The sequence below is a fragment of the Panthera tigris genome, chromosome B2 (assembly GCF_018350195.1).
Source record: "Panthera tigris isolate Pti1 chromosome B2, P.tigris_Pti1_mat1.1, whole genome shotgun sequence".
In the NCBI taxonomy this organism is placed as follows: Eukaryota; Metazoa; Chordata; class Mammalia; order Carnivora; family Felidae; genus Panthera; species Panthera tigris.
This window is the reverse complement of record NC_056664.1, coordinates 38,860,309-38,931,884: the sequence shown is the minus strand read 5'-3', so window position 1 is coordinate 38,931,884 and position 71,576 is coordinate 38,860,309. Positions and strand designations below refer to the sequence as shown.

Below are 71,576 nucleotides of genomic sequence, written 5' to 3'. Positions count from 1 at the left end.
GGCATTGTCCCCAGGTTGGGTCGACATTCCTCTTGTCACTGTTCTGTCTTCCCCTTATCCTATCCAGTCCTTCCCACACTGTGCGCATGAATCACCTGGGGTCTTGTTCAAATGGAGACTCTGGCTCAATTACCATGGGATGGGGTCTGAGACTGCATTTTTCACAAACCCCCAAGGAACGTCCAGGCTTCCATCCTAGGGCAAGATTTTGAGTATAGAGGGTCTGGAACGCCCATCCTAGAAACGCTTTTTGGCTCCAATCTACATGGCTGTCTCAGGGAATTTTGGGTAAGTCATCTCTAGCTAGGGAATCCGGACAGCAAGACTGTTCAGCCCGTGTCAAGGGAGAATCAGAAGCCTGTCTTCTTCAGGGCAGAGGCCGCTGCACACTGCACACCGTACACACATGCACACACATGCTACAACATGCCCCAACATCCCACATACCACACATACACACACACACACACACACACACACACATGAACACTCCTAATATCCCCACATACCGTACACACACATGCATGGGCACACTATAATACTCCCCAATACCTCAATATACTCCACTTGCTCTCTCTCTCAAAATAAAAATAAACATTAAAAATTAAAAAAAAAAAAAAAGAATGATTCCTTCCTGGCATCCCAGGCTGACCACTTGACATGGAGGAGTGTGTAATCCTTGCTCCTCTGTGCCTCTCCTCACTGCAGGCTCCCTCCCTGGAGGCAGGCACTGGGCAGGTGTTGTCGCACTCCTCTCAGGGATTACGCTAATTACACATTTATCTCCTCGGCCAGGATGCGTGGCGTCTTCAGCCGGCGTGGCTCCCACTCTCGGCTTCCCAGACTGGCTGCCCCTGATGGGCCCCAGCCTGTTGGTAAGTTGTTACAAGCCCCAGAGGTGCTGTTCTGAGAACAGGGACAAAGAGAGCTAACATAAATCCCCCTGTAGGACTCACCCGGCAAACGCGCACCAGCATTTTCTTTCTTTCTTTTTTTAATATGAAATTTATTGTCAAACTGGTTTCCATACAACACCCAGTGCTCATCCCAACAGGTACCCTCCTCAATACCCATCACCCACCGTCCCCTACCTCCCACCCCCCATCAACCCTCAGATTGTTCTCAGTTTTTAAGAGTCTTTTATGGTTTGCCTCCCTCCCTCTCTAACTTTTTTTTCCTTCCGCTCCCCCATGGTCTTCTGTTAAGTTTCTCAGGATCCACATAAGAGTGAAAACATATGGTATCTGTCTTTCTCTGTATGACTTACTTCACTTAGCATAACACTCCCAGTTCCATCCACGTTGCTACAAAAGGCCATATTTCATTCTTTCTCATTGCCATGTAGTATTCCATTGTGTATATAAACCACAGTTTCTGCTCGCCAAGCTCTGCACAGGGATCCGGTAGGTGCGGTGGGAAGACACAGTCCCAGAGCTTGAGGAACATGCAGGCTGGGGAGGGAGGGTCGTGTAATGCATGTGCTAAGGGCCATCCTAGCAAAGTGTCAGAGTGGGTGGCAGTGTCACCAGGAGGGACTTGATAGGAGAGGTGATGCTAGAGATTTGAAGGGCGAATAGGGCTTCCTCAGGTGCAAAAGGATTCTAGGGGTGAGGAGAGGACTTCCAGGCAGCAGGAAGAGCATGTGCAAAGGGGAGGGGCATAAGGAACCATTACATGTTGAGGGAATGGCATGAAGCTTGGTGTGGTTGGCACATCAGGTCTGTGAAGCACTGATGTTCCAATGCTTCCATGGTCAGTGTCTTCATTAGTGTCTATCCTGTTCCTCACCTAGACTGGACACTCCTTGAGGGTAGTTCTATTCAGTTCCAGGTGATTCCATAAGCATTTATTGAGAGTATGTTCTACGCAGGGCACTCCGCTTTTTCTTAAGGAGAAGCCAAGACTAGGTCAAGAGTAGGTTCCTGCCGTACAAGGTCTCCCAGTCTAGTGGGGGACACCGGGTCACCTGCTGGGGACCACAGAGCAAGGCGGGATGCAGAGAAGTCTCAGTGGAAACACTGAAGATTTTGGGAGTCTGAGGTTGGGTGGGAAAGAGATTAATGCCAACCAGGAGGGATCAGGGAAAGTTTATAGAGGACGTAGTGTTGAGCTGGCTCTTAAACGTCAACAGGAAAGATGGTGGGGAGTTTATCTTCATAAGTGGAAGGACTGGCATATGTGAAGTCCTAAGGTTTGAAAAATGCAGCTCAGTTCTGGAATGATGATGAGATTCCCACGGCAGTGATGGTAGGGATATAGGTTGTACACGTGTGTGTGTGTGTGTGTGTGTGCGCGCGCGCGCGTGCATGTGTAAGGTGAGGAGAAGGTTGGGAAGAAACTAAAACCTATGCTACATAACATTTGCTGTGGCCAGTCTGATACCTATTATATACATTTGCCAATTTTACAGATAGTAACTTAGTAGTCTTTAGAATGGTAGATTTTATTATATTTCCCCAAGGAATTTGAGGCTCAGAGAGGCCAACTAACTTGCCTGAGGTCACACAGCTAGTAAGCAGCAGAGTGGGGATTTGAACTCAACCATTCCAGTTCCATGCTCTGAACACTACACTCCTCTGATGGTAACGATAAAACATGGCGGATACCGTTTGTTGTCTGCCCACTGCCATTCACTTCCTGTTTGTGCCAAGAACCTTGAGTTTGTTTGACTGTCTCCTCCTCCCCACAAGATTCTAGGGTAAACCTCAATTAGTTTAAAGCAATTATGGTAATCCTATTGCCCTTGCCCATTCAGAAAGGGGCTTATAACCTAATCCTAACCAATGAGAGAAGAGAATCCTGCTGGGGGACTTTGGGAGAAGGTTCTTCACTAAGGAGCAAAGACACCCAACAGGAAATGGCCTATCTTCCATAATGTGTTATCATGTCTTGAGCTGTGGGGGTCATCTTAAACCAGGAAGGAAGCTAAACCCACACTCTGGTGATGGTGAATTGGAAAGACACAGAGAACCTGTATCAAACCAGGAAATCAATCAACCCGGGGAAGACCCTCTGCTCTGGGGCATTCTGTGGCATGAGATCATTAATCTTCCTGGTTAGAGCCAGTTGAGGTGAAGGATTCTGTTACCTGTTGCCCAAAGAAAACATCTTCTGATGCTTACGGAGATGGGCCATCAAAGGGTTTCCTGGCAGAGTCTTGCACCCAGGCAGTGGCAGCTGGGGACACAGGAGCCTCCAGGATCCTTGCAAATCACAAATCACAGCTAGACACTGCAACCCAGCCGTGGACAGTGCTCATACCCTACCATAAGGCCTCAGTGATTGAAGAGGTGGGGGGGAGGTGCATGGAGTCAGCAGTTCTGGGGGCCAGGTGTGGCTCCACACCAAACCCAGTGTGTGGCTGTGGGGAAGCCATCCCCTTGCTCTGAGTCCTAGCTTCATTATCTGTGAAACGAACTGGTTGGATGAGACGTTCTTTTAAGGCTCTTCCAGCTTTCTCATTCACTAATGAGTTGTCATCTGTCCAAACACATTAAGCTGCTTTACTAAAAAAAAAAAAAAAAAAAAAAAAAAAAAAAAAAAAAAAAAATTAAGTGGGGGTTGGGGGTGGCTAAAGTTGGGCGTGGCGGATGGCTAGTTTATTCCAGGGACTGCCTTTGTGTCATGGAGACTGGTGGGGAAAAAATGTTTTCTCCACAGACAAGGTGCAGAAGGATTTGGAATTGTCCATTTTCACGGGGATCAGGGAGAGAGGCAACGGGGAGATAATGGAGTGTGAGGTGATTGCTTACCAGGCTTAGGTGCTAAGTCGGCTCTGAGGACCACAAAGAGAACACTGTTCCCTTCATTACAGGGCAGGAGTAGTGGCGGCGGGTGGGGGTGGCGGACACTCGAGAGCCAGCTGCTGTGGCTCTTTGATCCCTCCAGCTATCGTATCCTGAACAAGGAACAGCATCACCAACCCTATGCAGCTAGAAATACGGGATTGCTTCAGGCTGTAACATCTGCTTTACATTCATAATCCCAGGCAACCACTAGGCTAAATTTTAAGATGTAAAATATTTATGCAGAGTTTCTTCTTCTTTGTCTTTTGTTCCCCTGCCCTTAACTATCTCTTGGACTCAGTTTCTTGATAATTGCTTTGTGGATGTTGGGGCCACCCCTCACCCATTCCCACCCCCCACCACTCAACTCTGGATATTCCCTGCCTCCCTGCCAGTCGTTTCTGAATAGCTCTGATACTGTCTTTTCCTATTTTAAAACCCAGCTCACCCACAGCTCTGTTTTCCCAGTAGACTGGCCTCAGATGCGTGCCATAAAGGCAATCTGGTTTAACAAATTCATACTGAACTGTGAATGACTTCTGGCTTTTTGCTAGAACTCTCTCTCTCTCTCTCTTTTCCTTCCTGCCTCCCTCCCTCTTTCTTTCTCTTTCTCCCTCCCACCCTCCCTCCCTTTGTTCCTTCCTTCCTTCCTTCCTTCCTTCCTTCCTCTTTCTTTCTTTTTCATAAAAAGTTTGCTAAATTGAAGTAATTTCTGATTGTCAAAAATGTTGGATACCATAACAAAAGTGAAGAGACTATTTTCTGGCAGGGAAAAGCAATTTGGGAAGAGGTAGGCGTTGGGTCATAGATTCAACTTTCTCTTTTCTGTGCCTACTTTTTGTTAACCTCAAAAATATCCTACACAGTCAGCAGATACATTTGGCCTCTGGAAGCTATAAGTCCAGCATGCTTAACCTGAGAATGTTAAAAATATCCTACCATTGAAACACACTGCTCTGGAGGTGGAAGGAAATGGGACTGGGTGACTGTGATACATATCATGAAGGGAAAAAGGATGAAACTGTGGGAGACCCAGCTGGTCTATGCTGTGCTAGGATTTGGACAGACCTCAGGGCACATAATAGCTAACATACACTAAGTGACCACGAGCCCCCACTCCGATGCTTTGCATGTCTTACTTCATTAGTCCCCTCAGACAAATCGGTGAGGTAGGCACTACTATTATTCCCATTTTACAGATGAGAAAACTGAACCACAGAGAGTTAAGAACCTTCTCAAGGTCATACTGTAGCAGAGCCAGGTTTTGACACCAGGCATTGTGGCTCTAGAGCCGTGCTTCACGCAGTGCTGTTTCTTCAAACCTATGACATGGGTAAGGTCCCCCTCATGTCCTTAGCCTCATGCTGCCTCATTGTGGTTTAGGGGCCCCCCTTCATCTAAAGCTTTTCCTATCCATTCATCAAAAATGGCCTGTCCCATGCACTATCCATCCTGTCTTATGACATGAAAATGTAATTAACCCATGTCAAAGTGTACCAGGTGAGTGTTGTACTTTAGTTATTAAACAAACATTTTCTGTTTGCTTGTTCCTTGTCTAATAAAGTGCTAAATACTGTGAGGAGTAAAAAGATCAACGCTATAGGGTCCCTCCCTCAAGGAGCTCATAGTCAAGTTCAAAAGAGAAATGTAAATAAGTCTAATGCTGGATGGAAAGGGATGTGAGCCACAGGATAGGTAAAATAATAATAATAATAATAATAATAATAATAATAAAGAGGAAGAGATTACAGCCTGGGGGTTTGCTCTGGAGGTGAATGATGTAGCTGTGAGCTTGACTTTGAAGACTGAGCTGAAGAAAAGAGCAGTCCTACTGACAGAAGCAGCATGAACAAAGGCCTGGAGATAGAGAGGCATGAGCAGATTGGAGGAGCAGAAAATGACCCCGTTAGGTGGAGCAGTGGGAACAGCTGGCAGGGAGTAGGGGCTGAGTTTTGCCAAAAACAGTTTCGGTACAGACTGGAGTCTGAAGGGATGGGTTTTACCTTCTAGGTGCCATATGTGCAACTGGGCAGTGATGTTCTGACAACAGCACTTTAGATCCTTGATTCTCAAGTTGGGTGCCCTGGCTTCCTGGGGCTTAGCCAGCAATGGGCTGGAAGGGCCAAAGCCACAGGTTGATCAAGGTTCATCTTCTTGAAGCAACGTGTTTATTTGACGGATAGTATTTCAAAACTTCACTTTCATAAGGAAACAGATAGGGGTAATAGCACTTGCTATCATTCTTCAGCTAAGACAGGAGACTTCAGATGGGCCATTTTGGGCTACAGTTGGAAGTGACAGCCAAACTTCAACAACCAGTAGGAGCAGAAAGCAATCAAAACTGGAGGGGTTCTTGAAGGACCCCAGCAACATCGGGGTTAACCCTTTAGTTGCTGGACCATGGAGAGGACTGGAGCCCTAAGGGAGGGGCTGGGGTGGGGAGGCACTCAGAGGCTCAGGACAGCACACATTTACCATCTAGTAGGGAACGATGTCAGTTCTTTACCAATCAGCTGGATGTCCATCCTAGCTACCCTCCCAGCAGCCCCAGGGAACCCACAGGATTTCTTCGTCCATTACGTCAATGTTGGGAGAAACTTGGAAGAGCAGGGCTTTGACTTAAGGGGTGCCTCCATGTGGGAGTCTGAGGGATCTGAGGGTAGGGAACAGGTTTTCCAGGGTGCAACGTGGCTCTGGGGTTCCCCAAATCACAACATCCAAGTGACCATATCACTAGGCCTTGCTGTTGGCCTGGCCTGCCTATGTATCCAGTGCGAACACAGCCAAGGGAATCCCCATCTCTGAGCAGTGTCCCCCACAACAAGTCTTCCTGTAAGAGAGCAAAGCCCACTATACCCTAGGCTTGCCCAATTTCACCTATAAGTATTTTTCTCACAAGTGCTTTGGAGGAAAAAAAAAATCATCCAGACTCTTAGCAATACATCAAGGATACTTGAATGCATTTGAAATATAATGAGTATGCAGCCATAAAAGACATGCCTCATAAGAATCTTTTGAAAGAAGAAATAAAACAAATGATCCTGCCTTTGTATCTTGCCTCTCAGAGGCGGCAATGAGTCCCCTGGTGCTCTCCCCAAATCACAAACTCAGGTATAAATTACAATTAGTAATTAGGTTCTCGCGCAGGAAGCGCCATCGTTAATGTTAAGCAGGCAAACCCTTCCACCTTTGGCTTGGCTACTTCGAACAGTTCCTGCCTCCTCAGGCTCAGTGGGGAGGCAGAGACTCCCAGCCCTTCCCAGCTGGCACAGCCCACTCCCCCAAGAGAAAACAGAGAAGTTCTCCATTCTTTCCTGTCAGCCCTTCCTGTGGCCACAGTTGGCCCGGTGACCCAAGTCTGGCCAGTGAAATATAAGGAACAGTCTGCAGGGGCTTTTGGGAAAATCTTTGCTCTCTCCTGAAAAGGGAAAGATGATGAGAGGGCGCTTTTGCCTCCCCACTTTGTTACTGTTTTTGACACTCATGTGACATGAGGATGTGATGCTGATACCTGGAAACCATCTTGCGAGCATGAGTGGAGATGCGGTTGACACACTGAAGATGGCAGAACCGACGGATGGAAGGGCCTGGGTCCTTCTTAACGTGGGTGAGCTCCACCCCAGAAACCATCTACCTCTGCAGGCTTGATTATGAAAGACATAGCTGCTATTCTTACCCTGCTCTTAGTCATGCACTGTAACTTGTGGCCAAAAGTATCCTCCATTAGTCAGGATAAACTAGACTCAGTTGCTGTCACATGTTGATTCACAAATCTCTGTAGTATAAGCACAAAAGGTTTGTTTCTCTTTCCCTTTAAGGCCATAGAGAGTCGGGCGGCCCTCCTCTATGTTGTGGCTGTCAGAGGGGACCCCCAAACATCACTGGGCTGACGGAGAGGGGACTGCAGGATTGTGTGACTCATGTAAAAGGCCAGGCCCAGAAGTGGAAATAGCTGACCTCACTTCTGCCTGAGGTAACTGCACTGGGGGCTGGGACAGAAGTTTCCCGAGGGCACCTGCATCACGGTCTCTGCCACACCCCTAACTGGGAATCTAAAAGGAAGCCTTGGTAGTCTTATTTGCCATCCATCCCCAGTGCTCAGAGCATTCAGCACAAGGGAGATGCTAAATCAAGTAGTAAATAAATATATAGACTACATTAAAGTCTATTATTAAAAAAAATTTTTAATGTTTATTCTTTGAGAGAGACAGAGCGCCAGTGGGGGAGGGGCAGAGAGAGGGAGACACAGAATCCGAAGCAGACTCCAGGCTCTGAGCTGTCAGCACAGAGCCCGACGTGGGACTCGAACTCACAAACCGCTTGATCATGACCTGAGCTGAAGTCAGACACTCAACTGACTGAGCCACTCAGGCAGCTCTTTCATTATTTTTAATGTTTATTTATTTTTGACGGAGAGAAAGAGAGCATGAGTGTGGGAGGGGCAGAGAGAGAGGGAGACAAGAGAATCTAAAGCAGGCTCCAGGCTCTGAGCTGTCAGCACAGAGCCTGACGCGGGGCTCGAACCCACAATCCCAAAGATTGTGACCTGAGCCAAAGTCAGACACGTAATCGACTGTGCCACCCAGGTGCTCCTAGACTATATTAATGTATGCACACACATTAATATGAAGTCACATTAAAATATGTACGTATGTTAGTATATATTAGTATTTTTTAAATTCATGAATCATCCGTGTCCTCAAGAAGCTTGTTGTCTTGCTGGGAGTCAGAGTGGATAAGCAGAAGTACCATGCTGAGGACACCCTCACAGAGGCAGCAGCTCAGTGAGCATCGGGGTGAGGGGGCGAAGGCACACAGGCCAGCTTGGCGGGCAGAAATCAGGGAAGGCTTCAGAGAAGAGATGGCATGTGGCCAGAGTCTGGGAAGCCTGGGACCACCGAAGAAGCAAATCGTGAGAAGGCCTGGTTGGTGGGGGCACAGCCAACCATGTGTCTCGGTGCATCTGCAGGATAGGGAGAGGTTATGGAGGGGTGGGTTTTTGGAGTGGGGGCAGAGGATCTAAGGGTCTAAGACAGAAGAATTTCTCAATCCTGGTTGCATATTAGACTCGCTTGGGTAACTTCATTTTTTTTTAAGTTAAAAAAAATTGTTTAAATGTTTTTATTTATTTCCAAGAAAGAGAGAGAGAGAGAGAGAGAATGAACAGGGGAGGGGCAGAGAGAGGGAAACACAGAATCAGAAGCAGGCTCCAGGCTCTGAGCTGTCAGCACAGAGCTGGATGCAGGGCTCAAACTCATGAATTGTGAGACCATGACCTGAGCTGAAGTCAGACGCTCAACCGACTGAGCCACCCAGGCGCCCCTCTCTTGGGTAACTTTTAAAAAATGCTACTGCTCAGACTCCCCTCACAAACCAATTAAATAAGCTTCTTCCTAGGCTGGATCACAGGCATGAGTATTCTTTAAAGCTCCCGTGTGATTCCAATGGGCAGTCAGGGTTGAGCGCCGATGTTCCAGAGGTAGGTGGGGGGCAGGTTTGTTCTTAGTGCTCAGAAACTGAACCGCAGCCCTGTTGGATGTGCCTTTCTTTCCTCCCTCACTGATCTCAAGTCTCCTAAAAAGGAAGTCTTTTAAGATCAGGCTGGGGGGAGAAGAGAGTTGCCAAAATATTCCTTTGTCATTATTTTTTCCTTCGCTCAATGTTCTTCTCTGCCTGGGTGGTCCCCCTTCTCCCTTTACCTGTGGCACCCTGGGGCCCAGGAACAGCTGTGTTGGCAGCTGGCAGGAAATTTCTCAGCCTCTGGAGGCTCCTGAGACAGAGACAGGGCAGATGCCAACCTCCGATCCTGATTAATCACCAGGTATAAGGGGGCCTGGCCCCACCCGGGGGGGAGGCTCCCGGGCCTCACTCTGTATACAAACAGCCTCCTCTCCCATGTGACACTTCTCACCTGTGTCCCAGGACCCTCAGAGCAGCCCACGGCAGAGGGCATCCCTGGAAGACTGACCAGTTCTGCACAGTCTGAGTTTGGTTATTTACTGAACAGATATTTTATTACTGCTTCTTCCATTTGCTATACGCTGGCATCCTGGGGCAACATCCCTTTTTTCTCCTTCTGCAGCAGCCTCTCTGGGCGATTTGCCTCTTCTCATCCCTCTGAACATGTTCCCAGAATGCAGACTCATTTTACCACCAGCCCACAGCGAGTTTGCTGTGGGAACAGTCGTAGAGCGCCTTCTAAAGCCAAGAAGGGGTGTGGTTGGCATTGGCAGTCAGGTGCGGCAAAAGGCAGCATCTCAGCCCTGCCGTCTCCCCTCGAATGCAGTCGTGGGCCCTGCTTGCTGTGGGGCGGACATGAGGCACTAGTTCTGGTGCTGCTGCAGACTCTGCTCTCTTGGGTTGCAACTTTTTCTCAGTTTGGATTGCCAGGGTTTGAATGGTCGGTGCCCTGGAGTTAATTCATTCATTCATTCATTCACTCACTCATTCATTCAGCATATATACAGAGTGTCTCCCTCCTATGTGTTTTCCCACTGCTGTGGGCTGGGCAAGCAGAGGCAAGTGGGCCCTACATGCGAGTAGTTTGCGGTCCAGCAGGAGCTAGGACGTTGTGAAAGCAGCATCAGCCAGCTGGGTGTCCAGCATATGGTTGCCTTGCCTCTTGGATAAAGGTCACCCTCAATGGAAACTAAACCAGTGGTTTTTCAAACTTGGTTCCTTGGAGCCTCTGTGGAAGATAAGGGGCTTTATGGATATGGTCCCTTCTCTCCCTCTTCCAGTATGGCAGGTGTTCTTGTATCTATTTTAAGTACTAGAGATCTGCATAAGGTCCTGGTTAATTTTATGTGTCAACTTGGCTGGGCCATGGTAGTCAAATGTTATTTTGGATGTTTCTTCAAGGGTATATATATATATATGTGTATATATATATATATATATATAATCATACAAGATATATAAGATTGATAAGATTAAGTTTGAAATTGGTGGACTTTCAATAAAACAGATTGCACTATATAACATGGGTGGGCCACATCCAATCAGTTGAAGGCCTTAATAGAACAAAGACTGACCTCCCCCAGCAAGAAGGAATTCAGCTGCACACAACCCTCAGACTTGAACTTCAGCAGCAGCTTTTCCCTGGGTCTTCAGCCTGACGGCCTACCCTGCAGATTTTGGGCTTGTCAGCCTCCATGACCACATGAGCCAATTTCTTAAATATCCCTCTCTCTGTATTCATTCATTCATTCATTCATCATTCATTCATTCATTCATTGGTTCATCCATTCATTCACCTTACTGGTTCTGTTTTTTGGGAGAACACTGACCAATATATATTTCATCTGGAAAAGGTTCACCTGCTAAATAGAATTTTAAAAACTACAAGGCTAGGGGCACCTGGGTGGCTCAGTCAGTTAAGATTCCAACTCTCGATTTTGGCTCGGTCATGATCTTGCAGTTCATGAGATCAAGCCCTGCATTGGGCTCCGCACTAACAGGACAGTGCCTGCCTGGGATTCTCTCTCCCCCTCTATCTCTGCCTCTCCCCTGCTCACACACACTCTCTCTCTCTCTCAAAATAAATAAATAGACATTAAAAATAAAAAATACTACAAGGCAAGAAGAGCTTAAGTTTCTTTCCATTTCTAGTTGTTTGTGTTGCTACATGTTCTGTCCTGGCTTTACCCCACGGCTTGACCTCAGGTCTGGCTTCATCTCACTGCTCAACCTCAAGTCTGGCTTCTCTGTCCTTCTGCTGATCTTTTGTGACCCTCTGACCCTTGGATGCAGCTTCCTCCCTGGTTCTAGGTGTCTGCCTGACTGGGGCTTAGTTTCTGGGTCCTGATGTAATAGCAATTACAATTTAAATGTGTCTAGTGATTTGCTGTTTTCAAGTATGTTACAACATCTCTCACTGAAGCTCCACAACACCCATTTTACAGATGAGAATTTTGAGGTTAGGATGGCTTAAATGAGTTGCCCAAGGTCACACAATTAGCAAATAGCAAATGCAGAGTTAAATATCCTTGGACTCAAAACCCCAGGTATCTCCCTCTGTACCATGCTGCCAGCCCGTTCAGTATGTTACACAAGAGAGCTCCAGGCATTTATTATTTCTCCAGCAGAGGGGAGCTAGAGGCTCCACCCCCAGCAAGTGACTTGTTCCCTGATTTCCAGAATGAGCAGGTGGGAGACCCTTGCAATAGTGAAAAGTGACCTCAGATGAACCACAGCAGCTGCTTGTCAAGCCAGCATCTTCTGGAGTTGGCCAGGTTTCCCTGCATTCGCTGGCAGAGTGTCCGTGATTCATAGCAGTGTGGGGACTTTACGAGCCTGTGATAAAACAGTAATCATCAGCTGTGAGGTTGACATGAGATTATGGAGCTGCACAGTTGAATTGAGTTACTGTGCTTTCCCGGGGCTGTTCATGCGACGGCAGTGTTGACCTAGTGAGGTATCAGTGGCTCTGGGGCTCTGGGTGGAATCTTGCCAGGATGCCTTCCCTGGGTTGGGGGCCTGGGTGGAGGCAGGCGCAGGGTCAAAATGTCCCTGCCTCCATTGTTGCATGTGTGTGTGTGTGTGTGTGTGTGTGTGTGTGTGCATGGAGGACCTCAGAGGCACAGGGCTGAGTTAGGCATTCACCTAGGTTTGTGCCACCTCCTTCTTAGAGGCCACATCCAATCTGTGGGCAAATCCTTTGAACAACATTCAGTGGGTCCCTTCTCACCAGCCCCCATGCCATCACTGTGCTCAGAGCCACCTTCATCCCTTGTCTGCTTCACTCTAGGAGCCTTCTCTTGGGCTCTCCCCCTCCCTGCTGCACCTACCCCACTGCCCATGTTCCACACAATGGCAAGAATGATCCAAAGTTCAATCTCTTTTCTGCTCAACACCATTCCGTTGCTTCCCATTTCCATCTGTGTGAACGCTGAAGGTCCTCCCAGTGGCCTACAGGGCTCTGTGTGTTTGGATCCCCAGCATGTTCCTGCCCAGCTTCTCCCAGGGCTTGTCCCCTCCCTCCCTGCACCAGCGACGGTGACCTTCGTGCTGTTCGAACACATCAAATCAAGCTCACCTCACCTCTTCCAAGGCTTTACACAGGCCATTCCCCCTGCTGGAAAGCTCTTCACCCAGACTTTCACATGGCTTGTTTCCCCCTGTCCTATACTCAGAGAGGCTGGCCTGCCACCTTATTTAAACTCAACACACCCTCCCCCACTGCCCCCCAACCTCCCTTACGTTGCTCTACTTTTCTCTGGCCCCATAGAACCTTTCAGTTTATTACACACCAGAAACACATTTATATTAATTATTATCTATCTCCCTAATAGAAGGTCATCTAGAAAGCAAGGATTGTGTTTGTTTTGTCATTGGTGTATATCAAGTGTGAAGTAGGTGCTCAATTAATGTTTATGGAATGAATAAACAAAGGGCTGTATTTTTCCAACAGACCAGGGACTCTTTGAGTAAACTATGTTTTCTCTCTAAGATTGGAAGTTCCCCTAAGGCGGAGACAGTGCCTTCCCCACTAAAGATCCCCTTCTTTTATCATACTATGCCCCCTGGCCCTGCCCTCCCCCTAAGGCTTTGCAAACCAAAGAGAGTGGAATAGGGAGACAAGGCTCCCCACAGGCATGGGATGTGTGCAGTGGTGGCTGCTGTGGGCCTCCCCTTGTTGACTTGATGCTTCCCACCAGCCTGTGGACCTAATGCATTACGGGTGTGGCTTGGGGGTCCTCATCCCTATGACCTCTGGGTGGGCCAGTTCGAAAGCCTGGATCTCTGGTGTTAGGTAACCCTGTGGAGCATCCCCGCTGATTTTCAGGAAAGCCTGCCCTCCACACCAGTGACTGGGTATCCCAGCCCCCAACAACCCTGTCCACCATGCCCTGCCTCCTCCCCAGCCTGGCTGGGTCCTACTTCTTTCCACTCCATTCACCCCAAAGGTATTTGCCTCTTGGGGCAAACACTGTCCTAAGTCCCAAACACTGCCTGAAAATCCCTTGATTCTGGAATTGATGTCCCTAATCTGCCCTGTCCTTGCCAGTCCTTGGTATCAAATCCATCTGAACCCACGGAGAAGTGCACAGATGGAGCAGTTGTGACAAGGTACCTTCCAGACCTCTGACTGACGTCATTGTACTCCCAGCCGTGTCCGAGTGTGGCAGAGCTGCTAAGACTGGTCCTCTCTGGACATGTGGAAACCCTGTGATGGGTCACTTTGACTTGAGGACTCCGCTGGCCTGGCTGAGCCTTCTCTGGACAGGACTATAGCCCAAGACGCTCTCACATGACCTTCCTTCCTTGCTTCTGTGCTTCCTGCCAGGGTCAGGCCTGCACCCCCCTGGGCGGGCAGCCCTCCTGGCCTCCCCCAGATTCCCCGTATGCTTTCCCTCAAAGACACTGCCCCTGATCGACCTCTTGCACACCTTGTCCTAAGTCGGAGTCCACTTCTGGGACGACCCAGACTAACACTCCTGTCTTGGAGCCCGGCAGATATGGTTTCACGTGGTGAATTCCCAGGGCTGTGGCTTCTGCATCTGTTAAGTTAAAGCAAGTAATTCCCACTCCATCCCACGAGCTGACTGATGGTAGGATAATTAAATGAGTGGGTGTAAACAGCCCAGTTCATGAGGCTTTTCACCCCTAAGCTTGCCTTGTGCACCTTGCCTTATTCGAGCTGATTCCAGCCCTTTACCTGGGTGGCTTCCCCTTGACTCTAGTGACTTATCTGATCCCAGCTCCTTCCACCTCTCTGGTTCCTGCTTTGAGTCTCAGCAGCCTGGGCCAGAGCCTATGGGATCCCAGCCAAGCAGGTCCTCAGGACTGAGTGTCCTTCAGAGCTGAGCTCTCGGGGTGGGGGGGGGGTGGTGCAGGGTCCTGCTCAGGATGGCAGCTTGTCAGCTCACTGCTGCTGAAGCAGAACCAGCACATTTGCCCACATTGTGGTCCCACCCCATCCCAATAATGGGTGTTTTAGAGGGAGCTTTTCCACTTGAAGACTTTTTTTTTTCCTTAAAAGGGAAATTACTTGCTTAATTTAATTTGTTTAATATTCCTGTTAAAAAATGAGGTTCAATTAAGATACCCAGAAAAACCATAATGTTCATTTAACAGAAGAATGAAATTTGAGTTCCACAAATGCATTTTTTTATCCTTTCTGCTTTTTTTTAAATGCAAATCCAGCTAAGTGAATTACTGATCTTTATTAGATGCTTTAATTACAGGTTGTTAATGGAAATATTACTGAAATTAAACTCAAATGTGTTAACCAAGGAAAAAGCTTTATGTGTCACTAAAATAACCAAATATCAAGACTTTGTCGATATGGCCAATTGAAAAAGCACCTGAGAAATTATCCTCTTAATTGGGATATAGCGACAGACTTTCTTTGTAGGACTGGTCTTTCTGAGGCCGGTGGCAAAAGGACTCCACCCTCATGAGACAAAAACTTAACATGTGGGTCAGCTCTGCACGTACACACAGGCAGGCCCTGTGCAGAGGTCCAAACCTCCGGGGAGAGTCAACACTGCACACGTAGCAACAAGCTCTTTCTGCAGAAGGGGCTCAAATACAACGGGAGTGCATACACTATACAAACTCTGTTGGGTCTGGAGATGCTTTCTGGGAAAATCCAGAATCTTTCCATATATTCGTTTATCAAAACCTTCCTACATTTCCTCCCCTTGAACACGCGGACATGCCGTGTAAATAAGGTCCAGCCACGATGAAGCAGACCAGCCACTCTCAGGAGTTTCCACAGTGTTCTGGAAGCCCACTTCCCAAGGGATTGGTGGACTGTGCTCTGTAGCCCCTTTCCTTTCTCCTTCCCTCTGCTGGATTTCACTTGGGGTGGCACTTCATACAGCCCAGTCAGCTACGTGGGGAACAGCAATTTTCCTCCAGGATTGGGGGGAGAGGCTAAGCACCATAGGCCATTGGGCCTCATATCTTTTTTTAAAAAATACATTTTTTAATGTTTACTTTTGAGAGAGACAGAAAGAGAGTGGGGGAGGGGCAGAGAGAGAGAAAGAGAGAGAGGGAGACAGAGGATCTGAAGCCAACTCTGAGCTGACAGCAGAGAGCCCTACAGAGCTCGAACATGCGAACCCTGAGACCATAACCTAAGCTGAAGTTGATGCTTAACAGGCTGAGCCACCCAGGCGCCCCAGTCCTCATGTCTTAAGGCAGCTTGACTCACTTGACAAGAACTTGGGTCTCTTTTTCACTCTGACTAGTCGGCCAGCTCATTCTTCAACTTCCTTAGGGGCCATTCTGTCCTTTCAAACTGGGCTCCAGGTATGACTTCAAAAATTTCCGATGAAAACTACCCTCGACGGGCCTGCCTGGTGTGGCTGCTGCAGTGATGCTTGTGGCCAGAGGTTTTGAAGCCAGCCGGCCCGGGCTGGAGTTCCTGCACCCCTGCTCACTGTCAGTGGGGCCTTGGGAAGATTTTTTACCTCCCCGAACCCTTTTCCTTAGCTCTGAGATGGGGAAATTACTACTCTCCTTCACCTCTCAATTCTCGGTGCTCTCTCCCTCAGCTCATGAGCCCGCCAGTGTTCTTTTCCTATCAGTACCCTTCGAACCCAACACTCTTTCTTTCCTCTTTCTCCTGAAAGCTTAGTCCGCCTTCCTATGTCTCTGTCTGCACAGCCGATTCACTCCCCCTCAGTCAGTGTCCTGGTGACAAGTAGCAGAACCTACTCTGGCCAGTTTAAACAGAAGAGAAACAGATGAAGGGATCCCAGGGATCTTCCACAGAAACTCCAGGAAGGCCAGAGAAGACACGGAGTGTGAGCATGAGGAGCAGGGCCCACAGCCCAACACTGGTCTACACTGGCAGCTCCATTGACCTTGGCTGCGGGGACCTGAAGTGTGGCTGGCCCCACTGATCATTGGCTCTGGATGCCAAAACAGTCCGGAACGGCTGACCCCAGAGTGCACACCTCCCTACCACTCCAGAAACCAGATTCTACACAGTGGTACCTGTTTCCTCACCTTGTGGTCTTCCGCACCTAGCATCCCATTGGCTTGGCTGATTGGTGGAGCCCAGGTCACGTGGCTGGGCTGCAGCTGCAAGGGCCACTGGGAGAAGGGCATCTTTCTCCAGGAAGAGAGGCTCACAGGGTGGGAAATTTACCATGCATAAGAAGGGTGTTTGGGAGTGCTGGCAGGCATGATAAGCATGTGCTCATGCTTACCCACTGCCCTTGGGTCTCCAGGTCTTCCATTGCTCCACCAGTGCTCTGGGAAGACCACCATTCTGGGCAGCTTTTCTTTGTCCCTCCATGTCTGTCCACCCTCCTCCACCTTTCTGTCTGCCCCCACAGGCTGAGCTGGAGGACCTGCATCTATCTACCTGTTGCTTCACCTGTCTTCTGGCTTCCAGTTGAGTGTGGTCAATACAGAGCCTTGGCTGGAAGCTGGAAGGAGGAGGGGGAGTGAGGTTGGGGAATTTATCTTGCCAACTTCCTACCTTTGGGGTCTCTCTTGGCTGGCTGTGTCCCTTCACCAACTTCATGAGCCTGTCAGACAAAGCTCCCTGCCTCCAGGTTTGTGAACTCCTCCCTCTTCTTGGTCCTTTGGCCCAGGGGGCTGACTGCTCAAACTCTTCCCTGCTATCCTCCCCATCAGCCAATGCACTCTCCTGAGGCTTTCCCTGGACCAGGCCCCACTGTTACCAAGACCCTTTGTTAAAATCTGAAACTTCCCAACCCAAGAGTGTTCTTTCTATTCTGCTAGGACCCTGATAAGACAGCCAGAGTGACCTCCATTTTGCCAAGGATGGTGGATGCTTCTCAGTCACGATCTTCCTCAACCTCTTGGCTGCATTTAACATGGGGGTTCCTTCTTCCTTGATACCCCCTGTTCCTTTGGCTTCCAACTCTGGGTGTGTCTGCTTAGTCTCTTTTGGGGATGTCTCTTCTTCTGTATGCTCCTGAGCATGGCTATTTCCCAGGGTTCTGTTATGGATCCTCTCCTTTCTCTTGACATGATCTCTACATTTGAGCTCATCTACCTTCTTAGTTTTAACCCCAGTTCTTTGCCGATACCTTCCCATTCTATGTCTCCAGCCTATTTCCTGACTTAAGTCCAGGTACCTATTGGGAGCACCTGGATGTCACCTGAGTATCATCAATTCAACAAAACCCAAACTGATTTATCATCCCCTCTCCCCAGTCTGCTTCTCTTGGTGTCCCAAATTTTCATGAGAGATACCTATTCAGTCCCACAAGATGCAGTCTGGAGACCGTCAGGCTCTTCCTTCTTCCTCCCAGGGACTTCCCATCTTGTTCTTTTCTTAAGTGTTCCTTGACCCGGTTGTCCCTTCTCCAGTTCTACTGTTAGCACCTTGATCGGGGACCTCATCATATCTTGGGTGAAATGTAACAGTTCTCCTTCACAGCCTCCTAGGATCCAGTCTATCCTAGGGAAAGCTACTTCCCTCTTCATAGCCAGAGTTAGGATTCTAGAATGTGACGTGACTATATTAGATTCTGCTGAAAGCCCTTCAGGCCTCTGAAGGATTGAGTCCATGTTCCTTAGCCAGACCTGCAAAGCTTTTTGAGCCCTCGCTCTTGCCAACCTCTGAAGCCTTGTCTCATGTCACTACCTGTCTCCAAGCTCATGCTCTCATCAACTGGTCAGCTTACAAGTTCAAACACAAACCATGCTTCCACACCTCCATGACCTTGCTTAGGTGTTTTCCTCTAACCCAGGGTGCATGGGTTAACTCCTTTTCTTCCCCTATCACCTGCTCTGCCTTCAAGGTTCAGCTCCTGTGTCCTTTCCACCTGGGCTGATGTCCCAGGTGAGGGGACCACACATTCAATCTTCACATTTCTCATTTATAGTGAATTTTCTCTTTGTGTCCATCACCCCTGTTAGACTATAATTTTCCTGGTGGCAAGAATTGTCCCTTAATCATTTCCAGCACTTAGTGTCTGGCACATAAATGTTTATTGATCTGGATTGAAGGTATTGGATGAGCTGGGTTGCAGAGTGTCTAAAAGCCCCAATACCCTGAAGTTGTTGGGGACAGGATTGACAAGAAGACCCCTCTGCCCCCTGCTCTCACTCAAAAGCGGTTTGGATTTCTCAGCCAGGAAATTAAATAACCCCAAATCCTCTTTCCTCCAATGAACAGCTCTTAGAGCTGGGGATATTAGCATGTACCTGCTAGTTCTTTCCCCTGGCCTGGGAATTCACTCTGGCCAGAGTTTGACCCCCCTGACACTCTCCCATCTTCTTAGCACTCTGCCTCTGTGGCCATGCTCTTGCCTTGGGTCTCCTCACTGGAAATTTTACATGTTTTCAAGGTTAGAGGAGGCCATAAAGCATTAAGATTCAGAGGAAGGGCTTAAAAGTCATGGAGGCCCAGCTTAAAATCTTCTTACCAGCTTTGTGACCTTGGCAGTTCCCTGAACCCCCACCCCCCAGCTTGTTTCCTCATCTATAAGATGGGAGTGATAATTATAACACCCAGATCATGGAGGTTTTGTAAGGATTAAATGAGATAATGGGCGTCAGGCACTTAGCTCACAGCCTGGCTCGGAGGCTTAATTCAAATCCTACCTCCCCTGAGAAATCTCTGGTGACTCAGAGCCAGCCCACAATAGTTTCCCTCCTCGGAAGGGTGTGACTGGAGGCCCAAACTCTCTTTCCGGCATTGACTCACTCTCCATTTCTGAGCCTCCCTCATCCCCCACGTGCTAGCCACGTCTTTGTTGCCTGTCTTGGCTCTCCCATTAGATTTTAAGCCACTAGAGAACAAAGATCATGAAGCAAATAATTCGAGACATTGCAGGTACCTTGGTGGGCATCCTCCCTTCTCTCTGTCAACCAAACACCTTAAAGTATCCTGCACAAGGCTGGGGGCGTGCACAGCTGCTTCTTGAGCTGACCTGAATGTCTTGAACAAGGTGGAGGAGGCAGGTGAAGAGGAGGAGGAAGGAACACCTTGGAGGTGTTGTGAGGATAAGTGGCCCTCTTCTGTCATAAATGAGGGGCTAAGTAGTTCCCAGAAAACCTTTCACTCAGATGAGGCACAGGAAGGCTTCTCAAGAGATAAGCAGGACACCTGCAAAAAGATGCCCTGACATGGTCCTGTTCCCAGTTCCGGTTCCCGTTCCTGGACGAGCACCGGAAGTCCACTGTTACTCCCAAATGATGCCAAGAAAAAGCTGGCAGTTTAATGAGCTCTGGGTCCACAGAACTAAAGCTAGGTGGGTCCCCTTTAGAGAAAGCCACCACCCAGGGACGCTTGCACCGATATCTGCCTGTGCACAGGCACTCTCCCCTGTGTGTGTTTCCGCTCTTGTGCTGGGTCCTAAAGCAGCTGGAGGAAGACACTTAACACATCGAGCATACATCGCTGCCTGGCCTGAACAGGTGCAGCCCCGCCCCCATCCCTGCCGAACAAACCAGAGGCCTTCTGTTTCAGCAGGAGAAGCCTGCCCTGTGGCCCAGCGATCCCAGGGCTGGGAGGCAGCTCCCCCTTGTCCTTTCTAACGCCCCTCTCTTGCCTGAGTGAAGGAGGGCGGGGCGGGGCTTGGAAACTCTACCCTCCCCCACATCCACCCCAAGCTTAGGGCGCCTCCAGCTTCTGGGCGGCGGGTCCTCTCAGCCCCACTTCCACCAACAGTCACAGCACGCGCCTGTCACGCCTGCGGCGGCCAGAGCCTCCCACGCGCCTTAACTGGATGTGAAAAGTTAATTCAGGTATAGACGTGAAGGCTTAATGAAAGGAGAGCGCGGCGGATTAATTATGCCCCTTTTTGCCAAGGTAACGGCACTCACCCCCGCAGCCCTGCGCGCCAGCGGCTGGTGCCCCCGCCCGCCGCCCCTCGGCCTTGGCCTCTCTCCCGCGGCCTCCTTGGCAAGAGGCCGGGAGGCGCCCTCCCTGCCTAAGCGGGGCCTGGGGACTGGGCGGAAGAGGTAAAGCATTAGTATTAATTAAGGCATTTGGGAGCAGAAATCTGCACGGGCAGTTGTAAATAGATGTGTGGCATGTAAGGGCCTCCTGCCAGCCAGTGAGTCAGGCGCCTCCACCACAGCTCTGAAAACCCTCCAGTCTTCTTTGACCCTCAGCTAGGTGTGGAGGGGATTTACAGAGCCACAAGACATGCCCCTACCCTCAAGGTGCTGGACCATAATTGGAACTTATTATTTATTATTATTATTATTATTATTATTACCACTTGCTGAGTATGTCCTATGGACAAGGCACTGTAGTGGGCACATTATAGTGTCTTCAATTTCATCTTGTGTGGAATCTTATGGGGTTGGGTATTTTTGTCCCCACTTTACAGATGAGGAAATTGAGGCTCAAAAAGGAAAACGTAAATTGTCCAGGGTTGCGCAGCTAGAAATGAGCAAAACTGGGCTTTGGTTCCTGTTCAGATTCTGTGCTTTTGTGCTGCCTGCTGTATTATCTCCTCTTTAAGAAAGACACAACCCCAGGGTTGTAAATAAACAGCCCCAAGTCATATAAAGGAGTGTGTAATTCTGCATAGCAGACAGCGTGTGATGCTTGGGAGTTCTAAGTAGGAAGATGCATAAGGCTTGGGTGGGCAGGACAGCTTCCTGCTTTGAGGTAGGTTATTAAAAAGCCTGAGAGCTTGCTTCCTTGTTTCCCCCACCTCCAGACTCCCCCTCACCCCTCTCCACCATGAGCTCATCCTACGAATTCCCATTTCTTCTGTAAGGACGGAAGACAATCCAGCCGGTTCCTAGGACCTAAGGGAGGAGGCTCCAACTGATACACATTTTCCCATCCAGATGGGGCACCCCTTCAGAGAGGGCTGTTCTATCATGCCTTGATTGAGCATACATGGCCTCCATGCCTTGTTTCTCTGTCTCAGAAGTGATGGAACAGAGAGAGCCGACGAGTCTGCCTGGCGCTGTAGGCTGTCTGGGGGACAGAGCTTCTGTGTCTGTTAGAAAAGGAATTCTCCAGGGGCTGTTGAATCAAGGGACTTTTTTCTCCACAGCTGCGTGTGTGTGCCTCACTTTCATCCAAGGAGCATTCAGGGCTGGCTGCGGCTGCTTAGACACTGCATGGAAGTCTCAAAGGCAGCTGCCACATTCAGCAAAGTGATCTCCTAACCTGAAGAGCCACGGAATGCCTGGGGGAGGGGGGTGGTGGGGTGGTGGAGGGAGGGCAGCTGGTGGAGTTCAGAGGCTTGGAGAGTTCAGGAGACGAGCTCAAGGTCACAGAGTGGGTCAGAGGAAGGAGAAACCCAAATCGCGTTCCTAGGCTCTCAGCGCAGGCCCTTGGTCCTGCTTGAACACCACATGTTTCTTCTTTGGGTGTGACTTCAGTCCAGAGAGCCCGCCAGCAGGACAGAGAAGCCGAGGAACTCACCTGCAACAGGTGAATATGTCACAGTGCTGATCACTGAGGCTTGCTGGCCACTTGGGTGCCAAGCATGGGGAAAAGTGAATTCTCTGTGTGGGTAGATTACTGACATTATCCCCATTTTAAAGATATAGAAATTGAAGTTTAGAAAGATAGCTTGACTTGCTTAAGGCCCCCAACTGCCAAGTGGTAGAACCTACATTGGAAATGTGAAGAGTTCAGGGGGTCTGTGGGAAGGGGTGGCTTAGGTTTCATCCAGTAAATATTTACAGGGCACCTCATGCATGCCACACAGCACACTCCTACTGCAGATACAGCAGTGAACAAGACAGATGGGGTCCCAGTCCTCGCCAAGCCCGCAGTTCATTGGGGTCGGTGAATGTGCCCCCACCCCCACAACATGGGAGGGAAACCGGCATGGGTTTTGCTCAACAATGAGTTCCCTACAGTGCTGATTCTCCACTCTGGCTGCAGGATAGTGTCACCTGCAGTCATGCAAGATCACTAGCAATGCTGTGGTCCCACTGCAGACCGATAGGACCCAAACCTCAGTGTGGAGGAGTCTGGGCATCAGTATGTTTTATAAACAATTCAGGTAATTACAACTGACCACAGGTTGGGGACCAACACTGGACAGCAGCTGCCATAGCACTTGAACGAAGCAAACCTGGGACATGTGTCTTAAACTAAAGTATTTGGGGAGTGTTATGACCATCAAGACTGCACCTTTGGAAATAGTCATGCCTCTCAGGTGGTAGGAATAAGGCAGAAAGTGTTACTGGGGAGACCCCAGACACACGCCCTCAAGGCTGCACCAGATGACAGAATGGTGGTGGCAGAGTGACAGGTTGATATGAATTATCTCAAGGTTCCTGGCTGTCATCTGCCTGGGAAGATTTTATTTATTTATTCCAGTTTCTAAAGAGGGTCCTTTTACTAGAGTGCCTTGAGATTTAGGTGTAAAATTTAAAGCCCTAATTAAAATACATAAAACATGGCATGCAGCAATTAGAGTGGCAGGAAATGGCATTGAAAAACCTCATCAGCCGTGAGTATTTGAAATTGGGAATAGTCCAATTTACTGGACAGTAAATGCCTTGCCCCTGATGTTGAAGGTCAGGAATGAAGGAGTAGTGGGTGTCTAGAGGCCCCCACCTGTCCAAGTTGGATGTGGAGAGATGATCTGTAACCATTGGAAGCCCCAGTCTGAGGGGAGACACAGAGATGCCTTTAGGGAGTTCCTCATCAGATGTCCGTGTGTGCAGTGAGTGTCTTCAAATGCATCCGTGCCAATTCACTTTGTGTCGAGAGAAGCTACCAGTGTGGGTATCTGTGGTTATTTGCACCCAGTTCCACTGGAAACTTTGTGCGTAGAGGTTGGGTCTCAGGGTTTTAATCAGATACGTGTGCTATCCCCTATATATTTGTGATTTATAAACACTTGTCCAAGTGTATCTCTCTTTTTCTTTTTTTTTTCAGTATCTATCCCTACCAGCTAATGGCCAAAAAGAGACCCAGAAGGTCTATGTTTGCCAATAATAAAAGCTGATGGTTATAGCATTGTGTCAAGCACCGTTCTAAAAACTTCACATACCATAAGTCATTTTGTCCTTACAGCAATCCAATGACATGAGTACTAGCAGCTTATTTTTGAATTGAGGAAGCTGAGGTACAAAACCTAACTCCCTGGAAGTTATGAAGCTGGTGAGAGGCTGACCCGGGTGCCGGCCTAGATGTGCTAATCCCAGAGCCCTTGCACTGGAGCGTGGCACTGCCTGAGGGTGGCATGTTGGGCCAAGTCCTTCTGGGCACTCCCCGAGGACCTGGAGATGGGAGTGTGTGCAGACCCCACCCATGGGAACCGTGTCTTCAGTTTGTGCACAAGGACTCGGGTCTCAGGTCCAGACACCAGCTCGTGGTGTGACCTGAGAAAGCCCTTCTGCCTGTCTGAGCCTCAGTTTTCCATCTGTAAGAGAGGGAGCTGGGTTAGACTCACCATTGGTGAACACAGGTTCACTCACCGCAGGTGACTCTTTCAAAACATGGATTCCTGGGGCGCCTGGGTAGCTCAGTCGGTTGAGCTTCTGACTTCAGCTCAGGTCGTAATCTCTCGGTTCAGTTCCTGAGTTCAAGCACCACATCGGGCCTACTGCTGTCAGCGCAGAGCCTGCTTTGGATCCTCTGTCCCCCTCTCTCTGCCTGCCCCCACTTGCACTCTCTCAAAAATAAACACACGTCATAAAAACAACAGCAACAACATGGATTCCTGAGGCCCAGCCCTGCAGGGTTCTGATTCAACTGAGGATCTTAGGGCACTTTCAGCAATACACCAAGAATAATGATGCCTACTGTAGCAGAAGCTAGTTTTTACTGAGCACTTACCATGTGCCAGGCCCTGGGTTATGTGTTACAGTGGCTCTCTCACTGAATCATCACAATGATCCTGTACTGATGATGCTTTTGGAAGATGAGGAATTGGACAGAGATGAAGTGGCTTGGCAAGGTCATGAGCCAGTGATGACCGTAGCTGGGACTTATACACAGCTGGCCTAACTTCCGTGCTCACCTTCATATCCATGATATTACGCTGGTACTTGGCTTATTCAGCCCATGGCCCTGCCCTCCTCCAGGTCTTGCTGAATGGGCAGTGGGCAGTATGACCTGTCCTACAGCTGTTTGCACCAGGGCTGGGCAGGTGACTCAAAACCAGCCACTGAACTAGCTGGCCAACACCCATTCAGAGAATTCATCTTGAGAATTTGAACTGAGATATGGAGGGTGACCAATTGGATGGTGTTGGGACCTGGGGGGGATAAGGTTAGAATTGGGGCTAGAACTGGCACATAGCAACTCCAAGTATGTTGGCATCGAGTTTATGGGGACCTTTTCCAAGGAGGCTGGTTTGTAGAGAGGAGGGGAGAACAGATGGACAGAGAAGAGAGACTAAGACATGAGAAAGAGAAAGAAGGTCTCTGGATGCCTTTCTAGTCCCCTTGAGACCCTCCTGCACTGCCTAAAATGAGGATCCGCTACTCTTTACCAGTGTCTTTGCAATAAATCCCCTCTACTTAAGCTAACTCAGTGGGTTTCTGATGCTTATGGTTGAATTATTCCCTAAAATACTTGCCCCAACTTTCCCACAAAGTTTTTAGGATCAAATCAGATAATGTATGTGAAAGGGCTAGTGACCTGGAAGGAACTACACCAATTATGAAATATCTGGAAAGCAGTTCTTCTTTTTTTTTAACATTTATTTATTTTTGAGACAGAGACAGAGCATGAATGGGGGGAGGGTCAGAGAGAGAGGGAGACACAGAATCAGAAGCAGGCTCCAGGCTCTGAGCTGTCAGCACAGAGCCCGACGCAGGGCTTGAACTCACCGACCGAGAGATCACGACCTGAGCTGAAGTCGGACGCTTAACTGACTGAGCCACCCAGGCACCCCTGGAAAGCAGTTCTAAGCTTAAATATACTCAGTGGATCGCTGCAAGAACTGAGACAGAAGGACTTATTGTGGGGCAGTTTAATTATGGGAGCTCTACAGAGGCAGCGGTTGTGCAGAGATTTGCAGGTGTGGGATATGGACAGCAAGAGAGAGAAGGAAGGCCCTCCAGGCAGAGGACACAGTGAGAACAACCATGTGATAAATGTGGGGAGTGGGAGGTAGGGTGGCAGGGGGTTACCTTGGCTGCTGACTAGCAGGGATCAATTTGGAGAACTCCAGTGAGTGGATTTTTTGGTATGTGCTGGGCACCAGGGAGCCACTGGAGGTGATTGGGCAGGTGGTTTTAGAAAGACAAAAGTGATCTAATAGATTAGTCGAAGGAAGGAAGGGAGAGACTAATTAAGAAGCCAATGTAATTTCAGGGCTCTGGAAAGCATCCAGAAAGAGAGATTTCCCACATGAAGAGTAACCAGGACTAGGTCATAGGTTGGACTCATTGAATGGGTCACTCCACTGATTCATTGATTCATTCATTCATTCAACAAACATTTATGAGCATCTATTATGCAGGGCACTGGTCCAAGCAGGGGTGATGTGGAGTGAATGAAACAGGTGTGGTCTCTGCCCTCTTAAATCTTGCAGTCTGGAAAAGGAGATAGGCATTAATGCAACAACAATAGATCAGCACAAGATTACAAATGGTAAGGAGAATCTGCTCCAGGTGCTTGAGCAAACTGGGAAGAGGACAGAAGTGCATTCCCTAAGGAAGTAAGGCTCTCCCTGTGATGTGAAGCCTGAGTAGTTTTCTCAGTGAAGAGCAAGTGGGAAGATATTCCATCTTGTGAACACAAAGACCTGGAAACAGCTGGAACCCAGAGAGAGCACAGAGTCAGGGGACAACTTGGTGAGGGAGGGCCTGGCAGGCCATGGTAGACATGTTGGTCTTTATCCTGAAAGTGGTAGAAAGCCATGGGAGCGTTTGATTTTTTTTAATGTATTTTGAGAAAGAGGGAGAGAGAAAGAGGCAGAGAAAGAGAACCCTAAGCAGGCTCTGCCCTGTTAGCATAGAGCCCAACGTGGGGCTTGAACTCATGAACTGTGAGATCATGACCTGAGCCAAAGTCGGATGCTTAACCAACTGAGCCACCCAGGTGCTCACCATGGGAGCATTTTAAGAAGGAAAACTCATGATTGGATGTGCTTTTAGAAGTCTACTTTGTACAGAGTATGGAGAACGGGTAGAAGTAGATCAAAAGAGAATTCCAGGAGGCCAGTTAAGTTTCCAATCAAGGAAGCATTGGAAAACAACCTTGATTATCTCAGGCACAAAAGAATTTACTGGAACTCATCAGGAGACTCACAGAAAGAGAAAGGTTTGGTGACCCCAGTGACTGCTTTGGGTTTAAGCCCCTCAAGACTCCCTTTGCCTCTTCTCATCATGTTCTTGAGGTCCTCTCCATGCTAGGGAGATGGCTCACAGCTGCTCTGGGGGAATATCTTCATATTCTACTCAGAGAAAAGGGGAAATTGGGAGGAAATTCTCTGATTGGGTGACATACCTGCACCAGGGTCCAATGGCTGTGACTTAGAGATGTGCTGGGGCAGGAGTCCTGGGGGTAAGGGCCCTGTAAGAAGTGGATGGAATCTGAGAAGAGCCTCTTCCTAAAGGAAGGAGTGAAAGACCAGTGGATCCTGCTGCCAGAAAATGCCAGAACAGATCTGGCACATACCAAAGGGATAATAGGTGTTGAATGTAGAAGCAATCTCAATAATCTAGATGGGGAAAAACCTAGCCCCAAGAATGGCTTTTTATCTTTGAAGGAGGATGGGGAGCAAAAGTCACTAGCATTTAATTAAGTTACTGTGTGCCAGGTAGTTTATTGGGTCACTTTCCTTATCTTCACTATATAGCCCCCATGGTGTAAGACTCCTTTCACAGATGAGAAAACTGAGGTTCCAGAGAGATGGGGCTGCTTGCCTGAGATCACACAGGCATTCAGCAGCAGTGCTGAGAGTCGATCCTAGGAATTTGGGGCTGACCCCAAATCCCATACTTTCTTGTATCCTATGTGTAGTCCTCCTGGGAAGTGAGTTTGGAAGGAGAATATAATACTGAGCTTTGACCCTGACTTTCTAATCATGGGGAAGCCAACCAAAGAGATCAGCTTTGGTGGCAGCTTGAAATCCAGGCTGCGAGAGAGGGTGAGGAATTCAAGACAGATTTAGAGGTTGAGAGGTCATCCTGGGAGACTGACTCCGAGGCATGTGGGTTCCCTATTAACGTGGCTCTCCATGAGCTGTCTATCTCCATTCTCTTCCCCTCCCCGCCTAGATGTGGTTGCCCGACTCTTCACTTTTTACTGATCTTCTAATGAACAAAAGATCCAATTGCATGATTTTTTTTAAACTCATTTTAGGAAAGGAAGCAAGATGATTTTGCACACGTTTGTCTGATTGCTGGATTAGCAGGTGCCTTCCGACTTCTTAATCCTTATTTAATTCTTCGATCAACCTGGTTCCGCTCCACGCAGCCTGCACCTAGGCAATTCAGGAGAAAAGCTGTGTTTTCAGGAGTTAAGCACTGGCATTGTGTTTATTCTTTAATGTGATCAAATTGTGCCAGTGTCTGTGATGAGAGGGACAGGCTCACAAAGAAGTGATCTGCCAGGTACAGAACTCAAAGAGCAGAGTCTGGATCTTGGAAATAATGCCGAGGAGAGGGACAGCAGTGCCTGCTCTTGGAAACGGAGAGGGGAGGGGAAGCAGACTGGTAAATTGTCCTGTGGCCTGGAAGCCCCAGGCTGAAGTGGAGATTGCTCACATCACAACCAGGGCGCCAGCAGGAGAAGGACATCACATTCAGACTGCGTCCATTAAAGGTAAGGACTGAGTGCAGACAAGCCACTGGGGATGATGCAGTGTCCAGGACCAGGACTGGTAACAGGGGTGCCATTCCCACTCATTCATCTGAAGACCCAACAAAAAATCACAGTCACGGGGATCCAGAGGCAGAGCAAGCTGTGTGGAGGGGACCTCGTGCCAGGAGCTGTGACCCTCCCTGTGGGACCTGGGGAACAAGCCCCCCAATCTCATCTTCTCCCTCCCCTTGATCACTTACTGGTGTTCTTCATTGGCCAAACCCAACTGGAAGCCAGGGGGCAGGAAGCCTATTGAGGGGTCCCACATAGAGCAGCCTCCTGCGGTATAGACAGGGGGAGGAAAAAGTGGTGCAGATACAGAGGGACAAGCAGAAGCTGCTCAGCACAGTTCTCTCCAGTCATTCTCTTGACCTCTACATTTGGCTGTGGGTTGTGGAGAAAGAGCAATGGGTGGGTGGGGCGAGGGTCAAGTTCCAGCCTGTGTTTGCTGTTTGAGCCTGGCCTCCCTTTTCCCTGTACACCCAGCCTGGCTAGCCCTGTCTCCGTGTCCTTCCTTTCTCCATACCTTCTTCAAGGCTTATTGGCCTCTCAGGGCTTATTAGGTAAGGGGAACTAGTCTGACAGATTGAACCTGGTTTAAATGTGTGTCTCCTTCATGTTCATACAGACAAGAAGCAGCACTCAGCTTCTTAGAGCTGCTTTGAACCTCAGAGGAGTTTGGACACAGACCCTCCTGAGGAGGAGAGAATCCACCTGTGTCAGGTGTTACAGGCCTGCCTTGTCTCGACTCTCATCATTTCCAGGATCTGAGAATCTGCTGGAGTGGGGCATCCTTGAGACATGTTACCCCCTCACTCGGGACTCTTCTGTCATTTAGTGGATACCTGTCCTTCTCTGCCCCTTCCTCCCAGGAAGCTTTCATGGCTTATCCCTTCCTAGTCATTTGCCTCTACTCCACAGCCCATCATTCACAGGTTCAGATTGTTCTGGATATGGCTCTTGCAGGGTGAGCTCTGGTCCCCTGGACTGTGATCACCCCCAAGGAGAGTCTCTTTGGAATATACCCTAACTCTCCCTCCACCATCTGCACCAACTTGGTCAATGTCTCTGGGAAACGTGTGTGGTTGGGGTAAGGCAGGATGCTCTGTAGAAGCATCTGGCCAGACACCAGAGAAACATTGCTGAGAAGTAAAACATAATATATTCAGGATCCTGTGGCTCTGGGATTGGAGATACCACTGAACCAGGGTCCTGTTGTTAGGATTTTGGAAGCTAAATTTGTTCGATTTGGAAAGAAGCAAAGAAATCACCCAGGGTAATGGTTCGCACCAGGTTTTGGCTACAGATTCTTTCATTTCCCACAAATGTAATCTTTCATGGATTCCCACAGATAACATAAACAGCAGCTGCTTTGATTGAAGCGGTGAGGGATTGGAGTTCCACTAGCTCAGCCTCTGATGGTCCTCAGGCCTTGGAACCAAAGGCTCCGTGTGGCATGAGGCCAAAGCCCTGAGCTCATCCAACCCTAGGGTGAACGCTGAGGCTGCAGAGGGGGCCACCTACCTGAGCCATTTACTGGCCGAGGAGGGACTGGCCCTCCCAAGCTGGTGCCCTTTCCTCTTCCCTGGCCTCCCATGCAAGTCCTCACAAGCCACAAACCCCAGGGGCAGGTTGGTGTCCATTGGTCATTTTTGGCTGGCTCTCTCCATTGCCCACCAGACATACCCCAAGGAGCCAGTCTGTGGGCTGCAGGGCACAGCCCATGAAGCTTGGCCTGGCCTGTGGGCAGTGCGGGATATCTGGGATCCAAAACAAGCCTCAGTCCATCTCCTGACTCACCCCAACTTATTAAACCCCAATTACTGAGCAATGCAGTTGCCAGATGACCTAGGGCTTTGGGTCCCAAAGGACCCAGACCAGCTCCTCTCCTGTCCTTAAGACGGGTGCCTTCCTTTCTGACCTCCCCCACCCAAGAGTTCTGAGGTGACTTGGCCGCTTAGTTCTGTCTGAGCTCCTGTGTGAAGTTCAATTAGCATGCCGGACCAGTGCTGGCTGGCTCCACATATTATTTGCACAGGTTAAGTATTCCTGATAAGGCTTCTCAAATCAGAGGGCTGAAATGAACTTAATTAGAACTCAGAATACTCAAGGTAGAGATAAAAGTCAGCACATCTAGGTCTCTGAAGCAACAAACTGGGGGTGGGGAGAGGAAAAAGGAGAAGGTGAGGGAACCTGGTCCCAGGCCATGATGAAACCCTTTCTTGTCTGGAACAGAAAGGAGACTGGAGCTGATTCTGCACTTCACCCCAGAGCTCTTCTGCTCTCACCAGACTCAAACTTAAACCATCCGCTAGAGAGCAGAATACAGTCCATACTCAGGGCCCCGGCGGCTCTAGGGTGAGCAGAGGGGCTGGACTGGATGTCCAAGGGAGCAAAGGGAATTTGATTTTTATTAAAATTTAGAGTGACCAGGGGCACCTGGGTGGCTCAGTCAGTTGAGCGTTCAACTTTGGCTCAGGTCATGATCTCACTGTTCGTGGGTTTGAGCCCCACATTGGGCTCTGTGCTGACAGCTGACAGCAGGAGCCTGGAGCCTGCTTCAGATTCTCTGTCTCCCTCTCTCTCTGCCCCTCCCCTGCTCACACTCTGTCTCTCTCTGTCTCAAAAATAAATAAACATTAAAAAAAAATTTAGCATGACCAGCAGCAGCCTGCCTCTCCTTCCAGCGCCCCTGACTTCCTCCAGGAAGTGCATCATCACAAAAGACAATCATTCCTCACTTTTGTTCAGGGCTTTACAGTTTACCACACCTACCTAACTTGTGAGGGGGATACTCTTTTACAAATATGAGATCAATGTGCTGTAATTTCCCCCACTAAACTGCATTCCCACGCAGCCTTCCTCCTCCAAGGCTGAGCCATGCATTCGTCATCCCAGAGAAGGAGAGGGCGGGCCTGCTTTGAACGGAGACTCGGTGGTCTAGAGTGTTCCGGCAGACTGAGGGGGGTTTGCACTGTATCTCTGTGACCCTGGGCCCCGAACTTCTCTGTGATGCCTAGCCTTTCACCTGCACCCTGGGCTATACTAGCGGCTTCTTGGTAGAGTAGATGTGAGGTAGACACTGCTACAGAATAAGTGCCTCAGAAACAGTAGCAGACCTGGGGGACTTGCTCATTGGGCTTTACATAACGGATGTCCCTCAGACAGAGTGGGAGCCCATTTGTTCCTGTCCTGATGGCTTAGGGGAAAGAGGGAGCTGGAGATGGGCAGGTAGGCAATAAGACTCACATCTGATCTTTCTCCAGGCTGAACACCCAAGGAGAAGGGCATGATGGATTCATGGAAGAAACACCAAGGGCAGAGGAGATTCTGACTCCCTTCGCATTTAGAACTCAAAAAGGCCGTCACCTCTCAGGCTGCTCCTGTTCCAAAGTAGGGTGGCTGCACTGAGGTCATCCAGGAGCTGTGTGGTATGGATAGAGGAGGGAGGGCATGAGGTTGGGTCTCCAAGCACCTGAAATTATGTGAGTTGGGTCGGGGAGTTTTTCAGAAGGTTCAGAGAAGGCTGCAGGGCAGGAGCTCAGAGGGTTCCCAGCATCATTAAGAGGCAACCTGGGACCACTTCTATATAGAGTGCTAAGACAGCTCAGCCTTGTTGGAGTGGAGGAAGAACATACCAGAAGGTTATCAACCTTTCCCATCAGCACTGGAAGTTCTGCTGAATACTTAGGGTAGACCACACCACCCCATCTTGATGGGCACCAACACACAAACACCCAACAACTGGCTCGAGGCCAAAGGTACCCTTCCCTCCCAGTGCCATACAAGCCACCGCCCATCCATGTAGATGCCTTCCTGGAGTGCAGGAGGGGAAGAGAGGCAGAAAACTGAGAGATCAACACTCTGTCCACAAGAAATTGAATCGTTCCTTTAAAGACTGTTTAAATCATTTAGTCAGATCTAGATCACTGCATTGGGCTAACACTTAGCTGCCCCTTTCCCCCATTACCCACAAAATAGGAGAGCAGAAGACAGCTCCAATCAGCTAATGGAAAATCAAGAAAAGTGGTTTTCTTGCACATCGGAGCACACTGTATGTCCATGACCTTGCCACACATATATTATCTTGTCTGATTCCCACATGTGCTGGAAAATGGCCATCACTGGGGGTCAGCTTAGAATGGCCATGTAGTCTGGAGTGATGGAGGCTGTGGTGGTGTGCCCAAAGTCATCTTTATTGTCACCAGAGGCCTCTAGTTCCTCATGCCAGCACTTCCTCTGTGCTGGGTTCTTAGCTGGGCTGAGTTTCGTGAATGAGTAATTTAAGGTTGATGCAGCATGACTGGGGGAAAACATCTCAGCCTCTGGAGCCACCCAGACCAGACCTGGTTTGAGATCCCAGCCCTACACTTACCAGCTGTGTGACACTGGGGAAGCAACCCCTCAACTTTGCAATTGACAGTGAGAGTTAGAGGTGTGCATGGAGCACAACACCACACCCTGGGTGTAGTAGCTACTAATGAAAGAAGCCTATTTCTGAATGAATGAATGAATGAATGAATGAATAGATGAACCGACCATTTGCAGAGATCAGCACACACGCATTCACCCCATGCTGAAAGGCAATATAATGTAGGATCTAAGAATGAGGGCTGTAAAGCCAAATGGTCCAGGTTCAAATCCTGGTTCAGTCACTTCCGTGCTATATCTATGGAAAAGTTACTTAACCTCTCTAAACCTCAGCTCCCACTTGTGTACATGAGGAGGAGGATAATGATACCCATTGAATGGGGTTGCTATGAGGATTAAATAAATTAATGTCTATAAACAACTGGCAGCAGTACCTGGAACAAAATAAGCATTCCACAATGCCAGCCATTATTTAAAAAAAAAAATTTTTTTTAAGGTTTATTCAGTTTTGAAAGACAGAGAGAGAGAGAGCATGAGCAGGGGAGGGATAGAGAGAGAGGGAGACACAGAATCTGAAACAGGCTCCAGACTCTGAGCTGTCAGCATAGAACCCAATGCGGGGCTCAAACCCATGACGTGAGATCATGACCTAAGCCAAAGTCCGACGCTCAACCGACTGAGCCACCCAGGCGCCCCATCAGCCATTATTTTTATGACCATGTACAAGTAGTTGCCATTCCATCCCGTCCCTGTGCCCAGGGCTGCTCTAGGTCCCGTGTGGGATATATGAGCAGCATAAGACATGACATCTGGCCTCAAGGATCCCGTTGAGGAGGCCACATGTGCATCCCCAGGCACCGGTGCTCAGGCCTGCATTATGGGCAAGCGTGACACTAAGGTAACCAAGGACCCGGGGGAAGTGCAGGCAGCAAAGGCTGGAGCAGCCCAAGGTGACTGGAGGGACCGGGTGACGATTGGGGAGGGAACGCGGTGCCTGCACGTGCCTGGATGGGCCTGGCGTGCTCTTTGAATTTGATACACCTAGTGTCTCATCACCATTTGTCACCCTGGAGGCACCTCGCAGTTAAGGCAGTGATGGCACAAGGGACAAGGGCTGCCTGGAAGTCCAAACACCTGGTCCCTTTTGCTGTGCTTCCTCTTGGGGCAATTCACTGGCCTCTCTGAGCTTCAGTTTCTTTAAACATAAATGGGAATAATAGCATCCATCCTCCGGCCTCACAGGACCATAGCCAGAGTAAAATAAGCCAGGGAGGAAGGGCCAGACAGGTTGCTGTGATCTTTGTATGAATTAGCCAGTGTGGGAACCCCCAGTCCTCAGAGCCACTGGAGAAGAAGTCAAAGCTCTGACCCCCTCAAGGAAGAGCTGGGGAACTTTTATCCCTGCTCTGGGGAGAGGGACAGTCATATAATCACCCAGGATTAGAGACTTCCTTTACTTTTCAGTTTTAATTTCCCCAAAGCCTTGACATTAACCATGGGGCAAATAGCTGACATTTGTATTTTTCCTTCACCTCCGCTATCTGCCTCTGGATGTCCCAGGGGTGAGGACAGAAACACCAAGCCGGAAGCTCCTCAGGGGAAGAAGATATTGTAATCCATTCTAGGCCTATTTGTTGAGGGGTGACCTTTCTTCTCTGCCCTCACGAGATGCTGGCCAAGGGGGCCTCATCTGCTCACCCCTGCCCACACCATCCACCCCTGCTCTCTACCCCCACTCCGTCTTCCTCTGCTCATCCCCCAACCCAGAAATCAAACTTAATTGCCTTCCATCCGGCTTCTGCTTTGCAATAAATAGTTGTGGTATTCTTCTGAAGAGGAGAAAAAAAATCAGCATTTAAAATATTGAGCCACTCAGAAATAATTATTCATGAGGTTTTTTTGCATGCATTAGACTTTTCCCTCCAGGCTGAGGGCCGCCTGCTGGAATGAACTTAGCCACAACTTGGCCTTTCTTTCTCTGTTTTCCTTTTCCTTTCTTTTTTTTCTCTCCCTGTGTTTATGATTCCTCAACACATTCAGATTGAAACATTAAAAATGCTCATCAACAGGACATGGACAGGGCCATTCAGAGCTCATCAACAGGAGCATACTGATGGGGAAGAAGGACCTTTCAGATGGGCTGCCCTGCAGTGTGCCAGGGGCCGGATGTAGGTGTCCAGTCTATTGTGGGGAAGACACAACCCTGCCCTCAGGGAGACCCAGTCTGAGGGAGGAGACACAGCCCTGCCCTCAGGGAGCCCAATCTGAGGGGGAGACACAGCCCTGCCCTCAGGGAGTACCAGTCTGAGGGGGGAGACAAAACCGTGCCCTCAGAGAGCCCCAGTCTGAGGAGAGACACAGCCCTGTCCTCAGGGAGCCCCAGTCTGAGGAGGGACACATAGTCCTGTCCCCAGGGACCCCAGTCTGAGAGGAGACACAGACCTGCCCTTAGGGACCCACAGTCTGAGGGGGAAATAGAGTCTTGTCCTCAGGGAGTCCCAGTCTGAGAGGGAGACACAGGCCTGCTCTCAGAGAGTTCCAGTTTGAGAAAGGGAGACACAGCCTGGTCTTCAGAGAGCCCAATCTGAGGGGCATTAGATAGGCCTGCCCTCAGGGAACTCTAGACATAGGCTTTTACTCAAAGAATCCTCAGTCTGAGGGAAGAGAGACAGCTCTTGCCCTCACAGTGTCCCAGTCTGAGGGAAGAGACAACCCTGCTCTCAAAGGACTTCCTGTCTGAACAAAGGTTCCATTCTGATCTGGGAGACAGTGTTCAATCTCAGTGACTTTCTAATAGAGAAATGTGTTTGAGGGTTCCATTTTCAATGGGGAACTATACTCATTCATTTGTTCATCCATTCATCCATTCATTCAACAATATTTATCCAGCACATGTTGAGCGTTCACAGCAAGCACCAATAAGCACTGGGGAATTCACTTAAAAGACTCAGTCCTTGTCCCTCAAAAACACCATCTTATTTAGGAGGCAGATACATAAATGTTTTTATAATAAGCTCTGATAAGTGATTGTAAGCAAAGTGAATTCACGGTTCTGGGGAAGATATGATCTAACCTTTCCTTGGAGAAGCTGGTATGCTCCTCCTCTACTCTCAGGTTTCCCATGTCTCCATTTCGCTGTGGAGTCCTGAAAATGATAGGAACAGGTAGAAAACAGTGTTGGATAATGATGTTTTTTACTTATCTATGAATTTGTTCAATAAATATCTTTGGAGACTAGAGTACAGTATTATATAATATTGGGGGGCTCGAGAGGGGCCTTGGCATAATCCCTGCTCTCAAGCAGCTCATGGCCTGTAGACTTCTCAGCAATTCTCATTTGATTTATTCCAGAGCTTTAGAACAAAACTCACCTGCGGGTCATGTGGCCTTGTCCCCAACTCCTGGTATACAGGTGCCTGGGCTGAGACCCTGACCTTCTGGGAAGAGCCATCTGAAACCCATCACATTTACCTGACCCCTGCTCTTAAGAGATCTCGGTTTTAAATGATCAGCTTTCCTCCAAACCTCCTGTATCCCCTTCTCATTTTGGAGTGTTGTGGAGGAGCAGTGCCCCCAACCCACTTACTCTGCTTTTTTTACTTTTGCTGTGCTACACAGGGGCCAGGCATCTCTGTGGTTTCTGCACACTAAAAAGCCCTGAAAACAATGACCAGAAGACAGGTTTCCAGGCATCCAGAGTCAAGATCTGTGAGATATCTATTTCACTGGTAAAAGCTGTGTCACACATCGGGGAGATAGGGGGTGCAGGGGGACAGTGAACCAACCGCACACTTTGGGGATTGGAGCAATGGTTTAAGGCCTGACCTAAGGGAGTCAGGGTGAAGTGATCACTTTCCTGAGACCTGGAATGTGAGAATATTGCTCATGGAAATAGCTATCATTAGAGGTGGCAAGGACCTTAGGCATAGCTGAGTTAGCCAAAGGCCATGCTGCTATATGGAGCCTCAAGACAGTGGCTGCTGGGAGTTTATGAAATATCCCACAGACTGGTGGATGATCTGACACCCAGAGTCCCAGGCTGTGGGTACATGTCTGTCCCCCTCAACATGGTCCTTCCATCACTGAGTCCAAGAGAGATGCTCCAGGGGAGGCCAACTGCCAGCGTGTGGAAAGGATTAGGAAGAAGTGGAGAGTGGGCCTGTTTTTTTTTTTTAAAGGGTACACCCTGGACAATGCTTAGGTGCATGCTTTCACTCATATCCCAAGGCCTGAACTTCATCACCTGACCACTGGTAGCTGCAAGGGAGGCTGGGAAATGCAGTCTGTAGTTGGGCAGCTATAGGCTTCTCTAAAACTTGAGGAGTGCCTGGGTGGCTCAGTTGGTTAAGCATCCAACTCTTGATTTTGGCTCAAGTCATGATCTCATGGTTTGAGAGACTGAGCCCCACGTAGGGCTCTGAGCTGACAGCACAGAGCCTGCTTGGGATTCTTTCTCTCCTTCTCTCTCTGACCCTCCCTTACTCTTTCTCTCTCTAAATAAATAAATAAATAAATAAATAAATGTTAAAAAAAACAACAACAAAACAAAACTTGGGTGATACCAAAACCAAGAAGAGGAAACTGGACAATGGGTCATGGTTTGCAGTTCTTGTCATAGATAAAGGAAACATGGCAGGAAGGTTTATTTCCCCAAACATTTCAGCTCTGCCTTTCTGTTCCCACAGAATAGCAAGAATCAAGGGAAAAGCCCCCAGAGCCAGCAGCTCAGAGGCAGAGAGATTTTGAATTGCTTTGATGCCACCTAGGAATGGGATGGGTCCCTTCAGAAGGCAGGGCTGAGGCCCTCACTCTGCAGGGCTGGTGCCCGCAGCCTGACTACAGTGGCAGGAGGTGAGTACTAGGCTGCAGGATGGCTCACGGCAGCCACAGAGCCGGCGGCCGGTCCTTCCAGGATTCTGGCTGATTGGCATAGATGCCCCACCTCTTAGCCTACACCTTTCTACATCATTTCCGTACACAGTAATGGCTCCCTCCTACAAGCATGTGTGGGTGCTGCCCAAGGGCTTGCTCCACCAGAGCACACTTGGGCCCTCCCACAAGGCAGAGGTGCCAGACAGTTACCCTGGGGACTAACCCCTGACCGATCATGAGTGGCAGTTCGTGCATCAATACCAACTCTGAGGCGTATCCTACACAGCATTCCAGAGTTCCCCGGGGCAGGGGAGCGGGGATCAGTCCCCAGTCGCCCACACCTGTCTTAGCTTCCTCTCCTTCCTTATTTCCTGTCTTCCCTGTGGGTACTTCCTGTTGTCACCCCTGCACTAAACTACTTGTCCTGACATCATTGTCTTAGAATCTGCTTCGGGGAACTCAGTCCGGGCACCTCAGATGATCGGCCCTCCCTGCTCTGTCCAAGTGGAGAGAAAATCCTACAACCAAGAGGGGTAGGGGTGCAAACCAGGAAAGACGGGAAGTTACATCTTATTGTCACCACACTCCCAGCCCCTGGCATAATACCACATACAGGATGGGGGTGGGTGCTCAGAAAGTATTCTGTCCATTGAATGAATGAACCCAAGGGTACTCTGTCATCAACTTGCTGTGTGACCTTGGGTAAGTCCCTTTCCCTCTCTGAGCTACACTTTCTCCATCTACAAAGAGGGGATAATAACATCACCTACTTAGAAGAAGGGATGAGAAAATAACTATGAATGAGCTTTGTGATTCTAATGCCCTGCAAATCATAAGAGGTGCAAGATTGGAAAGCTGCCTCTGATCCTCACAGTGGCTTTTCAAAATGCCCAAGTAGGAACATTTTACTGGCTAAAAAACAGCATCAATTTTCTCATTGAAATTCTTTTATTCAACAAAGTGAATAATCTTAGTGGAAGGAATATGCATTATATTTTCTATAGGATTCATTAAAGTTGTTTCCATTTTGAATTAAAAACATGTGGTTTAGGAATATTTATGCGAAATCGTCCTGTGCAAACAGAAAGACTGCTCCTCACTAATCTCGTTTGATGGCATGAAATGGGCCAAGGGTGGCTGGGCCTTTCCCAGAGCCACAGGGCTGCTCAGAAAAATTCATTCATTCTGTAGATACACCATGGGCATGGGCTCTGGCCAGACACTGTGCTGAGTATGGCTGTGCCTTGGTGAGCCCACATGGACATGGCCCTGCTGTCATGGAGCTGTTAGTCTCATGGGGCAAAGAACGAACAGAGTAGCAGCACTGAGAGCTGAGCCATAAGGACTAGTACAGAAAAAGTCTTTCTCCAACAACTAAGGCAATGAAGCTAGTGAAGAGAGAGAGAAAGCACTCAGGGGAAGGTTGCTTGAGCTGAAGTCTGTGACATTATCTGGGAGAGAAAAGGCAGGAGATCCTCTTAGAGAAGATAGAATATGCAAAGGCCCTGTGGCCTGAGGTGGTACCTGGTGGGTTTGAGGAAGTGAAAGAAGATCCTTGTGACGACAATGTGGAAAGCAAAGTATGAAGTAGAGAGAAATGAGGTTGCAAAGTGGGCAGGGAGAGATCCCAAGCAGCCTTGGAGACTATGCACATTTAATCTGAGAGTGGAATCCAAGTCTTACTCATTTTTTTCATAATTGTAATATGAACCATTTTTTTAATGTTTATTTTTTATATTTGAGAGAGACAGACAGAGCGTGAGTGGGAGAAGGACAGAGAGAGAGGGAGACACAGAATCTGAAGCAGGCTCCAGGCTCTGAGCTGTCAGCACAGAGCCCAATGCGGGGCTGGAACCTATGAACTGTGAGATCGTGACAGAGCCGAAGTCGGATGCTCAACCGACTGAGCCACCCAGACCTACTGAACGATTTTAAACGTACGGAAAAGATACACAATGGACACCCATATACCTGCCACCTTGATTCTACAACTAACATCTTGCTTTGTTTGTTTGTTCACATATCTTCCCAACTATCCATCCCTTACTCATGTTTTAATCCATCTGATTTTCTATCCACTTCAGCCCTAAACACTTCAGCATGCACATCATATCACTGACAATCGTGTAGCCGAAATTCTTATCAAGATACAGAACGTGCCATCATGCCAGAAAGTTCCTTTGTTCCCCTTCTCAGTTAATCTCTGCTCAAACTCCCAGGCAACCACTATTCCGATATTTTGCATCATATATTAGTTTTGCCTGTTCTAGAACTACATATAGATGGAATCATTCAGTGTATACCCCTTTTTGAGCAATGCTTCTTGCACTCAGCCTGTTTTTGTGATTCACCCATGTTGTTGTACATATCAAGAGTTAATTTCTGAGAGGTTCCGGAAGATGGCGGCGTAGGAGGACGCGGGGCTCACAGCGCGTCCTGCCGATCACTTAGATTCCACCTACACCTGCCTAAAGAACCCAGAAAACCGCCAGAGGATTAGCAGAAGGGAGTCTCCGGAGTCAAGCGCAGACCAGAGGCCCACGGAAGAGGGTAGGAAGGGCGGCGAGGCGGTGCGCGCTCCACGGACTGGCGGGAGGGAGCCGGGGCGGAGGGGCGGCTCGCCGGCCAAGCAGAGCCCCCGAGTCGGGCTGGCAAAAGCGGAGGGGCCGGACAGACTGTGTTCCGACAGCAAGCGCGACTTAGCGTCTGGGAGGTCATAAGTTAACAGCTCTGCGCGGAAAGCGGGAAGGCTGGAGGACAAAGGGAGGGAGAGCTGCTGAGCCCCCTGACGGCAGAGCTCAGCTTGGCGGGGAACAAAGGCGCCAGCGCCATCTCCCCCGCCCATCCCCCAGCCAAAATCCCAAAGGGAACCAGTTCCTGCCAGGGAACTTGCTCGCTCCGCGCAAACACCCAACTCTGTGCTTCTGCGGAGCCAAACCTCCGGCAGCGGATCTGACTCCCTCCCGCTGCCACAGGGCCCCTCCTGAAGTGGATCACCTAAGGAGAAGCGAGCTAAGCCTGCCCCTCCAGCCCCCGTGCACCTTGCCTACCCACCCCAGCTAATACGCCAGATCCCCAGCAACACAAGCCTGGCAGTGTGCAAGTAGCCCAGACGGGACACGCCACCACACAGTGAATCCCGCCCCTAGGAGAGGGGAAGAGAAGGCACACACCAGTCTGACTGTGGCCCCAGCAGTGGGCTGGGGGCAGACATCGGGTCGGACTGCGGCCCCGCCCACTAACTCCAGTTATACACCACAGCACAGGGGAAGTGCACTGCAGGTCCTCACCACGCCAGGGACTCTCCAAAAGGACCAAACGGAAGAATTCCCCTCAGAAGAATCTCCAGGAAATAACAACAGCTAATGAACTGATCAAAAAGGATTTAAATAATATAACAGAAAGTGAATTTAGAATAATAGTCATAAAATTAATCGCTGGGCTTGAAAACAGTATACAGGACAGCAGAGAATCTCTTGCCACAAAGATCGAGGGACTAAGGAACAGTCACGAGGAGTTGAAAAACGCTTTAAACGAATTGCAAAACAAAATGGAATCCACGATGGCTCGGCTTGAAGAGGCAGAGGAGAGAATAGGTGAACTAGAAGATAAAGTTATGGAGAAAGAGGAAGCTGAAAGAAAGAGAGATAAAAAAATCCAGGAGTATGAGGGGAAAATTAGAGAACTAAGTGATACACTAAAAAAAAATAATATACGCATAATTGGTATCCCAGAGGAGGAAGAGAGAGGGAAGGGTGCTGAAGGGGTACTTGAACAAATTATAGCTGAGAACTTCCCTGAACTGGGGAAGGAAAAGGGCATTGAAATCCAAGAGGCACAGAGAACTCCCTTCAGACGTAACTTGAATCGATCTTCTGCACGACATATCATAGTGAAACTGGCAAAATACAAGGATAAAGAGAGAATTCTGAAAGCAGCAAGGGATAAACGTGCCCTCACATATAAAGGGAGACCTATAAGACTCGTGACTGATCTCTCCTTTGAAACTTGGCAGGCCAGAAAGGCTTGGCACGATATCTACAGTGTGCTAAACAGAAAAAATATGCAGCCGAGAATCCTTTATCCAGCAAGTCTGTCATTTAGAATAGAAGGAGAGATAAAGGTCTTCCCAAACAAACAAAAACTGAAGGAATTTGTCACCACGAAACCAGCCCTACAAGAGATCCTAAGGGGGATCCTGTGAGACAAAGTACCAGAGACATCACTACAAACATAAAACATACAGACATCACAATGACTCTAAACCCATATCTTTCTATAATAACACTGAATGTAAATGGATTAAATGCGCCAACTAAAAGACATAGGGTATCAGAATGGATAAAAAAACAAGACCCATCTATTTGCTGTCTACAAGAGACTCATTTTAGATCTGAGGACACCTTTAGATTGAGAGTGAGGGGATGGAGAACTATTTATCATGCTCCTGGAAGCCAAAAGAAAGCTGGAGTAGCCATACTTATATCAGACAAACTAGACTTTAAATTAAAGGCTGTAACAAGAGATGAAGAAGGGCATTATATAATAATCACAGGGTCTATCCACCAGGAAGAGCTAACTATTATAAATGTCTATGCGCCAAATACCCGAGCCCCCAGATATATAAAACAATTACTCATAAACATAAGCAACCTTATTGATAAGAATGTGGTCATTGCAGGGGACTTTAACACCCCACTTACAGAAATGGATAGATCATCTAGACACACAGTCAATAAAGAAACAAGGGCCCTGAATGATACATTGGATCAGATGGACTTGACAGATATATTTAGAACTCTGCACCCCAAAGCAACAGAATATACTTTCTTCTCGAGTGCACATGGAACATTCTCCAAGATAGATCATATACTGGGTCACAAAACAGCCCTTCATAAGTTTACAAGAATTGAAATTATACCATGCATACTTTCAGACCACAATGCTATGAAGCTTGAAATCCACCACAGGAAAAAGTCTGGAAAACCTCCAAAAGCATGGAGGTTAAAGAACACCCTACTAACGAATGAGTGGGTCAACCAGGCAATTAGAGAAGAAATTAAAACATATATGGAAACAAACGAAAATGAAAATACAACAATCCAAACGCTTTGGGATGCAGCGAAGGCAGTCCTGAGAGGAAAATACATTGCAATCCAGGCCTATCTCAAGAAACAAGAAAAATCCCAAATACAAAATCTAACAGCACACCTAAAGGAAATAGAAGCAGAACAGCAAAGGCAGCCTAAACCCAGCAGAAGAAGAGAAATAATAAAGATCAGAGCAGAAATAAACAATATAGAATCTAAAAAAACTGTAGAGCAGATCAACGAAACCAAGAGTTGGTTTTTTGAAAAAATAAACAAAATTGACAAACCTCTAGCCAGGCTTCTCAAAAAGAAAAGGGAGATGACCCAAATAGATAAAATCATGAATGAAAATGGAATGATTACAACCAATCCCTCAGAGATACAAACAATTATCAGGGAATACTATGAAAAATTATATGCCAGCAAATTGGACAACCTGGAAGAAATGGACAAATTTCTAAACACCCACACTCTTCCAAAACTCAATCAGGAGGAAATAGAAAGCTTGAACAGACCCATAACCAGCGAAGAAATTGAATCGGTTATCAAAAATCTCCCAACAAATAAGAGTCCAGGACCAGATGGCTTCCCAGGGGAGTTCTACCAGACATTTAAAGCAGAGATAATACCTATCCTTCTCAAGCTATTCCAAGAAATAGAAAGGGAAGGAAAACTTCCAGACTCATTCTATGAAGCCAGTATTACTTTGATTCCTAAACCAGACAGAGACCCAGTAAAAAAAGAGAACTACAGGCCAATATCCCTGATGAATATGGATGCAAAAATTCTTAATAAGATACTAGCAAATCGAATTCAACAGCATATAAAAAGAATTATTCACCATGATCAAGTGGGATTCATTCCTGGGATGCAGGGCTGGTTCAACATTCGCAAATCGATCAACGTGATACATCACATTAACAAAAAAAAAGAGAAGAACCATATGATCCTGTCAATCGATGCAGAAAAGGCCTTTGACAAAATCCAGCACCCTTTCTTAATAAAAACCCTTGAGAAAGTCGGGATAGAAGGAACATACTTAAAGATCATAAAGGCCATTTATGAAAAGCCCACAGCTAACATCATCCTCAACGGGGAAAAACTGAGAGCTTTTTCCCTGAGATCAGGAACACGACAGGGATGCCCACTGTCACCGCTGCTGTTTAATATAGTGCTGGAAGTTCTAGCATCAGCAATCAGACAACAAAAGGAAATCAAAGGCATCAAAATTGGCAAAGATGAAGTCAAGCTTTCGCTTTTTGCAGATGACATGATATTATACATGGAAAATCCGATAGACTCCACCAAAAGTCTGCTAGAACTGATACATGAATTCAGCAAAGTTGCAGGATACAAAATCAATGTGCAGAAATCAGTTGCATTCTTATACACTAACAATGAAGCAACAGAAAGACAAATGAAGAAACTGATCCCATTCACAATTGCACCAAGAAGCATAAAATACCTAGGAATAAATCTAACCAAAGATGTAAAAGATCTGTATGCTGAAAACTATAGAAAGCTTATGCAGGTAATTGAAGAAGATATAAAGAAATGGAAAGACATTCCCTGCTCATGGATTGGAAGAATAAATATTGTCAAAATGTCAATACTACCCAAAGCTATCTACACATTCAATGCAATCCCAATCAAAATTGCACCAGCATTCTTCTCGAAACTAGAACAAGCAATCCTAAAATTCATATGGAACCACAAAAGGCCCCGAATAGCCAAAGTCATTTTGAAGAAGAAGACCAAAGCAGGAGGCATCACAATCCCAGACTTTAGCCTCTACTACAAAGCTGTCATCATCAAGACAGCATGGTATTGGCATAAAAACAGACACATAGACCAATGGAATAGAATAGAAACCCCAGAACTAGACCCACAAACGTATGGCCAACTCATCTTTGACAAAGCAGGAAAGAACATCCAATGGAAAAAAGACAGTCTCTTTAACAAATGGTGCTGGGAGAACTGGACAGCAACATGCAGAAGGTTGAAACTAGACCACTTTCTCACACCATTCACAAAAATAAACTCAAAATGGATAAAGGACCTGAATGTGAGACAGGAAACCATCAAAACCTTAGAGGAGAAAGCAGGAAAAGACCTCTCTGACCTCAGCCGTAGCAATCTCTTACTCGGCACATCCCCAAAGGCAAGGGAATTAAAAGCAAAAGTGAATTACTGGGACCTTATGAAGATAAAAAGCTTCTGCACAGCAAAGGAAACAACCAACAAAACTAAAAGGCAACCAACGGAATGGGAAAAGATATTTGCAAATGACACATCGGACAAAGGGCTAGTATCCAAAATCTATAAAGAGCTCATCAAACTCCACACCAGAAAAACAAATAACCCAGTGAAGAAATGGGCAGAAAACATGAATAGACACTTCTCTAAAGAAGACATCCGGATGGCCAACAGGCACATGAAAAGATGTTCAACGTCGCTCCTTATCAGGGAAATACAAATCAAAACCACACTCAGATACCACCTCACGCCAGTCAGAGTGGCCAAAATGAACAAATCAGGAGACTATAGATGCTGGAGAGGATGTGGAGAAACAGGAACCCTCTTGCACTGTTGGTGGGAATGCAAATTGGTGCAGCCGCTCTGGAAAGCAGTGTGGAGGTTCCTCAGAAAATTAAAAATAGACCTACCCTATGACCCAGCAATAGCACTGCTAGGAATTTATCCAAGGGATACAGGAGTACTGATGCATAGGGGCACCTGTACCCCAATGTTTATAGCGGCACTCTCAACAATAGCCAAATTATGGAAAGAGCCTAAATGTCCATCAACTGATGAATGGATAAAGAAATTGTGGTTTATATACACAATGGAATACTACGTGGCAATGAGAAAAAATGAAATATGGCCTTTTGTAGCAACATGGATGGAACTGGAGAGTGTGATGCTAAGTGAAATAAGCCATACAGAGAAAGACAGATACCATATGGTTTCACTCTTATGTGGATCCTGAGAAACATAACAGAAACCCATGGGGGAGGGGAAGGAAAAAAAAAAAAAAAGAGGTTAGAGTGGGAGAGAGCCAAAGCATTAGAGACTGTTAAAAACTGAGAACAAACTGAGGGTTGATGGGGGGTGGGAGGGAGGGCAGGGTGGGAGGGAGGGCAGGGTGGGTGATGGGTATTGAGGAGGGCACCTTTTGGGATGAGCACTGGGTGTTGTATGGAAACCAATTTGACAGTAAATTTCATATATTAAAAAATAAAAAAAAAAATAAAATAAAATTAAAAAAAATAAATAAATAAATAAATAAACACTAAAAAAAAAAAAAAAAAAAAAAAAAAAAAAAGAGTTAATTTCTTTTTATTGTTGAATGGCATCCACAGGAGATGTATCTATCTATCTATCCATCCATCTATCTAGATAGATGGATGGATAGATAGATAGATGATAGATCATGCTGGTTGTTCCTCCTGTTGTTAATGAACATTTGGGTTGTTTCCAGTTTTGAGTCATTGTGACTAACACTATTATGAGCATCTTTGTATATCTTTTTGAAGATACGTGTTTTCACTTGTCTTGGGTAAAGACCTAAGAGTAGAATTGTTGGGACAGCAAGTTGATGTGTATTTTGCTTTGTAGGAAACTTGCAGACCTTTTCCAAAGTGGCTGTACCATTTGACTTTCCCACCAGCAGTGTAAGAGAATTCCAGTTGCTCTCCATGCTTATCTGCACTTTGCGTTGGTAACCTTTAAAAATTTTTAATGGGTAAGTGTGTAATAATAGTTCATTATGGCTTTAATTTGGATTTCTCAGATGGGTAGTGATGCTATTCACCTGTTCCATGTGCTTACAGGCCTTTTGGTGAATTGTCTGTTAAAATCTTTGCTTTTTTTTTTAAGTGGATCGTTTATCTTCTAATTATTGACTTATTAGGAATTCTTTATATATATCCTGCATCTAAGTCTTTCATCAGCTACAGTAGTAATTATTTATTCAACAAGTGTTTATTGAGCCTCTACGACATACCCAGCAATGTGCAGACACCAGACAGCGTGAGGTCTGCGTTGTAGAAAGCTACAGTCTCCAGGTCTTTTGACTCCCAAGTCCAGCACTCTTTCTAGTACACTCACATTTTCCTTCAAATGGATGGCTCTGGATTCCACCTGTCCCCAGGATCCTTGAATGAGCAGGAAGGGCCTCACGCCGGGCATCAGATAACGTTACTGTTTTTGAAACCCAGCTCAGCCACTTACTTGCTGTGTAATAGGGGGCAAGGCACCCAACTTCTCTGAGTCTCAGTTTACTCATCTATAAACACAGAACAAAAAAAACCTCTACCTCTTGCATTTCCTGTGAAGAGCAAAGGGGCAAAAACTTTCTGGCGTGATGGCACATTGGGTAGCTTGATAAGGATTTGGGCTACACGATTGTCAATGATACGATGTGCATGCTGAAGTGTTTAGGGCTGAAGTGCATAAAAAATTAGATGGATTAAAAAGTGAACAAGGGATGGACAGTTGGGAAGATATGTGAACAAACAAACAGATCAAGATGCAAGTTATAGAATCAACTAGGCCTACATAGGGTAGGCCCTCAGCCCATGTCAGTTTCCTTCTTTCTTTTTCTCATGGACAAGACCCTACCCTACCCCTAAGGTGACTTCAGCAAGGCTTGTTCTACTCTTGCAGGGCTCTAATGGGTAAAATTATTTAGTTTAAAAATGAGATGTTTACGATGGTGCTAAGTGGGGCACCCTTACTCCCTCCGACGCTGTGCTCATGGCCTCTGCTTTCCAGAACTGATGAGGTTTCCTGGGTTTGTTAATGGAGTGTGTTGTGTGTTTTTAGTGTTTATTTATTTTTGAGAGAGAGAGAGAGAGAGAGAGAGAGAGAGAGAGAGAGATGGGGAGAAGTAAAGAGAGAGGGGGGCAGAGGATCCAAAGCGGCCTCTGTACTGACAGCAGTGAGCCCAATGTAGGGCTTGAACTCACGAACTGTGAGATCATGACCCAAGCCGAAGTCGGATGCTCAACCAACTGAGCCACCCAGGCGCCCTTAATGGAATGTGTTTTTAATGGGCTTCCTGATTTTACTCCATCAGCAAAGGGCTAAGGACTTACTGGCCTGGGAGTGAGAGGACCCCATTCCCATGTGTCCCCATCTCCAACCTGCTGTGTGCTCTGGGCACTTTCTCGTCCCCTCTCCCGTACTCTCTCTGCTGTGAAATGGGATAAAGAGGTCTCTAATGTCACCTCCAGCCCAAATATTCTGGGCCTGTGGGTTTCTTATGTCCTTGACGGATACTGGACAAGAGCCAGAAACACATTTTCAAACAGAATGGCCCATTCGGTCAGCAAGCATGTATTAAGCATTGTGGTATGTCCTTATGCTTTGAGGGTGCTGTGGGGTGGGAGGCGGCAACTATTAGATGCTTCATCACAATGCAAAGAGTCCCAGTCAGACTAACATTTTAAAAAAGAGAGAGCATAAATGTTGAAGAAAACTATCAATGTCCTTAAAAAAAAAAAAAGAAAGAAAAAGAAAAAAATTAAATAAATAAAAAAAAAACAACCATATGCCCAGCTACCCAGGTGCCTCTGCTCGCAGTTTTCCTTCAAACCAACCTCCTAACCATTAAGAACTGATGATTCTCTTGATTCACCCAACTGCTAAAATTGGGGCAGTCTCTCCTCCCCCTTTATTCCTGCCTAATTAGAAAACATTTCTCTCTTGATAGACACCTCTTCCCTGTAAGGGTTTTGCAAGTTTGTTTGTTTGTGTGTGTGTGTGTGTGTGTGTTTGAATTTCTATATTGGTGAGATGAAAGCTATATCTCTTCTCTAATTTATTAATTCGGTAAATCCAAAGCTTCATGAGAGGGATTTGTGCAAACTGGTCAAATAGGCAGCAAACCCAGGGGCGCAACAGGAGTCAGGTTGGCAGTGCTGGGCAGGGCCGGGGGGGGGGGGGGAAGAGGGGGAGGGGGCGAGGGCTTTGGTCCCCTGCTGCATGGATCAGTCCCAGGAGGCAGCATTGTGCAGCATATCAGAGCTGCCCTTTGGCACCTCCTTGCCGGGGGACCTCGGCACATTGCTTAGCTTCTCTGGACCTCAGTTTTCTCATCTGTAGAATGGTGATGGTGATAATGCTAACCCATCAGACTGTTTGAGAACTAAACATGGCAGCGAATGGAAAAGCTCTCAGAACCTTGCGTCCTGCAAATCTTAGTCTCTGTGTCCATCTTAACTGTTAGGATTACCTTTCGCACCTAGACGCTTGGGGAACTGTCTTGGAAACCACTGACACAAGGAGGCCCCTGACCGAGCTTCTTGGAAGCAAGGGTCCTCTTGAGCAGGTAGACACATAAGAACGAACCTCAGGCTCCTTCTCTCAGGCCCTTCTCCCTTAGGATGCTTCTTCTTCTGGATTTTCCCTGAAGCCTTATCCTCAAGGGATAATTTCCCCAACATCCTTTTCCTTCTGAAGCTCCCGGTCTCCATTTATATGTAAATTGGATGTCTGAGTTCATGAGTCCACAGAGTTTGTTGAAACTGGCTTTTTACATTTCAAGGGAGGCAAAAGAAATACCAGGAGGGAAAGAGATGCAGTTTTTCACCCAGAATAAATCTTGTTCTTGCCAGCCCCTGACAACCACTGCCCCCCCCCCCCATTAGCAGGTGCTAGACCCAGGGGCAGTGATTTCCTATTCCAGAGGGTCTCCCCAACACTGTTCCCCAGGAGGATCATTTAATGGGGCCCTTGCCATCTTCAATCAACCCCTCATAAGACTGGCACCTTCTACCTCTTTAAGCTTTTTATACCTGCGGCAAATGCTTCCAGACAACAGGGGCAGGACTAAAGGCCAGCCTGGGGAAGAGAAGGGCCCACTGCACTGCTCTTTTCTCCCTCCCGCAGACCCTGCCTCCTCCCAGCCCAGCCTATCCTGAGCTGGAGGGAGCCCTGGAAGAGGAGTCCTGGGTACACTGAGAACCACACGTCACTGTTAGCGGGCTGGGTAACAACAAGCTTCCCTTTTATCACCTCCTTTTATTCTCAAGAACCCTTGGAGGGGATGCCATTAGCAGCCCAGCTTCCCAGATCAGGAAGCTGAAGCTCAGAAAACGTAAGGAATCAAGTTGAAGCTGACTCCTGAGAGCAGAGTGCCGTCCTCTGCCGTGGGTGTGACACTGTGGGGGGAGGGTGATGAGACCAGGATTTGGCCCTGGTCTCTGTGGGACTCCTAATCACCACTCCTGCTTGGAATAGACTCCCTGTAAGCATCACACAATGAGTTTTCAAATAAGGAAGATGCTGCAAAACCTGGAGAACATCAAAAAACTCTTCTGGATGCAATTTAGTGTGCCTGAGAGATTCAAGGAAGGATGCTGGGTGCATTCGGCAATTTAGGACCATCACTGCTGTGCTGAACACACGGAAGGCAGGCAAGCCAGTGCTCAGCCTTGGCTTCTGGGAGGAGAAGCGGATAATGGAAGGTTTCCTGCATGGTCCTGGCTTATCTTCCTGTGAATATGGTGATTGGATTTCAGAGTCAAAGATGGCTGAGCTCACAGAACGTTTTGGACATGAGGACTATTTCCCCCCCCGTCACCAGACAAATAATAGAGAGTAATACTAGCTACCACTGAACTCCTGTGCTAAGCAGTTCTTAGATACACACGTAAGGGTATTTAACATAGTATTTCATTCAATGCTCATGAGCCCAGGAGTTAGGTATTTCCCCTGTATTACGGACAGGCACATGGCTCCCCAGAGAAGTTAAGTGGCCTGAGGTCACACAATTGGGAACTGAGGGGTTGGAACCCAGGCAATCTGGCTGCAGAATATGGATTTTAATCTCATTTTGTATTCTGTAACTAGTTCCTGAGGCCTGATGGGAGCCGCATGATGCTGGGTGCCTGAGAAGCCAGAACTTCATTGATGTTTATGGCCCTGTGATGTGAGGCTTGTCTGGATTTGCTGAAGTTGCCACTGCGTGACAGCTGGCTCCTGCCTTCAGGACCACAATGGTGGCTCATGGTGACAATTCAACCAGTTCACACCTGGGTATTACATCAGAAGGGAAGAAGGCAAATGCCATAGGAAAGGAAAAAGTAAAACACTAAGGGTTCAAAGGAGGTAGGGGTGTTTCTCAGAAATGGCTTCAGGAACAGGTATCACAGGAGAGAAAAGGGTCATCTCACTACCCTGGGCCTCCGCACCTGCTCTCACTGTTAACATTCTCTTCCCTCTCCACTCCACTTCTTCTGGCCAACACCAACTCATCTCTTGCAGTCTCCACAGAAGGGTTCTCTTCCTTGAAGAGGCCTGGATTGTACAGCTGGGTCACGATAACTATCCCTTCAATAAGCCCCCAGGCCCCACATGTCTTCCATACTTGGCATCCCTCAGGATTGCCCATGGCTTCTTACCTGAGGGCTTGTGCACTCCCCTGGGCAGGGGGATACCCGGCCAGTCCTGCTCCATTGTCAGCCTCAGGAGAGGGCTGGGCACTCAGCACCAACGGCGAGATTGCTGTGCTCCAATTCATGCTGTCCTCCGCCAGACAGATGAGCTCCAAACCCAAAGGCTGCAGCTGTAAGAGAGCCCGGGGTTGGATAACGAGTCACTGGGAAGTGGAGCTTCCGGGGAAAAGAAAGGACCTCTCTGCTCCAAGTGAGGTCCTGGCCCATTCCTAACAGCTCTTTTAGAAGTGTAGACTCCCAGGCCCACCCAGTCTTGCTAACCCGAATCTACATTTTAACAACATCCCCAAGTAATTTTTGGTGTGTGTGTGAGCATGTGAGAAGCAATGGCATCAGGAGCCATAAACAGAGTGTTTGGGGTTGCTTGAAAACTCTTCATGGCGCCGGCTGACTCCACAGGTCTAGCACACAAGGGTCACGTTCAGGAACGTCAGCTCTGAGACGTTTGTGGGCTAAATCCTAAGGTCAGTGTGCAGGGGTGGAAAAGTTGGAGACACAGCAGCATCGCAGGTGATGTCGTGGCAAAGGTGGTTTGCATCCTTCTTTCCCTCTCACCTGTTCCCCGGGGACTTCCCTGGTTGTCAGTAGATAGGCATGCAAGGGTTAATCCTCAGGGCCTGAAATCATGTTGGGGTGGGAGCGGGGCTGGGGGGCATTCCAAGCTGGGCCTCACCTCTGCCTGTTGTGTCCTGGACTGCCCTGATTCTTGTGCGTCTGTGCAAATGTGTGTGTCACGTGTGACCTTGGAGTCCCAACCCAGTCTTCTTTTCTCACATGCAAAGCACTTTTGCAGAACGCAGGACTCCCGTGCAGTCCCTCTCCACTTATGCTAGACTTAATTATTTAAATTTAGTCCATTAGTGGTTCTATATTTAACTTTTTAATCGAATGAATTATTAGTCTATTAATAAATGATAAAGTTTAACAGCTGTTAATGAGCATTCAAAATAGATAAATTATTTCATTCTGTAACACAATACCAATATTTGCCCATGAAACAGAAGAGTTGTCTGTAGAAGAAACTCTCCTCTTTTGACCTGGTTCTCTTTCCTGTTAGCAAATATGAAGCAATTAATTATTATGTCACAGAAATAAGAAAGAGAGGGGGGGAAACAGAGATGACTTATGCGCTGTGAACATATCTAAATTTTTTTAATGTTTATTTTATTTTTGAGAGAGAGAGAGAGAGAGAGAGAATGAGCGGGGGAGGGACAGAGAGAGAGAGAGAGAGAGAGAGAGAGAGAGAGAGAGAGAGAGAGGGAGACACAGAATCTGAAGCAGGCTCCAGGCTCTGAGCTGTCAGCACAGAGCCTAATGCAGGGCTCAGACTCACAAACTGTGAGATCATGACCTGAGCTGAAGTCAGCGCTTAACCAACTGAGCCACCCAGGCCCCCTCCCATTCCTTACAACTAGGGGAGATAAGGAATAGACCAGGAGGTTTGCCACTGGCTACATGGCTCCATACACTGGTCAAGAGTAAATTGCCCATCCCTTGCTCTCCAGGTGTTCCCCCTGCTCCCAAATGTTGCTGGTGGAGACCCACACGAAACCAGGAAAAGTGGTAGACGGTGGGGATGGAAGGGAGCGCCACAATGAATAAGTAAAGCATTCAGGAAAATACCGTTCCTTTTATTACATAGGGAGTGTAAAAGGCATGTAAATAAAAATATTTTATTCTGCATTTTGAACATTAAATTTCATTGCATACCCCATGTGCTTTGTTACGCAGACTGACATCTGCTAAGAATGAGATTCTGGAATTGCTTTTTTAGCGTGTGTGATTCTAAAAGATTCTAGAACAGTGTTTTGGAGCTTCCCCTCATGCAAAAACCTAATACAGGCATACCCTGGAGATATTGTGGGTTAGGTTCCAGACCATCACAATTAAAGCAAATACAATAAAAAGAGTCAAATGAATTTTTGGTTTCCCAGTGTATATAAGGTATGTTTACACTATACTATAGTCCCTTAAGTGTGCAATAGCATTATGTGTAAAAAATGTACTTAATTTAAAAATATTTTATCACTAAAAAGTGCTATCATCTGCGCTTTCAGCGAGTCATAATCTTTTTGGCCGAGGGAGGGTCCTGACTCCATGTTGATGGCTGCTGATTGACTGATCAGTGGCAGCTGAGGGTTGGGGTGGCTGTAGCAGTTTCTTAAAATGAGACAAAAATGAGGTTTACTGTATTGACTCACTCTTCCTTTCACGAATGATTGCTCTGCGGCACGTGCTGCTGTGTGATAACATTTTACCTGCGGTAGAGCTTCTCTCAAAACTGGAGTCCATCCTGTTCAACCCTGTTGCTGCTTTGTCAATTACATTTATGGAATATTCTAGATCCTTTGTTGTCATTTCAACAGCCTTCGCAGCATGTTCACCAGGAATAGATTCCATCTCAAGCCACTTTCTTTGTTCATCCATAAGGAGCGCCTCTTCATCCACTCAAGTCCGATCATAAGCTTGCAGCCACTCAGTCCCATCTTCAGGCTCCATTCTGATGCTAGTTCTCTTGCTGTTTCCACCCCATCCACACTCATTTTCTCCACTGAAGTCATCCATGAGGGTTGTAATCCACTTCTTCCAAACTCCTGTGAATGTTGATATTTTGATCTCTTCCCATGAACCACAGGTGTTCTTAATGGCATCTAGAATGGTGAGTCCTTTTCAGAATGTTTTCAATTTACTTTGTCCAGGTCCAGCAGAAGAATCACTATCTGTGGCAGCTATAGCCTCATGAAGTGTATTTCTTGAATACATTTTGAGTGTTGAAATGATTCCTGGATCCATGAAATGGATGCAAAATGGATGCTGTTTGAGCAGGCATGAAAACAACATTAATGCCATTGCCTATCTCCATCAGAGCTTTTGGGTGACCAGGTGCATTGTCAATGAGTAGTAATATTTTGAATCTTTTTTCTGAGCAAAAGTCTCAACAGTGGGCTTAAAATATTCAGTAAACCATGTTGTAAATAGATATGCTGCCATCCAAACTCTGTTGTTCCGTTTACAGGGCACAGACTTAGCATATCTCTTAAGGGCCTTAGAATTTTCAGAACAGTAAATGAGCACTGGCTTCAACTTAAAATCACCAGCTGCATTAGGCCCTGACAAGAGAGTCAGTCTGTCCTTGGAAGCTTTGAAGCCAGGCACTGACTTCCCATCTCTAGCTATGAAAGTCCTAGATGGCATCCTCTTCCAATACAATGTTGTTTGGTCTACACTGAAAATCTGCTGTTTAGTGTAGCCACCTTCATGAGTGATCTCAGCTGGGTCTTCTGGATAACTCACTGCAGTTTCTACACCAGCACTTGCTGCTTCCTTTGCACTTTTATGATATGGAGATGGCTTCTTTCCTTAAACCCCATGACCAAGTCTCTGCTACCTTCGGGCTTTTCTTCTGCAGCTTCCTCACCTCTCTCAGCCTTCACAGAATGGAAGAGTTAGGGCCTTGCTCTGGATTAGGCTTTGGCTTAAGGAATGTTGTGGCTGGTTTGATCTTCTATCCAGACCATTCAAACTTTCTCCATATCTGCAATAAGGCTGTTTCACTTTCTTATCATTCATGTATTCACTGGAGTAGAACTTAATTCCCTTCAAAAGCTTTCCCTTTGCCTTCACTGCTTGGCTAACTGGCCTACCTTTTGGCCTGTCTTGGGTTCATATCATTTCTAGCTTTAGATTTAGAGCGAGAGACGTGGGACTCTTCCTTTCACGTGAACACTTAGAGGCCACTGCAAGGTTTTTCATTAGCCTAATTTCAATATTGCTGTGTCTCAGGGAATAGTGTGGCCCAAGGAGAGGGAGAGAGACGGGAGAACACTGGTTGGTGGAACAACTCAGAACACACACATTTATTGATTAAGTTCACCATCTTATATGGGTGTAGTTTGTGGCTCCCCCAAAACAATTACAATAGTAACACCAAAGATCACTGGTCTCAGGTCACCCTAACAAGTACAATAATAATGAAAATATTTGAAAATTTGTAGGAATCACCAAAAGGCACTCAGAGGCATGGAATGAGCAAATGCTGTTGGGAAATGGCTCTGACAGACTTGCTCGACACAGGGTTGCCATGGACCTTCAGTTTGTAGAAAAAATGCAATGTCTGTGAAGCACAATAAAGCAAAGTGCAGTAAAATGAGGTATGCCTGTATGTGTGTATCCACATTGTGTTTGTGTTATGTTGGCCTACATAAATTAGGATTTGTTTTTCTGTCATGTGAAAAAAATGTGGCGGTCAGCGACCCATGCCTGTCAAGAGGGCTCTTTGGTGCCATTAATGTCCTAGCTTCTATTCGTCTTTTTGTCCCTCAAGGTCATCTGATGGGCTAAGAAGGCCACTAGAATTCCAGCCATCACATAGAATTCAAGGCAGGAAGTAGGAGGAATTGGGGAGGGCAAAAGAGTACCTGTCCCCCATTTAAAATGTTTTTATTTAATTTTTTCAGCTTTGTTGAGGTATAATTGACAATATTTAAAGTGTACAATATGATGATGTGATATGTATGCGTACACAGTAAAATGATTCCCACAATCAAGTTAATTAACATAATCATCACCTCATGTAGTTACTTGTTATTTGTTCTGGTGGGTGTTTTTTATTTTTGGGTGAGAATGCTTAAGATCCACTCTCTTGTCAAATTTCAAGTATACAACACAGTATTATTCACTGTAGTCACCATGCTGTGCATTAGACCCCCGGAACTTGTTTATCTTAGAACTGAGAGTTCATATATACCCTTTTACCAACCTCTCCCTATTTGTCTATCCTCCTAGCCCCTGGCAGCCACCATTCTACTCTGTTGCTGTGAGTGTGACTTTTTCCTCTTTCAGATTCCACACATAAGTGATGTCATGCAGTATTTGTCTTTCTCTGTCTGGCCTCTTTCACTTGGCATAATGCCCTCCAATTTGATCCGTGTTGTTGTAAATATCATGATTTCCTTCTTTTCTAAGGTTGAATCATATTCCGTCGTGTGTGTATACACATACATATATATGTACATATGTGTATATATGCATGTATACACATATATATGTGCATATATATATTCCATTTCCCATATATATTCTATATATATCTACAATAGCATACACACACACAAATGGGATATATGGAATGTATATTCTTAATCCATTCATCCACTGACAGACACTTTGGTATCTGCAAAGAACATGGAATTACAGACATCTGTTAGAGATGGTCATTTTATTTCCTTTGGATAAACACCTAGAAGTGGGATTGCTTGATCACATGGTTGGTTTTTTTTTTCTTTTTAATTTTTTGAGGAAACTCTATGCCATTTTCCATAATGACTGTGCCAGTTTACATTCCCACCACAGTGGATAAGGAATTCCTTTTCTCCACAGGGGGGAACCCCTCTTTTAAAAAGCTTTTCTAAAAGCCCCACCCAGTGACTTTCCCTTATGGTTCATTGGACATTCCTATCTGCAAAGAAGGCTGAGAAATGTCAGTTTGTTTTTTGTTTGTTGGCTTAAATGGCATATTTCTACTCTAAATACGTTGTGATTCTCATAGAAGGGACACTGAGTATTTGGTATTAAATCTCTGTCACTTAAGCAAAGGCACAGAACAACTCAGGCACCTGTCCCAGGTCTAACTGACTCAGGTGGATGATGGCAGATGATAGGGCATCCTTGAGGTACTGGCTGTTGGCGCTCTTACTTCCCAGATGGAGTTATCCTTGAAGGGCTTGTGAGGGAGTAGAGGTGAAGGATGAGGATAGAGGCCACCTTGGTGTCACTTTAGGGTGGCCCCCCTTCACTCCTGGACTTCTGAGACATCTCCATATGAGTGCTCTGGTCCCTGTACAAGTTTCCCTGTTTCCTTCTTCTGTAAAATGTGGATGGCAATATGACTCATCAGGCCACAGGGAAGAATAACAAGAAGTTAATACAAAACTTATAGCAAGATTTTTGGCATGTGGTAGATGCTCAAATATGGTAGTGGCTTCTTATGATGATGATGTAAGTGTGAGCCACATACAAGTGCATTTTTGTGTGTGTGCACACATGCTGTACAAACCCGTATGTGTGCATAGGCCTGTGCACATGACTGTGGTGGAGGAGATGGCAGGAAAGATGGAATGGGAGACTCTGGCAGGCGGTGTGTGTACCGCGGCTTTGATTCCTTGTGCCTGTGCTCTGCTCTGTCACCACACGGGGTACAGCAGGGCAGGGTGGGACAGTGACGGGCTGGCCTCTCACAGAACTGGGTTTCCATGGGAGGCGCTTTAACATTAAAAATTCCACAGTCCGATTTTGAGGGCAATAGGCAGAAAGAAGCCGGGTTGCCAAGCAACCAGCCATTAACAGGAAATTAGTCACTCATCTCCAAATGTCCTGTCCCATTTCTATTCCACTTCTCCCCATTCTGCCAAACAGAAACACACACACACACACACACACATACACACACACACACACACACACACACGGGCAGGCACCCAGACATACAGACACACACACACACACACACACACACACACACACACATACACACAGCAATATATCTACATGCCACAGGAACTCCTAGAGAGAGACTGCTCATTGCCAGGCTCACCACCAGCTTGAGCAGGCAGACCTGTTCTCTCTACCTGTCTCTGCCTCTCCTCCAGAGGCTTCCCGCCCTTGCCCATCCTCTCCATCCATGTCTCAGCGCTATTTATTCAATGGGCCCTGATGTCCGTGTTTGCATATGTTCCTTCTGCCTCCTGGTCAGACCGCAAACTTCCCAAGGACAGGAACTATTTCTCCTTCATGAGGCTGGGAGCTCTCCATGAATGGTGACAGCCAGTCTCTCAAATCTATCCCTAACCTGATCTCTCAAACCCCATGCAACTCTGTCGGAGACCCTGCCCTCAAACCTAACTTTTGACTCACATTTCTTGCTTCATTACTGTGGGCTGTACCTGCTGTCAAAGGGGAGGGGCCATCTCAATACTCACTCAGGGTGGGTAAGTCATTGATAACCCTCATGGGGAAAGGAGAGGGAGCAGAACAACCCTGTTTATCTCCCAGAACCAGCAAAGCAAGACCAGTGTTTGGGGGCTCAGGTCAAGGACTCCTTTTGCCTCAACCCCCTCCCAACAGAGAAGGATGAAGCAGGGGCCTCGTAGGTCACCTGGTGCCTCCCTCCACTGGAGCATTCCCCTTCCTTGGATCCATCTTGCCCTGGTTGTAGTGGGTGATGCTGGGGTCCTCACAGATACAAATATATGTGGAGAGAAAGCCCAATCCACAGGATCACCATTCCCACCCTGAGCCCTATTTCTAGAAATTTGACCTTGAATCCTGAAGACCGTTCTCACACTGTCCCTCCCTCCACACATCCAGTGACACAGACAACTGATGTTTAATTAGTAATGTCAATTGGGCCAGACACTGTGCTAGACTCTGTTGTGATTCTCTTCCAGAAGGAGCACATGGCCCAGGAAAAGTAGCACACATGTCAGTAATCAATTCCAGTTGTTAAGTTCCCAGTGGAGTCACATGAAAGGCTATGGAGACCCAAGAAGTGATTCAATTTTTAGAGGTTGAGTGGGGGATGGGGGGAGAGAGAAACCAAGGAGCAGGTGATCTTTCAGCTGGGCTTTGGTGTACGTATAGGAGTTTGCTAGAGAGAAATGTTTGGGAGAGTGTGGGAGAGAGGGCATCCCAAGAAGAGCTAATAGCCTTTCAGGATTCTGGGGAGAGTATTGAGTTTGGTAAGTTCTTTACAGATTTTGGACACTAACCCTTTATCTGATATGTCATTTGCAAATATCTTCTCCCATTCTGCCGGTTGCCTTTTAGTTTTGTTGATTGTTTCCTTTGCAGTGTAGAAGCTTTTTATCTTGCTGAGGTCTCAATAGTTCATTTTTCCTTTAATTTCCCTTGCCTTCAGAGAGTCGTGCTGTGTTTTGGAAGTTAACATTTAAAGATCAGGGGATGGTTAGGGCACCTGTGTGGCTCAGGCGGTTGAGCATCTGACTTCGGCTCATGTCATGATCTCACAGCTTGTGAGTTCGAGCCCTGCGTTAGGCTCTGTGCTGACAACTCAAAGCCTGGAGCCTGCTTCCAATTCTGTGTCTCCCTCTCTCTCTGCCCCTAACCCACTTGCATTCTGTCTCTGTCTCTCTCAAAAATAAATGAACATTAAAAAAATTTAAAGATCATGGGATGGGAACAAGGAGGTTCAGTCCCCAGCTCTGACCCTGACTAGCTGTGCATCCTTGCACAATTTATGCCACCTCTCTGGGCTTTGTTTTCTCATTTGTAAAACAATGGGACTGGGGTGATCTCTGAGGTTCTCCTCAACTCTGACGACCCAACTGTGTGTTCTTTTTAATATGAAATGTATTGTCAAATTGGTTTCCATACAACACCCAGTGCTCATCCCAACAGGTGCCCTCCTCAATGCTTATCACCCACCCTCCCCTCCCTCCCACCCCCCATCAACTGAACCGTGGTTTTGTATGTGTGGTATTCATGTGACAAAGGGGAAAGGAAAGTCAGGTGGGTGTGGGCAGGGGCTGCACATGTGGGTCTGCAAACTACATGGTCTTCCTTCTCACATCTTGACTCTTCCCTCCAATGCCTTCCGGGGGTCACCAGACAGCACAGACCATTCATAGAGTTGCAGTGACCTTTGTAGAAAATCGCCCATTTCAAAAGCTTTAACTAAATTTCCAATCAATGTGGGAGGCTTTTCAGCAGGCACTGAGAGGTGTCCTGGAGTGACAAAGTAGGCTGGCAGGTGTCCTGGACACCAACAACAGGTAGTGCTGAGGTCACTTCTGCCTGACAGTGCTCTGAGCTGGGAGAGTGGTAACATTTTGTTTCCCTGAAGCACTAGCTTGTAAGGAGCATTCTTTTTTTTTTTTTTTTTTTAGTGCTTATTTATTTATTTATTTTGAGAGAGAGAGGGAGAGAGAGAGCAGGGGAGAGGCAGAGGGAGAAGGAGAGAAAGAATCCCAAGCAGGCTCTGCATTGTCAACACAGCACCTGATGCAGGGCTCGAATGAACCGTGAGATCCTAACCTGCGCCAAAAAGTCAAGAGTCAGAGGAGGTGCCCAGAAGGGAGAAGGCCCCCAAGACAGGCTGATGGCATGCTGTTGTTCAGGGTAAGCTCCTTCCCCAGGGCTACGGGAGCTCTCAGAGCTTGCACAGTGACTTCTGGGCAGGGCGGGGGGGGGGTGCCCTCCCGCTGCCAGGCAGAGGGACTCCTGGAACCCACTGACCCCATCTCAGCCTCCCATAATCATGATTTTCAATGCCCTTCAAGGCCTCAGGAAAGGGGACACTCTTGCAGTGACAGGAGCAGGGCCAGGAGAGCTTGACTGCTGCCCCTGTCCCCCTGGGTGGTCACCGCTTCCTGGCCCGAGGCTTTGAATCTTCTTCAAAGCCTTTTCTGTAATGTGAAAGAAATGTAATTTATTTGTCAAATCAAAGGCTCCTTAGCTGTGCAGAGACTGCTCAGCCCAAACATCCTTGCCTTGGGCAGAGCAGGGGCCCAATGACTTGCCACGGGTGTGCTTGTGCATATTTAATTTAATTTATATTTATGGAGCTCTGGGCTGCCTGCCTATGAGGGGCCCGTGTGCTTGAACGTCCCCTTCTGCGGGCACTTCTGTCTATAGGGAGGCATGCATACCTGTGTACGTGGCATACATCCACGCACAAGTGCCCTCCAGCATCTGTGGTCACACATCTTGTGCAGGCCTGGCTGGGTGGTTCCGGCTGCTGGGTGCCTGTGTGAAGATGCCAATGGGATGCAGGAGGAGGGCAGACAGAAAGCTTGTGCTGGGTGCCCAGACCACACGAGAATCTCTGAGAAGCTGTTGGAGGCTGGGGGGCCAGGGTGTGGAGGGTGGGAAAGGCCCAGGTCTTTTGAAATCCAACATCACCACTCGTGAGGGGCTTAAGGGGGTCAGTGCCTCTGTCTGCCCTCCATCTGGTCAAAGGCTTCCCCACTGTAGCCCCTTATACCTTATCGTGAACCCTGTAAGCACCAGTCCAGCCTCCTTTCCCCATTGGAGCAGGGGCTGGCAGCTGGCTGGGGAGGGAGGAAGAGGGTAAACATAGAAGGAGCTTCTTGGGCAGCTGGATGGAGGAGAGACTGAGTGAAATGGGGGCATGTGCATTACCTTTCCCAAGAGAGGGGCAGACAGTAACAGGTGGATCCCCTGGATTGCATCCCCAAGGCTGGGCACCCTCCTCCCTCCTTAGAGGCCAACAGACCTTGTCTGAAGGGTCTGGGGAGGCAGCAATGACGTGGACTGAAGGGCCAGACATAAAAGGACGGTTTCATCACCCAGATGGGAGTTACATTCTCAGTTTTTACAGGGCCCTTGAGAAGAAGAGGCAGGTTTTTCTACTTGGAGCTGGCTGGGTTTGGGGAAGGTGCTGATGAACTTGAAAGGAGGCATTGGGTGCAGTTGGGGAGGGGCCGCCCCATCTCAGCATGGAAGGGGCTGAAGGGGATTATTTTTTGCAAAAGGTAGGGTGGGGGAGGGGGTCTCAGTCTCCCCATACCCCGCTGCTCTCTCACCTTCCTGAGCTTCTTCTTCCCGGGGTTCTTTCTCTCCCTGGTTTCTCCATCCAGACTCTCCTAAGCGCAGCTGGCCAGCCTCTCCCCGTTTTCTGAGGGACCACTGCATGCCTGGCTCCTCTCTGTGATGTCACCAGAAGGTTCCCCTGCTCCCTTGCCTGGGCAGGGCAGGGAGGCACTACACACTGCCTAAGATTCCCTCCATGCCTCCCAGCTCCCCCTCTCTAGGAACCCAAAAGCTCTCAGGATTGTTAAAGAACGGTGTGGTGTGTAATTAACATTCCAGGCTGGTGGGTGTGCAGGTACTGCAGGACTCTGGGAACCAGGGTGTCTGGTGGGGGTGGGGGGGATCACCTTGCTCGTGTGTTCCCCTTGTTTCTCCCTCCCTTCCCCCCTCCACCCCGGTGTGCGTGGATTCACACGTGTGCTCCTTTTCTGCATCTGTCTGTTCTCCTCCCTGTTCCCTCCCTCCTTCCCAGGTCCTGCTCTCCTGGACTCCCGCTGCCTCTCAGGCTTTCATTGTTAGTGTTTTTTCCACTTCCTGCTTCTCGCCCTAGTGTCTGCCTGCCTCTTTCTCTCCAAGTGTTCTGATCTTGCTTTCGGTTCCTCTCCCTGTCTCCCTTCAGGTCTCCCTCTGTCAACCTGTCTCCATCTCTCCCCATACCCCACCCCTCCCTTTCTGACTGTAAATGTTCAAATACATGAAAAAGGCCAAACCCCATGTGCCTGGCAGTAGAAAGTACCTTTGCAACCCCAGGAGCGTGGCAGAGACTGTGTGGTACAAAGGGTTCCCAATTACTGCCTCTCAGTGCTGGGTTGACTGCTCTAAAAAAAGAGGAATTACGGGTAAAGAGGCCGTGGCGAGGCCGTGGGGCTGGAGGTTAGGCCGGCAGAAGTGAGTGTGAAGGGAAGTGAGCATTTCTCAGTCCCAGGATGCTCTGGGGGTCATTTTCGCGCCTTTCCTCACCTGACTCCAGATCCAGAGCACAAGCCTTCTCTTCATCTGGGTCCCCCTGAAGGTTGGTGCTTACACCCACCGGGAACCCCACATGCAGGTAGACCATCAGACTCCCCTGTCACCCCCTGTGAGGTATGGTAGCCCCACTGTTCCTGGGCTCCAACTCTGTCACAGGCTCCAAATTCCCTTCTTATCTCAGTGACCATCTGTCTCCCAGGAGCTACCCTAACCCATACTTCACTCATTTCTATTCCTTCTGACTTTTTTGTCTAATGGGGGGAGAGGAGGTGGGAAGGGGCTTTCCAAAAGGAAAACTTGACCTTTTCGTGTTTAGGAGGACCACCTCTGAGAGGCATAGGAGAAGCTGGCATGGATTCTAGAATGAAAGATCCATCCGGCTCTCCCTTGTGTCCTTGGGCAAGTTATTTTGTCTCTTGGAACCTCGGTTTCTTCATGTGTGAAGTGTGGGTTTCACTGCATCCCCCTTACAAAATAATAATAATAGTATCTGAGAGGTAACACCCACCTCGAGGGGCCATTTGTTAGGAACCAGTGTGGTTGGTGGTCTGCCAGGCCATAAACACAGTGGCCATTCAGAGCCACAAGTAATGTCGCTTGGACAATAGTTTTGCTGTTCCATACTCGAGTTTGCCCAGGAGGTCCAAGTGGATTTCAGCAGGTGTTGGTGACCTGTTTACATCCATTTCTTTTTTGTTTGTTTGTTTATTTATTTATTTTGACAGAGATAGAGTGGGGGGTGTGCAGAAAGACACAGAGAGAGAGAATCCCAAGCAGGCTCTGCGCTATCAGCACAGAGCCCCATGTGGGGCTCAAACTCACGAACCTTGAGATCATGACATGAGCCAAAATCAAGAATCAGATGCCTAATTGACTGAGCCCTCCCAGGCGTCCCTACATCCATTTCTGAATGAAAGGCAGTCTTTGGGCAGCATGCATCGCAGGTGCTGTCGGTACGCACCTGTTTCAGCCCTTGACCTTCCCTTGTACTGGCCCAAATGCTAGGTGATGGCACCTGTGACTTGGCATGAGGCCCTCTCTGCAGTCTGCTGGGGCAGGACAGAGGTACTGGGAATTGCAGCCCCTGGGAACAGCCCTCCATGGCTGTAGGAAGCTGGTGGATACATACCTCAGCTCCCTCACCCCAGGAAGGAAACCTCTGAGGCTCGGTGCCAGTGTCACCTGAGGTCCCCTCCAGGACTGAAGTCCAACTTCCACTATGTTAACCCACTTGATGGCACAGCCCATGTTGGTTCTTCACCTTCTCTGTCCCTCCTCTGTCCCTCTGTCCCTTTATCTCCCAATTAGCTACTTGTGCCATATCTTTGCTTCTACAAGAAACCAAGATGGATGGTATTGTGCTAAGATTTTGGGTCTCAGGGTCAGGAGCCCTGGGCTCTCTTTCTACCGTTGATGTCACTTAATTAAGGGTTCTTGCCTCTCAACCAATTTTGATCTTAGTGTTCTGATCTAAGAAATGGGGCTACTAAGGGGGTCCTGGGTGGCTCTGTTGGTTAAGCGTCCAACTTTGGCTTAGGTCACTGATCTCACAGTTTATGGGTTCGAGCCCCATGTCTGGCTCTGTGCTGACGGCTCAGAGCCTGGTGCCTGTTTCAGATTCTGTGTCTCCCTGTCTCTCTCTGCCTCTCCCCTGCTCGTGCTCTGTCTGTTTGTCTCTCAAAAATAAATACACATTAAAAATTTTTTTTTAAAAAAGAGTTGATGTAAAGGGGGGAAAAAATAAAAGTAAACCATAAAGCAACGTAAGGATTTCCCGTTGTCATTTAGTAGTTCATCTCTCTGTTCAGCCTCAGCATCAAAAGTCTGTTTGGGAGTGGAGGACTCTGGGCGGCTGTCCCTGGCACAGTTTGCTGATCGTGTCGGCTGGACCCTTTTCATGCCGTATATACCTTCTGCACTCTGATTCCACATGCTCTTCACCTGCTTTCCTGACTTTGAAGTATTTAAAGCAGCTTTGGAATTCCTTACCAGGAGCCTTCTCACGTTCTTTTCTTGGACATTTGACTTCAAGTTTGCCTCTGGCCTTTACCCGTGAGAAATAATTAATGACAAAATGTAAACACATGAATAGATGATCTATGTGTCACCCGCGCCTTCTCCTGGGCTCGGCCTCTTTTTCTCTGCTAGTTAGCCATGCTGAGGTTTTTTTTTTTTTTTTTTTCCTTTCCAGAAACTAGTCTTTTTGATCCTCAGCGCACATTTTTTCCTGGCTTTCAATGAGGATTTTCTTTATTTTTTTTTCAATAGTCTATGGTTTTCTTATGCTTAAAAAAATTTTTTTTTTAACTTTCTTTTAACCATTCCTTTCAATGTTTCCCCTTTAACACATGCTCTCATTTTCCGGATTTTTTTCTACACGAAACGAGCAGTGGCATAATGGGTATTTTTGGCTCTCCTACCCGGGGGGGTTGAACTTCAAGGTGCTGGGGTCTGAAGGAGGCAGAGCGTCACCCACAGATACTTTCTGCCTGGTCCCTGCCCTTCTGTCCAAAAGAGCCCTACCCTCTCCTGACATTGAATCCAATAAGCCCAGTGCATGCACGTGATGGGCGCCTCTAATCTCTGTCACCACTGGGGACTTGCTTGGCGATGCCACTTTATCACTAGCACCAGCTGCCTGAACTAGCCTCCCCTTGCCCTTAATTAATTACACCCTGCGCCACAGGAAGCCATCTCCCTCCCAATGACAGCCTTCAAGCCCTGTCAGATGAAGAAGCAAAACCCTTTAATCTTGCCCGACGGCTCATCTCTTTCTGTATCTTTTATCCCCCTTCCTGCCGACCCTGGCTCCTCAGCAGGTCTGCTTGTGCTTCTGGTCCAAAGCCATCTCATGGGGCCTGGACTCTGCAGTGGAGTCGAGTCCCAGGAAGCAGGTCATAGGGCCCATTGGGTAGGCCAGGGAGCAGAGGCGGGGGTGTTTTGGTTAAGAGGTCCCGGAAACCAATGATCAAGACTGGTCGGGAGGCCTGGGGGGCGGGGGGACATGAGGCAAGGTGCATGTCTGGGTTGGGGGGGGGTGGTTGCCGGAGCTCAGAAACAGGCTTTCAGTGTAGTGTGGTGACCTGTGGAGAATATCCCCAGGTTCTGCTATTGTGGTACAGACACATGAGAGGCTCTGCAAACAGCGGCACAGATAGCAATGGGTTCCATAAACCATGACACTAACAGGGACACCAACAGTGATATGGCTCAGCTCAGAGTCATCGGCTCTGCCTTCATGGTACCCAGGGTGCAGACACTATAACCTTAACTTTGACGGACTCTACAAATGGCCTCAGGCAGCGAGGGGCACTGCTCACAATGCCTATGATAGTGACAGATTCTGGACATCCTCAAAGACTCTGGCATCAACACTCATGGGCTCAACAAACAGGAACCAGGAGGAATGGGCCCTGTGTACACCATGCCACCAACAGAGACAGTGACAGGGACTGCAGACATTGACTCAAACAGTGCTAGCCTCTCCCAACAATGCTGAGCCCTGCAAACAAAACCAAACTCCACAAATGACAAACAGTGCCACGCTCTGCAAATGGTGGCACCAGCAGTGACAAGCTTTGCAAACAGCTCCAAGCTCTGTAAATAATGATGCACAGTGCCAAGCTCTGCAAACAGCCAGTGTAGCTGCAATCAGGGTATGGACAGCAAGCTGGGGGTCACGGCTGGTTATTTCAGACACAGGTTCTGAGGGCATCCATCCCTCATGACCTTCTCCAAGGTTCCTTATCTGCCCTCACTGTCTCAGCAGGTTCAAGGCTCCTTCAGTTTGTTTGTTTGTTTGTTTGTTTATCAAAGTTTGTTTATTTTGAGACAGACAGAGACAGCACAAGCGGAGGAGGGGCAGAGGGAGAGAGAGAGGGTGGGGGGTGAGAATGGGAATCCCAAACTCCCAAAGAGGCTTCTGCTGTTAGCACAGAGCCCTAACACGGGGCTTGAACACACAAAGCTGTGAGATCATGATCTGAGCTGAAACCAGGAGTTGGGCGTTTAACCAACTGAGGCACCCAGGTGCCCTGAGTCTCCTTTAGCTTAAAACTCCTTCACAGGAGCTAGCTCTCACTTCCTCTCTGGTGGGTTTCCTTCCAGAGCTAAGCCTCTCACAGGAAGCACTGGGCCCAGAGCTCTCTGGAAACTTAGTCTCAACGGTGACCTCCTGACAGGAAGTTAGCGCCCTCCACTTGAGCCCTGCTTCTCTCCCCTCCTGGGTTTTTGTGGCTGAGCTGCCCACTGCTCCTTGGACTGTCCTTGTTTATGACACCTGGCTTGGGGATCTGTGTCATCTGCCTGGAAGCAGGACAGAGAAGGGAACGATGACCCACAGAGTACAGTGAGCATATTCTCTGCTTCACTGTAACCTGTGAGGAGTGGGACACAGAAGTGCATAGAGGGCACCTCACTTGCCAGGGTCAAAGCCCCTGCACTGTAGCCCAGCACTGGAATTCGTGTCTGTTCAGCTCTAAAGCTGCTGAGTCACTATTATAGGCCACATAGCAAAGCAGGTAGGTGTGCAGACTCCAGGCGAAACCTGCTTGGATCCTGGCTGTGTGACCCATGCGAAATTATTGAACCTCTCTGTTCTTCAGTTTCCTCCTCTGGAAAATGGGAATAATAATCATCCTCACCTCAGAGTGTTTTAGTGGGAGAAAATTACATGAGTTAATACATGTAACATGTCCAGGAGAGTTTTTCCAGAAGCACATCACCCTTCTGCCCTGATCTGCTCCCGTCTCATCGATCTCCCCCGGTCCCCTGACTTAAGTCCACACTGCATCATTGCTCTTGGTCAAATGTGCCAGTACACCTCCCTCTCTTTGGGGCCCTGAGACACACTGTCCCCTATGTCTGGAGTGGGCCTTCCCAGGGTCCACCTGGCTCACCCCCTCAGGTCTCTGCTCAAACATCAACCTTTCCCTGATCACCCCAGTTAAAATAAGAAAATAAGACCTTTTGCAACTCCCATATCCTGCCTTATTCTTCTGTGACACTCATCGTTGCCCACTCTCCACCATATGTAAGCTCCAGGGGGCCTGGGGCTCAGGGGTGGGCTGCAAATTTAAATAGGGTGGTAGGGTGCCTGGGTGGCTCAGGCTGTTGAGCGTCTGACTTCAGCTCAGATCATGATCTCACGGTTCATGAATTTGAGCCACACGTTGGGCTGGCTGCTGTCAGCACAGAGCCCACTTTGGATCCTCTGTTCCCCCTGCTTTCTCCACCTCTCCCCTGCTCATGCTCTCTCTCTCAAAATTGAATAAACATTTAATAAATAAATGAGTTAAATAAATAAATAAATAAATAAATAAATAAATAAATCAAACAGTGCATGGAGACCTCACCGAGCCAGGGTGTGTGGGAGGTAAGGGGATAGTGCTGTGGCTTCCAGAACCAGTTGAGCAGGCTGTCATGTCTGTCCTGTGAAAGGGGGAAGGTGAGGTGTCTTTTCCCCATAGGAGCCTTTGGGTGTGAGTGGGACACCCAGTACCAGTGGCAAGTGAGATGACCTATGCCCTGCCTCGCCACTAACGACTTGCTCCTTCCCCAGACCCCCCAGCAGGTGAACAGACATGGGGGCTGAAAGATGGAAGACCAGAAGTGTCCAGGAGAAAGCCACAGCCCCATTGCTGTGAGCACCAATAGAGTGTGGTCAGACTGTCACTTTTCCACTTGCCTGTCTTCCTGCAACCCAATCCTCCCTGCCAGAGAGGGCTTGGGCTGGCCCAGAAGAGAGAGAGTAACAAAAGCAGGAACGGGTGGAAGGGAGGTGGAACTGGCTTGCGCAGTACCCCCTGCTCTGAGGCTAGAAATTGGCTGCCTCCCTTCTGGCAAGCTTCCTCCAGCACAGGGGACTGCAGGCTCCTCCCGGAAATCCCTGTGCTTCAGGTGTACAAAAACCAGTCTCAGAGAATGGAGACGTCTGGGCAATAGACAGCAAGGAAGCTGCTGCTCCTCTGGGTGCTGTACACAGGTAACCTCCTTTTTGGGCACATCTGGCATTGAAAGAGTGGGCTCTCCTCCAAGCCTGGAGTTGAGATCCTGGGGATCTTGGGTCTGCAGTGGGTCGCTTGTGTGTCAAACACATTAGTTTTTTAGGCATCTTGACTACTGTGTAGAAATCACAGCGTGATCTACCACCCAGCTCCATTATTGTGCAGGCTTCAGGGTCCCTCGAGTCCAGATTGGTGGGGGGATTGCCCCATCCCATTTGCAGGTCCAGCCCCTTCCTGTCTTCTGCTGCTGGTCCCTAGCCCGCAAACCCTAGGCAGCCCCTCCAGGCAGGAGAGCTGCTGTGTCCACCTGCTTGGAATTTCCAGAGGTTGTTGGAAGGAATCAAAGCCTTCCCGCAGAATCTAATAGGGACAGATTTCAGACTCTGAATGAGTATTTTAAGCAAATGAATAAGCAAAGACCAAGACATGGGAACAAGTAAGAAGAAGCAAGAGATGAACATCAAAGCTTCAGTCAGACCACGTGGGGATCAGAAGAATGAGGGGCTAAGCAGACGAGAACTGCAGGGAGAAACCCACTGGGTCTCTGCTGGTTAAGGGCATTATGACATCATCCATGAGGAGGCTGATTCATTCATTCACTCACTCGCCCATTCATTGGACAAATAGCTACTGAGGACCTCCTCTATGCTGGGAATGGGCAGCAGGGTTTGTGGGACAAGAAAAACAGATGTGAGGCTCATGGTTCAGTGGGACTGATTTCAGAAGACCCCACGTTTCCATCTGAGTCCGTGTGCTTTCCAGATACCCGCTCCAAAGTGCACACTGTCAGGGTTGCTGTTAGGGAATGGGCATCAGTTCAGCACGTGGGGCAGTGTGCAAATGGCCAGTGCCGCTTACACACCCTGCATGCTGTTCCCTTTACAGAGCCTTTGATCAGCTTCACTAAGTCTTGAGTTAGAGAGCCTTGAGGTCCTGCTATACACGTATACGTGAAGTGGGCAGACGGGCCTGACTACTGGGCTGTTATGGCCGGGTCTGTGATACCGCAAACGATGAAGTCAGGGAGAGATCTTCAACCCACCCTTGCCCCTCAACATCAACATTCACACGCACAGACACACAGTCACCCACAGAGACACACATTCACACACACGGACGCACACATTCACCCATGTGAACGCACACCTTCCCACACACAGACACACACATTCATCCACAGAGATACAGACTTTCACCCACATAGACACATACATTCACACACAGAAACACACACATTCACACATACAGACACACATTCATCCACACGGACACACATTCACACACAGAAACACACACATTCACACAGAGACATACACATTCACACACACAGACACACATATTCCCAGAGACACACACATTCACACACATGACACATTCACACACATGGACACACACATTCACACACGGAGACACACACATTCCACCCACACGGACACACACATTCACATAGACACACGCAGACACACATGGACACACACATTCACACACAGACACACAATTACCTGAAGAGACACACTCACCCACACGGACACACAGTTACAGTCACGGACACACACATTCACACACAGAGACACACATTCACCCACATGGAGACACATACACACGCAAAAACACATGCATTCACACACATGGACACACACTTACCCACATGGACATGCTTGTTCACACACACAGGCACACACATTCCACCCACGTGGACACACGCATTCACCCACGGGACACACACATTCACATAGACACACACAGACGCATGCACTGACACACACATTCCCACACAGAGACACATGCATTCCCACACACACATGCTCTCCTTCTATCTCTCGTTCTTGTTCTCACTCTCTCTCCTGTGGACGGCTATCTTAAACAGGCTCCTTTCTGTCTGGCAGGGCTGCAGACAGCAGGCTTAGGGACAATATGGTTAGGAGATGGGGGCTCCTGTGCCTCCTGGTGCCAAACAGCTCTGCATCCTTGGCTAATGTTTCTTTTTATAAAATTTTTTTAATGTTCATATTTTTGAGAGACAGAGAGACATAGAGACAGAGCACAAAGTGGGGAGGGGCAGAGAGAGAGAGGGAGACACAGAATCCAAAGCAGGCTCCAGGCTCTGAGCTGTCAGCACAGAGCCTGACGCAGGGCTCGAACTCGTGAACTGGGAGATCATGACCTGAGCTAAAGTTGGTCGCTCAACCGACTGAGCCACCCAGGCGCCCCTTGGCTAATATTTCCAACCTTCAGCTACCTGTTCTGATAAATGAGGGTGACATATCCACTTACATTGCAGTGTTCTTGCAAGATTTCAAAGAGATAAAAGAGGCCATGCCTGTGCACTGAACACTTGTCTTTGGGGCCAGCGCCTCACTCTCCCCGTGTGTCTTAGGGCCTCAGTAGGTGGCAGAGCTCATCTTCTGTGGCAGAAGACGTGGCTTTGCTGGTCGGATGCACCAGCCCAGACCCTGGAGCTTTATCTCGGGCTGCTGCAATGGCTTGAAGAGATGGTGGTGACCAAGCTGCTGCTTTGGTGGCCAGTGGCCAGTTGGCACCCGTGGTGTAAGCTCCAAGTGTGGGGCCAGCCCAGCAGCAGTGGTGTCCAAATTTGGATCACTTTAGCAGCCCACTTTTGGTGTTATTCTTGAATGTGTAGCCCCAAACCTGGTTTCTAGGCCCTTTAGAGATTCTGTGAGGAACCAAAGATGCTTTTAGTGAATTCTTTTCCTGTTTAAATCAGCCAGAGTTGCTTTCCGTTGCTTGCATCTCAGAGCCCAGCC

General features: G+C 48.0%; 1 protein-coding gene and 1 long non-coding RNA gene across 2 annotated transcripts; both read right to left on the bottom strand.

The window, feature by feature from the left end:
• Positions 1-11,840: 11,840 nt before the first annotated feature.
• LOC122238378 lies at positions 11,841-20,337 on the bottom strand. The gene is made up of 2 exons (XR_006217286.1): positions 19,562-20,337; positions 11,841-12,080 (listed from the first exon to the last, which is right to left on the bottom strand). It is a non-coding gene; the product is annotated as an uncharacterized LOC122238378 (long non-coding RNA).
• A 15,486-nt stretch (positions 20,338-35,823) lies between these two features.
• LOC102954557 lies at positions 35,824-62,058 on the bottom strand. The gene is made up of 4 exons (XM_042987596.1): positions 61,831-62,058; positions 60,934-61,127; positions 51,215-51,378; positions 35,824-35,989 (listed from the first exon to the last, which is right to left on the bottom strand). The coding sequence occupies exons 1-4, from the start codon at positions 61,937-61,939 to the stop codon at positions 35,824-35,826; spliced, it is 633 nt and encodes a 210-aa protein (XP_042843530.1). The 5' UTR covers positions 61,940-62,058.
• Positions 62,059-71,576: the final 9,518 nt, after the last annotated feature.

What these genes read in the sequence shown, in the direction of transcription:
- LOC102954557 (XM_042987596.1), bottom strand. Translation starts at nt 61,939, where the DNA reads ATGCAGTGGTCCCTCAGAAAACGGGGAGAGGCTGGCCAGCTGCGCTTA. An exon ending in GATGTATGCCACGTACACAG is followed by an intron (nt 51,379 to 60,933) that starts GTATGCATGCCT and finishes GCTCTCTTACAG; the next exon opens with CTGCAGCCTTTGGGTTTGGA. An exon ending in GGGAGTGCACAAGCCCTCAG is followed by an intron (nt 35,990 to 51,214) that starts GTAAGAAGCCAT and finishes TATCATTTTCAG; the next exon opens with GACTCCACAGCGAAATGGAG.